This window comes from Equus asinus, chromosome 10, assembly GCF_041296235.1.
Source record: "Equus asinus isolate D_3611 breed Donkey chromosome 10, EquAss-T2T_v2, whole genome shotgun sequence".
NCBI lineage: Eukaryota > Metazoa > Chordata > Mammalia > Perissodactyla > Equidae > Equus > Equus asinus.
The window spans coordinates 31,164,159-31,228,807 of NC_091799.1; the positions used below are offsets into that span (position 1 = coordinate 31,164,159).

General features: G+C 44.1%; 2 protein-coding genes and 1 pseudogene across 2 annotated transcripts; 1 reads left to right on the forward strand and 2 right to left on the reverse strand.

Moving 5' to 3' along the window:
- Positions 1-5,624: 5,624 nt before the first annotated feature.
- LOC123289319 (serine/arginine repetitive matrix protein 3-like) lies at positions 5,625-7,663 on the reverse strand. The gene is made up of 3 exons (XM_044779026.2): positions 7,420-7,663; positions 6,779-6,976; positions 5,625-6,439 (listed from the first exon to the last, which is right to left on the reverse strand). Exons 1-3 carry the CDS (start codon positions 7,613-7,615, stop codon positions 6,015-6,017), a joined length of 819 nt encoding a protein of 272 aa, XP_044634961.1. The 5' UTR covers positions 7,616-7,663; the 3' UTR covers positions 5,625-6,014.
- A 4,421-nt stretch (positions 7,664-12,084) lies between these two features.
- Positions 12,085-14,123, forward strand: LOC139046464 (serine/arginine repetitive matrix protein 3-like). The gene is made up of 3 exons (XM_070519925.1): positions 12,085-12,328; positions 12,772-12,969; positions 13,309-14,123. The coding sequence occupies exons 1-3, from the start codon at positions 12,133-12,135 to the stop codon at positions 13,731-13,733; spliced, it is 819 nt and encodes a 272-aa protein (XP_070376026.1). The 5' UTR covers positions 12,085-12,132; the 3' UTR covers positions 13,734-14,123.
- A 10,775-nt stretch (positions 14,124-24,898) lies between these two features.
- Positions 24,899-26,545, reverse strand: LOC139046498 (calicin-like; annotated as a pseudogene).
- Positions 26,546-64,649: the final 38,104 nt, after the last annotated feature.

A 64,649-nucleotide genomic window follows, 5' to 3' on the forward strand; every position in this document is an offset into this window, starting at 1 on the left:
CTGGCACTCGTCTCAGACAGCTGGAGGACATGAGAAAAACTCATCAAGTCGTCCCATTCTACCTCTGCAGACCCATGAGTATGGATGCTGAGAACCCCCAGGCCATCATGATGGTTCTGAAACAGCCCTTCTTCCATGAGGCTCACAGAAGGGCTGAACTGGCAGGCAGGGAATGGGAAGGGAGGAGGTGGAGTCAACAAACTTGTTGCAGCCAAGGCTTCTGGCTGAGATGGAGGCAAACAGCTCAAAACCCAGCAGAATGACCCAGGCAGAGCGCCCAGCAGGCCTTCCCAAGATAGTGAGCATGAAGCCCCGGTGAGATCAGCACCGTGGACAGCTCCCAGGATAGGTGGTTTTGGGAGGAGATTGAACCAAATGAGTCCCTTCAAGCATAGGATCTGTTCATTCCTTCTATCAGGAAGTGTTTGCTCCTTAATGGCAATGTTAAATACATGGTACTAAGGTAACCTTCACCACCACACTACGAGATTGCTGCCTTAATCCTAATGTTACAGATCTGGAAGCAGGCTCAGATGTTCCCTTGTCCAGGGTGACACAGATAGAAAACTGCAGGCTTTACAGTTGGACTGAGGATACTGGCTTCAAAGTCTGCTCTTTTCTCAATGCCTCCCGCAGGCAGAGCTTAAGCATCACACCTCTATGAAGAACTTCTAAAATTCCATCCCCAGTAGAACCGACCACTCCTCACTCTGCACCCACCCCATGCCACCATACCTTATACACACTTCACACCATCACAGCATCTACAACACTTTATTGCCCTTGTTTCCACATCTTCCCCTGCTGAACTATAAATGTCCTTAAGGCCAGGTCACACGTCTCCAGTTGGTAACATGTTGTCTGACACACATTAGACACTTAATAAATGCCGTTGAATAAATAGATTCAGAGGAGTTACATGAATCAATCATGAGGACAGTCCTCCATGATCAGATCCATTATAGGCAGATCAGCAAGAAAAGAGTTATGTAATTCCTGATTCTGCACCCTTTTCTTATGGTCTTCAAGACTGGAGGTACCCAGACCTCACAGGAAAGAGCCAAGTCACATTAATGAGAAGGTACTGTTGTTGCTGGGACCTGTTCTGAGGCTTCCTTAACCATGACTTGGATTTTGTGAGGTTTCATAATATTTTTACAATATTTATCTTGCACCCCATATTGATAGAGATTGTCACATCTTCCTACACAGGGTGTGTGTTACGAGAGTGAGAATTAATTCTAAGTGCTCACATGTGGAAGGCCCTGATCTCCCATCCTCCCAGGGTGACCATTGTGATAGTTTGGAGCCCTGGGTTTGGAAATAAATCCTCTAAGTGTGATCATGATGATTGGCCCAGGTGAATCAGGCTGCCTGAAGTTCAAGATACAATATGGTTCCACACACAGGTTTACATGGGAGAGTCAGTTTTCTTTATAATTTTGCTTGAAATCCACAAATTTCATGTATCCCCAAAACTTACCTTTAGTGGGCACATAATTTAGATCCCAAGAGGTCACAGATAAAAACATTATTAAGTGGATTATTAAGGGCTAGACTTGCACCCAGTCAATGTGTTGTTCTCTCTACCTGTGATATTGTGGTGTATAATAATAAATATGTATTTGGTTTTCATCCTGGTTCCTAGCACAGAGCTCCTAACACTACTGGAATTCCCTAACTGAGGAGAGTGAGGAAGCTGTGTTTTGTTACGTTAATGAGGCAAGTTTTGGAAAGCCCCCAGGTAACCAAAGAATGGCAGCTGGTTGCCAGGGGAACCAACCACGTGATCAGAGGGTTAGAACTTTCAGCCCTGACCTCTGGGAGGGAAGAGGGGCTGGAGATTGAGTTCAATCACCAACGACTGATGATTTAATCAATCATGACTATGTAATAAAGCGTCCATAAAGACACAAAAGGATGGGGTTCAGAGGGCTTCCAGGTTGGTGAACTTGTGGAGGTTGAACTTGGGGGGAGTGGCGCATGTGGAGAGGGCGTGGAAGTTCTGAGCCCTTTCCCCATTCCTTGCCTTATGCACATTGTCCATCTGGCCGTTCCTGAGTTACATCCTTTTATATTAAACCAGTAATCTAGTAAGTAAAATGTTTATCTGATTTCTGTGAGCCACTCTAGCAAATTAGTGGAACCCAAGGGTGGGTAGTTGGAACCTCTGATCTGTAGCCAGTTGGCCAGAAGAACAGGTCACAACCTGGACTTGGGATTGGCATCTGAAGTGGGTGGGAGGGCAGTTTTGTAAGACTGAGCCCTTAACCTGGGGAATCTGATGCCATCTATGGGTCGTGTCAGAATTAAGTTGAATTGTAGGACACCCAACTGGTGTCAGAGAATTGCTTGGTGTTGTGGGAAAAACACACCTCTATGTTGGAACTGGTACAAAAATCTTCCCACCCTTACTCTGCTCTTACCACTGCCAACTGTACATACATCCCCTGCATTTGTGGGACCCCTCTGGGTTTCAGAACTGCCAAGACGGGGAAGTACTGATGGCTCCAGGAAAACCAGAACAGTAGCAAGTGTAGCTACTATTACCAGACATCTCCATTTACCAATGTTTCTACTTCTCCCAAGAAGAGAATTGGACATTTTGTCATCTTCACTCTGGAATCTCCCTTCCTTTAGAGTTTTGGTTTACTTTGTGTTCACAACATTGAGTCCCAATGCTGTTGCTATGGTGGTGGTGTGGCTTTCACTCAACCACATGGCATGAGCACCAGAACTGTTTACAGAAAAAAGAATGTTTTGAAGCTTTCCCTTAAAAGGTAGTCATATGGGAGCATCTGGAGTTGGTTTTTTTTTTTTTAATGGTCTCTACCTACCACAATTCTAAGTAGAAAAATGACTGTCTAATCTGTGCTAATGTGAAGAGAGAAAAATCTTCCATGGCGTGTGTCTCCAGTCTAGGATGCTCAGTCAGTTCTGAACATCCAGGGATCACAGGGCCATGTGAAATGAGTAAGCTCAAGGAGACCACGCCTTTGCCTTTTAAATTTTACCAACTAGGTGAGTGTTTCACAAAGTGTGATCACAGGACCAACAGCACCAGCACCACTTGGAAACTTCTTAAAAATGCAAATATCAGGCTCTGTCCACATACTGCTGTGTCAGAGCATGTGGAGTGGGGCCATGCAATCCATGTTTCAACAAGACCCCCAGCTGATTCTGACACAGGTTCGAGTTTGAGAAGGTCTGCAGAAGGATATTGAGGTGCGGTGGGGGAGGAACTTCATTTACAGCAGGCCACAAGCATCCTGAGACAAAGCTCCAGAGTGGAGCATTTTATGTTTTTTTAAAAAATTCCAAAATAAGAGAATTTTTCTGTGTTTATACTAATACTGGTTTTAGGGAAAAAAGCAGCTAATTTTCTTCTACGGACACAGTTTACTCTAAAAATATCTTACCCAAGGTAGGAATTAAAAATTAGCTCGTGGAGGGGAACTGAAGCATTCCCCATCACCCATATCACTGAAATATTACTATTGTCAAAATTTCCTTTTTTATTATGAAGACTTTATTATTTTAGAGCAGTTTCAGGTTCACAGCAAAAACGAGAGGAAGGTAGAGAGATTTACCCTATGCCTCCTGACCCACACACCCACGGCCTCCCCCATTACCCACACCCCCCACGGGGGTTACGTTTGTTACACATGACGGTCCTGTCCTGTGTCGCATCATGATCGCCCGAAGTCCAGACTTTACATCGTGATTCACTCTTAGTGTTGTACGTTCTGTGGGTTTGGAACATATTTTGTAATCATAATATTTACTGAATGTAAATGATATATCCCTTTAATAATCTTAAAAATATATATAAATTGAAAATGTTTTATTACAAATTTCCTTAAAAATTTTTATAAGAACTATATATTATAAATATGCATATAGGCGCGGGTCCCATGGCCCAGTGATGGAGTTCCTGCACTCCATATCAGCGGCCCAGGGTTTCACCAGTTCGGATCCTGGGCGCACAAGTGGCACCGTCCATCAGGCCATGCTGAGGCGGCGACCCACATGCCACAACCACAAGGACCCACAACTAAAATATACAACTACGTACTGGGGGGATTTGGGGAGAAAAGAAGAAGATTAGGAAAAGTTGTTAGCTCAGGTGCTGCTCTTGAAAAAAAAAACATGTAATGTATTACAATCGTAGTGTGTATGTACATTATAATATAAATATAAAAAATGCAGGTAGGAGGTATGTGTTCGAATTTTTTTGAAGGAGTTGAACAAAGCTGAGCGATTCTGAAGCTTCTAGCAGCATCTACATATTCAGTACAAGGGCGGGCCACTTGAGGACTTCATTCAAGTGGAACTGCAACCAGCTCCAGGTACCGATCCAGGCGCTCCAGAGGGAGGTGACCCAGACTCAGGTAACCATAACTGGAACCAGTTTCATCCTCTCTTGCATGAAATGGGAAGAAAATAATGCTACCTAAACAGGCCTCCGCCCAGGGGGAGACGGGAGGGGCCACGGCAAGGGCGGAGGACGCGGGCTCGGGCTCTGGGCGCGGTCCCTACGGCCGCGGAGCCGCCGGTAGGGAGGGCTGCGGGCAGGCGCTCCCCGGCTGCGCGGTGGCGAGCAGGGCGTCAAGCGCTGTCCCCGCCCCGTGCCATGTCCAGGGGAGTACTGCGGGTTTCGGACAAACAAGAGGCAAAGAGCACAGACTTTGGAACTGAAGGTGCCTGACCTCAGCCCCCTGTTCCCTTTCCCAGTGACCTTTGGCGAGGAGATCACCCCAGAGCCTTTTTGCTCAATTCTCACATGGGAGGACACCTATTTCAGAGAGGTCCTCAAAGCAAGAAGAAAAGCAGATCTGTACTTTCACCGCCACGGACCACGACAGCGATTCGAAAGGGAAAACACGGCCTTCCTCACTTCTTGTCTTATTCCGGTTAAGGGAGAGTGCTGAGACAGACAAGAGTCGGTGGCGCGCAGTGAAAGCAGAAAGCTTTAAGAGGAGCAGAGCCAAATGGGGACTTGAGAGCAAATGCTCAATACAACTGTGAAAAGGAAAACCTCGGAAAGAAGGAGCATCAGATCAGAGCTTTGGCGGTGAGATGGGGTGTAGACAGCAGAGTGGCGTGATAGAAATAGCCCATGTGTCAATGGGAGCCATAGTAGCCAGCGAGGAGTTCTTAAGTTTGCAAGCCTTCCATCGATGTGTGCCCTTACACCATGCGCGTCGGAGGCATGTCAACGAATGTCTGCAAACATGGTAAAGTGCAAAAGCGTGGGGGTAAAACCAGGAATTGTTCAAAGAGAAAAAGAAGTGGCCAAAGAAGAGACTCGAGGGGCTAACAAATCCCTCACAAGTCTGTCTGCTGGACCACAGCGGCAAACATGTGAAACGTGTAGGACACTGCAGCAAGAGCCAAAGAGGTATTCAATACATCGAGCATCCCTCAGACAACCCAGTGCGCTCATCCGAGGTAAGGGCTTGGTTCCAGGGGGGGTTTTAAGCGTTCACCTCGAAGAAAGGCAGTCTCAGGGGAAAATTCGCCCCAAATACAGCTGTCTTTGCAGTCCGGTCCAGGCTAGGACGAAAACGAAGAAATGAATACACACACACACTAACACACACACACGCACACACAAATGTTTCTCTGTGCAGGCTTTATTTTTCCTATAGAAGGAAAACACGCAATGGTGCAAAGGTCCAAATGGGTGAGAGTGCTGGTCATCCGAGCCCCTGGAGGAAAAGAAGGGATTTGCTCTGAGCGCTCATCTTCACGGGCTGTCCTTTGGAAACGAGAAGCCCTTTCCCTGAGCGGGGATCCGGTAGGAAGGGAGGTCTGGTCGGTGCCTAACACTGTTTCCCGGACAGTTGGATGGTGTGGCGCTGTGGGAGGGAGCTCGTCGCCTGGGTGTGCGAACTGCCGCCAAGGACCCTTGCTCGGGGAGTCGGGAGGGCAGAGTCGGGGCGGGCTCCGGGGCAGACGGCAGCGGCCCGGGGAACGGCGGAGGACGCGGGCTGGGGATCTGGGCGCGATCCCTACGGCCGCGGAGCCGCCGGCAGGGAGGGCTGCAGGCAGGCGGGCCGGGGCTGAGCGGCGGCGAGCAGGGCGTCGAGCGCCGCGCCCGCCCCGTGCAGGGTCGCCCCCGCCTGCGTCAGCTGCCAGGAGAGCCAGGCGCGCTGCGAGGCGGCCGGCTGCGGGCCGCGGGAGGGCAGCGGCAGGAAGGCGCCCCCCGGAGCCCGCAGCTCGCCCAGGGCCACGTCCAGCGCGCCCACGTGGTTGAAGAGCCGGCACAGGGGCCCCGACAGGGGCGCGCGGGCTTCTGGCGACAGGTGGTGGCGGCGCTTTGGGGAGGCGGGCCCGGCCTCCCGCCTGTCCTGGGGGAGTCCGCGGCCGGCGGTCCTCTCTGGAGACCCGGGCAGGGTCCTCCTGTTCTTGAGCTGCAGGGCGGTGTGGGCAGAACCTAAGCGGGAGAGAGAAAGGGAGGTGTTGCGGTGAGTGCGCCCGGCCCCTGGGACTCCTTGCCAAGGTCCCCAGAGCCGCTTCCCGGTCCTGCTCCCGACTCCAGCCCCCTGGCCCCCAGCCCGCCCAAGCCAGCACGCCCGCCCGCCTCTGGGCCCCTCCCAGGATCGGACCCGAACCCGCGCCAGGTCCGGCACGCCTTCCTCTCAGCCCTTTCGAAAGGGCTCCCGGAGCATCTCCCCAGGGCCTGTGTCTGTCCCCTGCCCCTGGGCCCTGGGTTTGCCACCGAGGCCCCCCACCCACGTCCCCACCTGTGCCAAGGCCCGGCCCAGCAACTTACCTCCTCTGCCCTGACGTCCTGCTCTGCTGGGGTCAGCCTTGTCCTTTGGTCTCCCCTTAGCTGGGGATGGTCGTCCCCTCACCTTCTCTTCTCCCCGTCTGTGTCCGTTTTCTTGGTGGCGACTGCCAGGGGGGCCCTCAGGGCTTCTCCCCCGCTTCAGCCTGGAGCCCTCAGCCCGCAGGCTCCGCTTGGTGATCCCTGTGGGTGGAGAGGAGGGGAGTAGCGAGTGGCCCCTGCCTGTTCTCTGGAGTCTGGGGGAGAGTGGGTTGGAGGAGGCTGCAAGTCCCTCCGAGCCACACCCCCAGAGGCCTGCCGGCTCCCTCCAGCTGCCCACAGCCTCCGTGGGCAGCTCCCCAGGGCCCTAGCTTTCCTGTCCCTCTCCAGGTGACCGGGCCGCCTGGCATGCACGCTCCTGGAAACCCGGCCTCCTGTCCAGACCCGGAGCACGGCTCAGCGGGCAGAGCCCTGACCACAAGGAATCCGGCCTCCCCTTTGGGTTTCCCTGGCCGCCTTCAGCCCTGGGAAGGTCAGAGATCCTGGCGCCTGCCGCTATGCCCATCCCAGCCCCATCTCTGGCCTCTCCAAAGCCTCCCAACCCTAGCGGAAAACCCATCTCCCCCAGCGAGAAGGTGGAAGCTTACCTTCTCTGCTGTGAGAGCCCTCTGCGGTCTCCAGGATTCCCTTCGTCGCCCGCCTTTCAGAGGGATGGCGATGTTCTTCCTTCCCTTGGAAGGGCAGGTGTCCCTTGGAGTCCGTCCCTGGGTCTTCCCTATGGGAGGGCCCTTGTCTCCCTGGGTGCTCCTGGCCAGGCCTGCTGCCACGTGTGGCCCCTTCCATTTCATCCACGTCTCTGGCCTGTGCTGCAGGTCTGCAGAGCTGAGGCGAGGACCGGGGCAAAGAGCGGATGGGCAGAGGGCGTGGCTTGTGAGGAGATCCCCCTGGGCCCCCTGCTGGGCGGGACTCAGGTTGAGCCTGGGAGCCACACCCCCAGTGGGGGAGGGGACCCGAGGAGAGGAGGTCCGTTGGGGGAATTCCCCTGTCCTGCTTGGTCTCCGGGACTCTCTTGGCTGCTCACTTCCGAGCATCCGGAGCATTCGGGCTCTCTGCTGCGGGTCACTTCCGATGAGTGCTGTTTTTGGCGTTGGTTTCCCGGGGCTTTCTCTCCCTTTGTCTCCACAGTTCTGGGTGTCTGCGGGTGTCCCAGCCTGGTACGCTCCAGGCCCAGGCTCAACCCAGGCTGAGTGTCAGGGAGGAGAAAACCTCCGAGTTTGGGCGGAGCTCCATTCTCTGTGGCCGTTACTCAGGGCTGCCATCGTGGCGGGCATGCCACCGGCGACTCCACGGATCCAAAGGGTGTGGCGATGCTGCCGATTCCTCTTGTAGACCCAAAGGGCAGCTGCACTTGCAGCCCGAGGGCCATCGCCCAGGAACCTCTGCTCTCCACGACACTGCAAGTTTTGAATTTGTTCAAACCTTCCTCATTCTTTTCTCTTCACTCTCCTGCATCACGCAAGGGTTGCTCTCGCTCGTCCAGTGAAAATCCTGCCAGGCTATGCCGTCCTCATTTCTTTAAACCCAGAAGCTTCTGCCTTCCTCACCGACAAGGCTCATGGAGGGAAGGACACGAAGCTCAAAGGACTCCAGGGAAAATCGTGAGAGAGAGGGCAGAATCAGATTTGGGAGTCCGGGGCTTTTGGCGCTCACCGGTGATGGGACGGAAAAGCCACGTGTTCACAGGTTCCATCCAAAAGGGTCCTTTGTCATCTCACTTCAGAGGAAACATCACAGCAAGAGTCTTGGCTAGAGTGATTCCCTGCCTGGATGATTCACTGACATCCCAGGTTCTTTCCCATTGGCCCTTGAACATTTCAGGCTCAGTGATTTATTGATTCTCTAGGGCTGCTAGCAGTCAGGATCTCAACCTCCTGCCTGCCTGCCTGAGCCTCATCCATCCACCCACCAGCAGGAGGCTTGGTCCATAGAAGGTGAACCTCTTGTCTTTAGGTTGGAAGAAATAAGATGCAGTCTTCAAAAGAGTTGAAGACTTCAAGGAAGGCTGATTATTGCTGGCAGTTGGGGACACAGTCACCAACAACATTTTTCCTCATGCCATTGGCAAGTTAGCACCAGGTGAATTATTTTCCAGACTTTGCATGCTTTGATATGAACTGTAGTGGTTTTTATTATTAGTGAGTTGAAGAACTGTTTCAGAAATGACAGTTTGAGAGTTTGGTGAGATATTTTAGCTAACGAGTCCTGACCGCTGAATGTTATTCCTGAGGCTGTCTAGAGAGACTCCTGGAAACAGAAAGAGATTTGGCCTGTTGTACCCTTGGAGGGCTTGGACCCAGAGTGCAAGGGTCACTCCATGTTCTCCAAACTGTTCTAGCCAGCGGCAAGCTCTCCTGTTCTCTTCTCCCCATTTCCTCTGTATCTTACTCCACTTCTGGTATATTGGAACACAGGACGCATTCTAATTCACCACAACCCAACGAAGTCAGTAGTCCCTGTGTGGAGTCCTTTCAAAAAGGAGTGGTGTGTGCGTGTGTATTTCTGTGTGTATCTGTGTGATTTTCATTGTGTGTGTTAAAAACAGCATCCACTTCGCATTGAGTGCTAGGTGACTCTTGACTTCGGTTTTCTGCCCACCGAAGGAGAATGAACAGTTTTCACCTATCGGCCTTACCCCAAGCAGTTCGTTTGGTTTCTCTTCTTCTGCCTAAATGGCTATTACTGCTGTTCCGGGGACTGCTCAGAACAGTTACCTGGAGTGACGCTGGGCAGGTGGAGGAGGAGAATGATGGGATCGCACTGGGGTTTATCAGTAGTTCCCTCAGGTCAGGATATGGAAAGCTGTTCCTGCATTGTCAGCCTTTGTGGTAAAATACATGTAGAAATAAGGGACAGATTGTGAATTTTGATACATATAATCATTTGACCCTGCTGAAGGAAAAAACAGAGGGAAGAAGTGGTAAGAGGCAAAATACATCCCTGGAAGAGAGAGTAGCAAGCATTGAAGTAGTAGGACATTTTGCAGTGCTGTTGGGATGTCTCCTGAGCTGGAAGCTACCTGTCTGTGTCCGTTCTGTTTCAGCCCCTCTGATATCAGTGTGTGCAGATGGTGCTCACTGATCTTCAGTTGAGACCTGTTTTATTGTCCCAGAGCTAGAAAGTGGCAGTTTTGAAACTAGACTGAGGCAGTAAGCTAGGTTGAAAGCAAAGCAAGTGTTCATGTCATAATCAGTTTTGTAAATAGGAGTTGGGACTCTCATAATGAGCAAAAATTATTTTTCATTTGGCTTTTAGGCTTTTTTGGTTTTTAGAGGTTTTGATAAATTTGTCTTCTTATGTAGACTTTTGTTGCTGCCTCAATACATATTTGAGCATCTACCAGGAGCCAGTAATCCCAGTACTAAACACCACACTCTGCACTGTAGACCCCTCAGCCATCCTTCACAGGACACGGTCCATTCAGGGGGCACTTCTCCTAGTATTAAGGGTGAAATCAAGGTTTTTCTCAAGGGCATGAGAAAAAGTGAAAATTATGTTCTCAGTTTGCTGCTGTTTAGCCAACAGAGGGCAAACAGAACCTCTGAGCACTTATTCTTGAAGCCTCTAGTTCCTTTTTCCTCTCCAACAGCCACTGGAGGGAGGGGGATGTGAAAAGCAATATGATCAGAATGTAATGAAGGAACAGACCTCCCTTGGAGTCAGATACCATTGTTTAAAAAAAAAAAAAAAAAAAGGCCCCATGGGCAGAAGCCTCAAAATCAGAGGTTTCCCCAGTGTTCTTTGAATCCATTTTTTAAAGCTATTAAAGCACCCTTAAAATAAGCCTGCCATCTTGTAAGAGCAGGAAGAGGGTTACCCGTCTTTCCACCACCAGCTGCAGGGCCAGCTCTGCTTTAGGCTCCCTCGAGCCACACTCCCCTGCCTCCAGCCTGTTCTTTACAACATGTCAGCGTGGGGTTGATTATAGTCTTTCTCTCTAACTTAGCAAAATTGAGTTACAATTAAAATTTGAAGTGAAATGAAGAGAGACCACAGACATAGGACTTTGATTCACAATGCATTTTATTCTCATGTTTTCACATTCACTAGTAGTTTCTAACATTGTGCTTGGCCAATTTGTAATTTCCAGGGTGAGTCTGGATCAAGTCAGTGTGTGAGTAGGGTCAGGGCTCAGCCTATAGCCAGGATGAGGGCTCAAACTACTACTGGGATTATGGTTTACACTGTGGTTGGGATCAAGGTTCATCCTGTAGCTGTGATTAGGGCTTGGTCTGTGACTAGGGTAGAGACACATGGATGCCCTCCACCAAGCCCCCTGCTGGTGGGTAGGTGGATGAGGCTCCAGCAGGCACACAGGTGGTTGAGATCTTGAGAGCCTCAGATCATCTTGCCATGCCATTTCCCCTGAGGTGAGATGACAAAGAACTCTTTTGGATGGAACTGTGAACACGTGGCTTTTCCGTCCCATCACCGGTGAGCGCCAAAAGCCCCGGACTCCCAAATCTGATTCTGCCCTCTCTCTCTCACGATTTTCCCTGGAGTCCTTTGAGCTTCGTGTCCTTCCCTCCATGAGCCTTGTCGGTGAGGAAGGCAGAAGCTTCTGGGTTTAAAGAAATGAGGACGGCATAGCCTGGCAGGATTTTCACTGGACGAGCGAGAGCAACCCTTGCGTGATGCAGGAGAGTGAAGAGAAAAGAATGAGGAAGGTTTGAACAAATTCAAAACTTGCAGTGTCGTGGAGAGCAGAGGTTCCTGGGCGATGGCCCTCGGGCTGCAAGTGCAGCTGCCCTTTGGGTCTACAAGAGGAATCGGCAGCATCGCCACACCCTTTGGATCCGTGGAGTCGCCGGTGGCATGCCCGCCACGATGGCAGCCCTGAGTAACGGCCACAGAGAATGGAGCTCCGCCCAAACTCGGAGGTTTTCTCCTCCCTGACACTCAGCCTGGGTTGAGCCTGGGCCTGGAGCGTACCAGGCTGGGACACCCGCAGACACCCAGAACTGTGGAGACAAAGGGAGAGAAAGCCCCGGGAAACCAACGCCAAAAACAGCACTCATCGGAAGTGACCCGCAGCAGAGAGCCCGAATGCTCCGGATGCTCGGAAGTGAGCAGCCAAGAGAGTCCCGGAGACCAAGCAGGACAGGGGAATTCCCCCAACGGACCTCCTCTCCTCGGGTCCCCTCCCCCACTGGGGGTGTGGCTCCCAGGCTCAACCTGAGTCCCGCCCAGCAGGGGGCCCAGGGGGATCTCCTCACAAGCCACGCCCTCTGCCCATCCGCTCTTTGCCCCGGTCCTCGCCTCAGCTCTGCAGACCTGCAGCACAGGCCAGAGACGTGGATGAAATGGAAGGGGCCACACGTGGCAGCAGGCCTGGCCAGGAGCACCCAGGGAGACAAGGGCCCTCCCATAGGGAAGACCCAGGGACGGACTCCAAGGGACACCTGCCCTTCCAAGGGAAGGAAGAACATCGCCATCCCTCTGAAAGGCGGGCGACGAAGGGAATCCTGGAGACCGCAGAGGGCTCTCACAGCAGAGAAGGTAAGCTTCCACCTTCTCGCTGGGGGAGATGGGTTTTCCGCTAGGGTTGGGAGGCTTTGGAGAGGCCAGAGATGGGGCTGGGATGGGCATAGCGGCAGGCGCCAGGATCTCTGACCTTCCCAGGGCTGAAGGCGGCCAGGGAAACCCAAAGGGGAGGCCGGATTCCTTGTGGTCAGGGCTCTGCCCGCTGAGCCGTGCTCCGGGTCTGGACAGGAGGCCGGGTTTCCAGGAGCGTGCATGCCAGGCGGCCCGGTCACCTGGAGAGGGACAGGAAAGCTAGGGCCCTGGGGAGCTGCCCACGGAGGCTGTGGGCAGCTGGAGGGAGCCGGCAGGCCTCTGGGGGTGTGGCTCGGAGGGACTTGCAGCCTCCTCCAACCCACTCTCCCCCAGACTCCAGAGAACAGGCAGGGGCCACTCGCTACTCCCCTCCTCTCCACCCACAGGGATCACCAAGCGGAGCCTGCGGGCTGAGGGCTCCAGGCTGAAGCGGGGGAGAAGCCCTGAGGGCCCCCCTGGCAGTCGCCACCAAGAAAACGGACACAGACGGGGAGAAGAGAAGGTGAGGGGACGACCATCCCCAGCTAAGGGGAGACCAAAGGACAAGGCTGACCCCAGCAGAGCAGGACGTCAGGGCAGAGGAGGTAAGTTGCTGGGCCGGGCCTTGGCACAGGTGGGGACGTGGGTGGGGGGCCTCGGTGGCAAACCCAGGGCCCAGGGGCAGGGGACAGACACAGGCCCTGGGGAGATGCTCCGGGAGCCCTTTCGAAAGGGCTGAGAGGAAGGCGTGCCGGACCTGGCGCGGGTTCGGGTCCGATCCTGGGAGGGGCCCAGAGGCGGGCGGGCGTGCTGGCTTGGGCGGGCTGGGGGCCAGGGGGCTGGAGTCGGGAGCAGGACCGGGAAGCGGCTCTGGGGACCTTGGCAAGGAGTCCCAGGGGCCGGGCGCACTCACCGCAACACCTCCCTTTCTCTCTCCCGCTTAGGTTCTGCCCACACCGCCCTGCAGCTCAAGAACAGGAGGACCCTGCCCGGGTCTCCAGAGAGGACCGCCGGCCGCGGACTCCCCCAGGACAGGCGGGAGGCCGGGCCCGCCTCCCCAAAGCGCCGCCACCACCTGTCGCCAGAAGCCCGCGCGCCCCTGTCGGGGCCCCTGTGCCGGCTCTTCAACCACGTGGGCGCGCTGGACGTGGCCCTGGGCGAGCTGCGGGCTCCGGGGGGCGCCTTCCTGCCGCTGCCCTCCCGCGGCCCGCAGCCGGCCGCCTCGCAGCGCGCCTGGCTCTCCTGGCAGCTGACGCAGGCGGGGGCGACCCTGCACGGGGCGGGCGCGGCGCTCGACGCCCTGCTCGCCGCCGCTCAGCCCCGGCCCGCCTGCCTGCAGCCCTCCCTGCCGGCGGCTCCGCGGCCGTAGGGATCGCGCCCAGATCCCCAGCCCGCGTCCTCCGCCGTTCCCCGGGCCGCTGCCGTCTGCCCCGGAGCCCGCCCCGACTCTGCCCTCCCGACTCCCCGAGCAAGGGTCCTTGGCGGCAGTTCGCACACCCAGGCGACGAGCTCCCTCCCACAGCGCCACACCATCCAACTGTCCGGGAAACAGTGTTAGGCACCGACCAGACCTCCCTTCCTACCGGATCCCCGCTCAGGGAAAGGGCTTCTCGTTTCCAAAGGACAGCCCGTGAAGATGAGCGCTCAGAGCAAATCCCTTCTTTTCCTCCAGGGGCTCGGATGACCAGCACTCTCACCCATTTGGACCTTTGCACCATTGCGTGTTTTCCTTCTATAGGAAAAATAAAGCCTGCACAGAGAAACATTTGTGTGTGCGTGTGTGTGTGTTAGTGTGTGTGTGTATTCATTTCTTCGTTTTCGTCCTAGCCTGGACCGGACTGCAAAGACAGCTGTATTTGGGGCGAATTTTCCCCTGAGACTGCCTTTCTTCGAGGTGAACGCTTAAAACCCCCCCTGGAACCAAGCCCTTACCTCGGATGAGCGCACTGGGTTGTCTGAGGGATGCTCGATGTATTGAATACCTCTTTGGCTCTTGCTGCAGTGTCCTACACGTTTCACATGTTTGCCGCTGTGGTCCAGCAGACAGACTTGTGAGGGATTTGTTAGCCCCTCGAGTCTCTTCTTTGGCCACTTCTTTTTCTCTTTGAACAATTCCTGGTTTTACCCCCACGCTTTTGCACTTTACCATGTTTGCAGACATTCGTTGACATGCCTCCGACGCGCATGGTGTAAGGGCACACATCGATGGAAGGCTTGCAAACTTAAGAACTCCTCGCTGGCTACTATGGCTCCCATTGACACATGGGCTATTTCTATCACGCCACTCTGCTGTCTACACCCCATCTCACCGCCAAAGCTCTGATCTGATGCTCCTTCTTTCCGAGGTTTTCCTTTTCACAGTTGTATTGAGCATTTGCTCTCAAGTCCCCATTTGGCTCTGCTCCTCTTAAAGCTTTCTGCTTTCACTGCGCGCCACCGACTCTTGTCTGTCTCAGCACTCTCCCTTAACCGGAATAAGACAAGAAGTGAGGAAGGCCGTGTTTTCCCTTTCGAATCGCTGTCGTGGTCCGTGGCGGTGAAAGTACAGATCTGCTTTTCTTCTTGCTTTGAGGACCTCTCTGAAATAGGTGTCCTCCCATGTGAGAATTGAGCAAAAAGGCTCTGGGGTGATCTCCTCGCCAAAGGTCACTGGGAAAGGGAACAGGGGGCTGAGGTCAGGCACCTTCAGTTCCAAAGTCTGTGCTCTTTGCCTCTTGTTTGTCCGAAACCCGCAGTACTCCCCTGGACATGGCACGGGGCGGGGACAGCGCTTGACGCCCTGCTCGCCACCGCGCAGCCGGGGAGCGCCTGCCCGCAGCCCTCCCTACCGGCGGCTCCGCGGCCGTAGGGACCGCGCGCAGAGCCCGAGCCCGCGTCCTCCGCCCTTGCCGTGGCCCCTCCCGTCTCCCCCTGGGCGGAGGCCTGTTTAGGTAGCATTATTTTCTTCCCATTTCATGCAAGAGAGGATGAAACTGGTTCCAGTTATGGTTACCTGAGTCTGGGTCACCTCCCTCTGGAGCGCCTGGATCGGTACCTGGAGCTGGTTGCAGTTCCACTTGAATGAAGTCCTCAAGTGGCCCGCCCTTGTACTGAATATGTAGATGCTGCTAGAAGCTTCAGAATCGCTCAGCTTTGTTCAACTCCTTCAAAAAAATTCGAACACATACCTCCTACCTGCATTTTTTATATTTATATTATAATGTACATACACACTACGATTGTAATACATTACATGTTTTTTTTTTCAAGAGCAGCACCTGAGCTAACAACTTTTCCTAATCTTCTTCTTTTCTCCCCAAATCCCCCCAGTACGTAGTTGTATATTTTAGTTGTGGGTCCTTGTGGTTGTGGCATGTGGGTCGCCGCCTCAGCATGGCCTGATGGACGGTGCCATTTGTGCGCCCAGGATCCAAACTGGCGAAACCCTGGGCCACTGATATGGAGCGCAGGAACTCCATCACTGGGCCATGGGACCCGCGCCTATATGCATATTTATAATATATAGTTCTCATAAAAATTTTTAAAGAAATTTGTAATAAAACATTTTCAATTTATATATATTTTTAAGATTATTAAAGGGATATATCATTTACACTCAGTAAATATTATGATTACAAAATATGTTCCAAACCCACAGAACGTACAACACTAAGAGTGAACCACGATGTAAAGTCTGGACTTCGGGCGATCATGATGCGACGCGGGACTGGACGGTCATGTGTAACAAACGTAACCCCCGTGGGGGATGTGGGTAATGGGGGAGGCCGTGGGTGTGTGGGTCAGGAGGCATAGGGTAAATCTCTCTACCTTCCTCTCGTTTTTGCTGTGAACCTGAAGCTGCTCTAAAATAATAAAGTCTTCATAATAAAAAAGGAAATTTTGACAATAGTAATATTTCAGTGATATGGGTGATGGGGAATGCTTCAGTTCCCCTCCATGAGCTAACTTTTAATTCCTGCCTTGGGTAAGATATTGTTAGAATAAACTGTGTCCAAAGAAGAAAATTAGCTGCTTTTCCCCCTAAAACCAGTATTAGTATAAACACACAAAAATTCTTATTTTGAAATTTTTAAAAAAAGCATAAAATGCTCCACTCTGGAGCTTTGTCTCAGGATGCTTGTGGCCTGCTGTAAATGAAGTTCCTCCCCCACCGCACCTCAATACCCTTCTTCACAGCTTCTCAAACTTGAACCTGCATCAGAATCAGCTGGGCGTCTTGTTGATACATGGATTGCACGGCCTCCCTCCACCTGCTCTGACACAGCAGTATGTGGGCGGAGCCTGATATTTGCATTTTTAACAAGTTTCCAAGTGGTGCTGATGCTGTTGGTTATGATGTTTTGACATCTTAATAATCTTACCGGCAGGGGAGTGACTGCCTCTCCCAGGGCTAGCCAATTCTTAGAGACAGCAAAGGACTCAACTTTGATGTACATACCAAAGCAGCCTTGAGTAGCCCCAGCCACCTCCTTATAGAACTCTCACACCCAAGCCACTCTTTCCCTTGCCCTAAACCACCCTAGGGCCAGGTATGAGGCAACTGGAGACCACCCCTCTAGCCCAGAGCCCACCAGCAAGCATTATTCAAACTAGCCAACCTAAGCTGTTTACCCTCCATTTTCTTTCTCTCAGAAATCCCAGTAAAGGCTCTGGCTCAGGCTTTCTTTCATTCCTGTCTTCTGCCACCTGACCATTTCCCCTGTGGCCCCACATGACATGCAGTGACCCCCTGTCTCTGGAACCTGTGAGAATAATAAACTTCTTCCTTCCAAGCCTCCTTCTCATTTCCTCTGGGGGCTGCACTGACATTACCATGTCGTATTCAACCATACATTCTTAGCGCAGAGCCCCTCTTGGAGAATTGCCATTGGGCATCAGCAGCAAGGGAACAGCCAGAGATGCGTTTGGGTCAAGAGAGACATTCAGGGAGGAGCCAAGACTGTGAAGTGTTACTTTCAAGGAATGAGCTTGTCAGTGAACGAGGAAGAATACAGATGCTGTGTTTGGCAAATTCTTTGACTGAAAATAAGGAGGAGCCTTCTCTTCATTAACAAACATAAAAAATTGAAGGAAACTAGGAAGAGAACTGGACACACAGAACAGTGGTGAGATGATTCCTACACAGTCCAGGTGCTCAGGCATTTTCAAAGTTGCTTCATCAACTGAAAATGAAGCCAGGAAACAACAATTTGATGTGAGAAGAAGAGAAAAACGTGAACTATGGTCCATAATCAGTCAGACAGATTTAAATTCACTTTTGTGTGTTTATTTTGCACATGGTATTTCTCAGTGCATATATTTTATAGAACAAAGTGTTCTCATTTACATGTACAATAATTTTACTTCATATCATTCAAATTCAAATGCAGGTCCTCAAAAATATATTTCCCAGTATGCAATATTTTAAAAAAAATTTCCTTCAGTAAACTGCAGGAGAATTCATGTTTTCCCTGGAGACAGTAAATTCCTGGACAGTTTTCCTGACTGCAGTAGGAACAGAGAACATCACTCCTTCCAGCCTGACTCCAGGGTGGAGCATCAGTGAAGCTCCTCTTTTCAGGACGAATGGGGCACATTGAGCTCTAGGGATGAGGCTGAATTTCTGGACACCTGACCTCAATCCTCCATCAAATAATTTCAGCTGTAAAAGAGCTTAAGTGTGTTATTTTCTCCATTTGAGGTTGAAAATTGAACTTACGTAAGGGCAAAAGTAGGCAGTATATTCCGGTAATCCCAAGGAGGCCGAAAGGGAACACCTGCTTCAGGAATACTGGTACTAACACCCACGGAAAGCTGCCCTCACACCCAGAGTTGAGGTGGCACAGACCGAGACTCCTCTCCCCACACTCCCTGGGAATTCAGGGAACACAGCAATGAGCACCAGGAAAACCACCAGACTCATCAGAAGAACCTCAGACACGGCTTTCAAAGGTAGTTGTATATTAATTCATTTTCTGAGCCTCATCATCTCCCGAATCAGATCTTGACGCTCTTATAATGTATTTGCCTTGATTAATCCATGCTTTCATTAGTGTATACCACGCAAGGATTATATGAACATAGGCAAACTGAAAAAAAGAAAGGGACAAAAACTGATTAATGAGCCATAGGAACAGAAATGATTAATACAGGAGTATTCAGTCATTTTTAGCAAAAGACTCTCTAGTTCTGAGTTCTCCTGATTCATTCTTGGCCTTTTCTTGAGTGATCAGGATGATGAAATGATGAGTTGCATAAAAAGAGAAACAGAACACTAAAGAACTTAAGCATGCCAGTGGGATTTTTGTGTTAGAAAGGAAGGAATTTGTTGGGCAAAAAGGGGAGAAGATGGATCTAGGAAAGTAGGGTGTGCTGGTGTGCTCACCTGTGCCCTGGGCAGCAGACCCTGCCCCCGGGGGCAAAGAACCCTCTGCCCAGTTTCCTTGACCTGAAATAGAGACCTCTCTGGATAGACGTGGATTCATATAAAATAGACAAGATTTCTGAGGTCTGGTTTGTGATTATCTTTGGAGGGGGTATGTGTGTATTGGGGAGGAGGGTGAGAGGAGTGGAGGATGACAGGAAAAGCAACTTTACGAATAGTGTGAGGAGGTAAAATTTGCATGGATTGTGAATTTGGGGTTCCTGTTGAATGTATTTTCATTCAAACTCACAATTCACGGCCCTCTGGCCTTCTTCACCTGATGGGAGAGTGCAGTAAAGAACTGTCTAGACCAGGGACTGGTTTTTTGTTTTTTTTTCTAATCACCTCTTTCCACTTATCTGCTTGAAGGTTTCCTTCGAGGAGATTCACAGGACTGGTTGTGAAATCAGTTCTTGAAACGTGGGCTGATGAGGAATAAAAGTGGATGGAGAAGAGGTTCGGAATGGGCATCATTCATCTTAAACAATGTTTTGTGTGCAAGGAACTTAAAGAGTGGGCCCCACCCTGGTACAACCCAAATTGCAAAATAGGAGCTCTAGAAATTTTCAGGGACCTGAGTATAGAAAGGATAATTCTTGAGATTTTCACTTACCAGATCACATATAAACTGAATGACAGTCAAGTGAGTTGAAAGCATAGGAAGGAGTGTGTCCCACTGTCAACCTCTCTGCATGCTGAGTGAATAAGCATATATACCATCCCAATGTGTGAGCATCTGTCATAGTGACTGAGTGATGGCACCAGCGTCAGTCTATATCTAAATCTTACTAAATCTAGTAATAACTTTCTTTCTTATTTTGAGACAACAATAGTCTTGGCTATTTTTCAACTTCAATCTATGACCTTGGAATCAATGTGAGTCTCCCCTTTAAAGAGCCAATGATGCTGTGAACCATATTGATTGACATCCTTGCCTTCTTCACTCAATTCTATTCCCTGAGTTTAATGTGTGGAATCAGATCTTGAGTCAGAGTTGTATTTGATAAAATGCATCCATGCAAGAAAACAGAATGTTAATACTAAAAACGTCAGTGCCCACAGTGTAGAAAGCGGTGCTCTTATTCACCAAACTTGTCTTCCCTTCACTTTAATCAGAAAATTAGATTCTATTTCACAGCCTCTTTACTCTTAGCTCTGGGCATGTGAAGGAGTTCTGGCCACGTATATGTGTCTAGAAGTGACGTTTGCCCCATAGGGGCTGGCCAGTGAAAACACCCCCATGAGGGGCAACAGCTTTTTCACCCTTTGTGATGAGTGGGCTAGGGTTGAACACTGTAGCAGGATTTGATGTCATATGTTGACAATGGCAAATCTGCAAAATGGATGGTACTCAGGTCCTTAAATCATTGTTGGGAGAAAAGCAACAAGCAGGATCATTTGATCTTTGAAAGCCTATGTTTAGCTATTATATGAAGCTAAGTTTGTGTGATGTTCAAAGAAAAAATATTTTTGTATCTATCTGTTACAGCAGTGAACTTCACCGACATTGTCAGAAGTCAGTAACATAATAGCACACCAAAGGAAGTTTTCAATAAAAAATTATAATTCAAATTGCGGAAATGGCAAATACTTCAAGTAAATTGGAAAAAGTAAATGGTAAATGTAAATCCTAAAGTTAATTAAGAAATACAAATGATGTTCTTCTCTCTAAGCTTTTGTTTTGAGGAAATTGAAGATGTACAAGCATGATTTTGGTTTCTGGGATCTTAGAGCTGGTGCAGAAATACAAGGGCAGGTTGCCTTCCCGTGCTTAGCAACAATAGTAAAGTAAAGACGGTTATGAGGTTCACTTTCTTCTTTATTTCTTGATTTTTCTTAGTGGACTGGTTAAATGAGAGAAAAGCACACTTCACTTTTCCCTCTGACATCTCGAAGGCACACTGACTGCGTTATTTCTGCTTCACATAGCTACTGAGTTCTGGGAAGTTCCTCAGGACAATTCCCAAACAGGTATAGGCCTGAAGATTTTCTACCATGATCTTCTGTTCCAGTTGTTTCTTATTGTGTTCAAAGCCGGAGAGTGATTTATCCAGAAGGGTCTAATCCCAGGCAGCTCTGTAGTCCTCTGACGAGCAGGTTAAAAATCAGCCAGATGGTGGAAACAAGTGTCTTGTTGCTTCTGGATTTTGATATCCCCTCTTTTCTCATGAAACTTGAAGTCTGTCCTAACATTAAGGCTTGACTTCGAAGAGATCCTTTCCAGATATCTCAAAGGCATGAGGATTTCCACGCTTTTGAAGCCATGGCCCAAAGACACATCCCAGGAGAGAGAACATGTAGGGCTGGAACAGAGCATCTCCAGGGCCATAAACAGAGACCAGGGCCTCGAGAATGTCTGTGATTCCGTGAGACGACGAGGACGGGGCGGGGGGCGGGGGCGCTTGCAGCCATGGCTAAACCCTGAGCACTAGCTTCGTTCGCCGTTCAACCACGGCCAGCAGAGGGCGACCAAGTTGCTCCGAGACTAACAGGTGCCTGAATCGGCGAGGCGAATGCCCGCATCCTGGGTACAGGTGATGTGGTCGAGCTTCCAGGGTGAGAAACCAAACTTGGTTTGCTGCAGCTCCGGCTGTGCAGGGAGGTGGCCTAGGCTTCGTGACTACCTTGGGGCGGCAGAACTACTGACTAAAAAGCTGCCTTTCCCCGGCCCTGACTGCCAAGGGGGAGCTTGGCCAGAGCTGAGATCTCCTGAGACAATTTTCTGAAATACTGAGCACAGAACTTCCCGTTTTCTGGACTTTCCCCATCGTTTTATTCTTGACTTTCTCATATAAGCTTTTAGTGAGACAATTTTGTAAAAGTATCCATTTATTGAGGCGTGTGGAAGCTCGACAGAATCACACGCTGTACTAAGCTTTCCATATTCAGGATTGTTTCTGGGGAGAAATCCCAACACAAACTCAGAGAAAGGAAAAACGTATCCACGATGAGGACAGAATATACAAATATTGGGGCCTTCCAGTTGAATGAGTTGGAGACCTGGCCAAGTGCCCTGGAGAGCCATTCTTTAAGACTATCAGAAAGGATTCAGAATCAGGAATTAGGCAGTTCTTTTCTTGCTGATCTGCCTATAATGGATGTGATCATGGAGGACTGTCCTCATGATTGATTCATGTAGCTCCTCTGAATCTATAAATTCAACAGCATTTATTGTGTCTAATGTGTGTCAGGCACCATGTTATGAACTAGAGATATGTGACCTGACCTTGAGGACATCTATAGTTCAGCAGGGGAAGATGTGGAAACAAGGACAATAAAGTGTTGTAGATGCTGTGATGGTGTGAAGTGTGTATAAGGTATGGTGGTGAGGGGTGGGGGCAGAGGAGGGAGTGGTCAGTTCTACTGGGAATAGAGTTTCTGGAAGTTCTTCATAGAGGATGTGATGCTTAAACTTTGCCTGTGGGAGGCATTGAGAAAAGAGCAGACTTTGAAGCCAGTATCCTCAGTCCAACTGTAAAGCCTGGTTTTCTATCTGTGTCTCCCTGGGCAAGGGAACCTCTGAGCCTGCTTCCAGATCTGTGACAGGATTATAGTAGTAATCTCATAGTGTCGTGGTGAAGATCATCTTAGTAATATATATATTTAACATTGTCATTAAGGAACAGTGAATTCCTGGTGGATGAGGATGAGCAGATCCTCTGGTTGAAGGGACTCATTCGCTTCAATCTTGTGCCTGAAAACCACGTGTTCTCGGAGCTGTCCACGGTGCTGATCTCACCGGGGCTCCACACTCATTATCTTGGGAAGGCCTGCAGGGCACTCTGCCTGGGTCATTCTACTGGGTTCTGGGCCGTTTGCCCCCATCTCAGCCAGAAACCTTGGCTGCAACAAGTTTGTTGACTCCGCCTCCTCCCTTCCCGTTCCCTGCCTGCCAGTCGCCCTTCTGTGAGCCTTGTGGAAGAAGGGCTGCTTCACAACCACCATGATGGCATGGGGGTTCTCAGCATCCATTCTCATGGGCCTGCAGAGGTAGAATGGGCAACTTGATGGGTTTTTTCATGTCCTCAGCTGTCTGATAGGACTTCCAGGGTATAATTCTAAACTTCCGCAGGGATAACTCACCACTCCCCCAAAGCCTAGGAAGTGTTTAGCTCCTTCTACAGCAGTGGTCTTGAGTGGTGGCGATTTTGTCCCCCAGGTGATTTGCCAAAGTCTAGAGATGTTTTTGGTGGCCACAACTCCTCATTTGTCCCCGTACAAGATGCCCTGTTATAAGAAGAACCAGAAGGAGGTTCCTTCCAGAAATGATTTTCTCAAGTCGTTGCAATTTGGAGATGAAAACTTCTACCACATGGGTTTCAGAGTGGTGTGACAAGGACAGGCCAATCTAGTTGTGCTAAGAGGGAGCAAGAACATATCACAGGAATATTTTAAATTACCTTTCTTACAACCATCTTTTCATGACCCTCTATCATATCACTCCTGAGTGTGAGGAAACGGACCTCTTCACTCCGCCTGTAGGGAAGGGAGTGAGAAACAGCTAACACCCCCCAGGAAAAGGTGCTCCTATAGGAGTGAACATAGGAAGCATCCCTCTTTCTCCTACAGTCTCACTTGCTTGACGCCAGCAAGAAGCTTATAGCACTCTTCAGAGGACTCTTCAATAGAGAATTAAAAGAGAATCTGGTATAAGCAGTAACTGGAGCAAAGGCAATGAGAAGAGAGCTAGAAACCAGACCAAACACAAAGGAAAGAGGAAAGTGGGGCGTGAATGGTGACCCACAGCAGGACCAAAGGGTGGTACTCATCCCCACTCTGGACATGAGATGTTTAAGGCACATATAGTGGTGGATCAATACTGCATACTGCAAACTAGAGAAGTGGTCTACCTGGGAGAAAATGATTTCCTACTTACTCACTACAGGTGTAGACCTCAGGACGGATGCCACAGAGGAGATTCAGGCTCTGGAGGGAGATGAAGGAGACAACTTCCAGCCCAGAACATCTGTCGTTCTCTGACTTGGCCCCAGTGCACAGGGCTGTGAGCCCTTAGGCATCTCTCACGGTGTTTCTCTGTCTCCTGCCAGGTAAAGCTGGCTATCTTCTTGGTAAGCTGCCAGCTATCCATTTTGGGAAACCAGGGAAGGATCCAGAACTGGGCTCTGAGATACTGGACTTAAGAGCAGACTTCCTAGTTACAATCTAGTAAGGAGCACATAGTCCCCTGGACACTGGCCTGCCTAAAATTATCAAAATGTTCTGTTTATAACATTTAGTCTGTGAGACTGCAGTTGTAGGCAAGTGTGCATACTTTTGTCCACGTGTTCATATACACACATGCATTTGCTACACATATTTCCTTACATTCATAGAGACATCTTAACAAATATCTACATGTGCAAATGGAAGTTGACCTTTTGCACATAGACTGAAGTCATGGTGCTCCTCTGCTTCTCAGAGTAAGCCCACTGGTACGTAGGGAGACTCTGTTCGTATATTTTGCCGTAAGCCAACTGGCTGTTGGTCAGTGGACCCTTGGGGCTGTCTTGCAGACAAGTCTCCAAGATAGCCATTCTCAGATTGAAGTGGAGGAGGGCACTGCTGCCTGGCACTCCATGGACAGGGCAGAGGCCATAACTGCCTCTTTCGGTCCTGGGACAGGCATCAGTGACCACCAGGCTCCTACACAGGGCAGTCAAAATAAAAACTTACCAAGGACCTAGGTCTATTCCAGCACTGTTACCAACCACATGGTAGTGTTTCCCTTTTGTAAAACCTCCATGCCTTTGCTCCAGGAGTTTTCCTTCCTTGAATGCCTGTCTACAGTCAGTGTTTAGACCTAGCTTCAGAAACAGGGTGCTGCTGCATCCAGGGAGCTTTCCATTGCCCCCACCTTCCCTTCTCCCAAGTTTGAATTTGTCACTACTTTCCCATACCTTCTCTATTCCATTGTTTCTATCTTGGTGCATTGTAATATATTCGTGTGCATGCCTGCCTCTCCAGACTCAGACGATAGCATGGGAAACATGGTACATATCCATCTTTGCATTTGCACCATCTAGTGTGGTGCCATTATAAGTCCCAGTGTCTGAAATGGTCCCTCATCCTTTGGCAGTTAATGCCCCTGTGATTGGAACATGGGGAGAATACATATCCTTCCTCTGATTAAGTCAGGTGAACATGTAATCAGTGCCAAGCACCGTGCTAGGCTCTGGGGCTATAAAGGTACGTACAGCACATTTCCTATCTGCTAAGATGTCATAGTCTAGGGAGAAATACAGAACTTTATATATATAGTTCCAATGAGGTGGGGTACAGAGTAAGGGTGCAGAAGTTGCACGAATCTGGGCCTGAGAGTGACAATGCGGGTGCTGTTGCTCACAGTGCAGTCCTGTTCCTGGTGCCTGGCACACTGAGTGACTTGGGCAGCACCAGCCAGGTCGGGGCAGAGAAGCTGTGCCAACCAGAAAGGCGATGTGACTTCCCAGTGAGCTGCCAAAACCCCCTAGGGTTCGTGACTTCACTGCTTTGCCAGAATGAAATGCCTCAGTGGGGACATAACTGTTCCCATGGGAGTCAGGAAGGCCGTTCTTGTCCCAGCCCAGCACCCAGCCAAGTAACTGAGAGACCTTGGCCCACAAGTTGTCATTCATGGCACACTGCCAAGCTGTCTTCAGCCCTGAAATCTGGTCAGTGGTGACACCAGAGAGGTAGCAACCAGCAGAGGTGGCACTAAATGCTGCTGCCTCATAGGGCATCTCTGAGAGCTTCAACCACAGGTTTTCCTGGATAACATACACAAACACTCCATCATTAACTTGCCATGGGCCTTCCTACTACCTAGGATGATCACTGAATCAAGCAGGGCCTCTTTCCACTGGTAGCTCAGCAGGCTGGATGGTCTCTCCTGCTTTCCTTTCACAAGGACATTCTCCATCAAGGTTGCATGGGCTGAGTTGTCAGAGCTGGCAAACATCAGCAACTTGTTGGAGATGGCATTGAAACTGATGTAATGGAAGAACTTCATGAAATACTTCTCCTGCTCATCCTTCTGAAAGTACACTCAAATGATGAGTGTACTGAGATCCTGGTCCTTGTTGAGCACATGCAAGTCTTCATCTTGAAACAGGCAGCTGAACATGACAGGTGGACAAGAAATGAAGCCCTCAGGCTGCATAGACCCCTCAGGACTGGCCCAGTAGTGGAAGTTGTCACAAATGCCAGAGTAGGCCAAGTCTGATACCTCTGAGCTCAAACATCTCAGCCCAGATGGGGTAGTGCAAACAGTTGACAGGGCTAGTGGACTTAATCAGGAAGCCATTGCAGTGGATTTGAAGGCCTGTTGTGTTGAAACACTGGGCCCCATGAAGGAGGTTCTCCACATTCTGCTCCGAGATCATCACCTTGCCGCTATACAAGTAGCCCAGTAGCTAGTCCACCATAGCCAGACTCAGGTAGTTGGAGTCAAAGGTAGTAAAGAGCTCATTGGTGGTCTTCACATCATCACTGGAGATGAGGCCCTTCACTACTGGAGAGGCAGCAGCCAGCACATTGCGATGTGCAAAAAGACATGGTGGTCCACAGTTAGGGCCATGTCCCAGTACCTTTTGGACTTCTTCTCTTTGGGGTTTCAATTTCTGCAGCAAAAAGCTGTCACAGTTTTTCTCAGTGAATTCCCATTTCCTGTTGCTTCCTGCTGGCTGAGATAGATCAGCAGCCAGTTGTAGAGAAAAGACTTTCTTACACCATTGGGATTCAGACTGATGGTTGTTTGCAGATGATGGAGGAGTAGAGGCTGAGAGAGAGGGTGATGTCATAGAGTCAATGAGGTCATCACAATGCAGGTCCCCCTGAGAGCTTTCTCATAGGCTCAGGGCCTCTCTTGCCTCTGATGGCTCCAATCTGCCCAGGCCAGGTACCCGATCAGGACCTGGTGCACAGGGTTCAGAGCTCAGGAGGACACTCAGAGATGGGTTGAGACTCCCACCTGGGGCTTTCAAACCTCAGTTCAAGGCTGTTTCTGGAATGTCAGAGCCAGTTTGGGCAGGGGGTGGTGAAGGCAGGGATAAGGGCAGGCTGAGGGAAGGAAGGAGATTATCAGATCATCTAGAAGTATCCTCCCATCGTACAGGAGGGAAAATGAGGCCCAGTGAAGAGAACGGACTTACCCAACATCACACTGCCAGTTGCAGTAGAACAGGGCTGGAACCCAAGCTTTCTGTAACTTAGTACTCTCTCCACCCTTCCAGGAAGCTCCTCACTCCTCAGCTTTCCCTAGTCTCTGATTCTCAGGCCTGGAAGTACCTTTCTCTGCTCCTGACCATCAGAGAAGAAAGGCTCTGTCCTTTGGCTTCTGAGCTTTGTCACCACAGATAACCACTCTTCTTTAAAGCAGAGGGAGAAGCGCAGGCCACTCACTGGAGCAGGGATGCTGGAGTTAGCCACTCCCTGGGGGATGGGAGGGCCTCTAAAGCCTTGATTATTTTTCCAAGTCTCTAGTTGTAAAACATTGGGGGCGTTGGTGGGTCAGCTCTCTCCATCAAGTATGGACTTGGCCAAATTGCTCAGACTCTCTAAACCTCAGTTTCCTCACGTGTGAGATGTGAATAATAGTACCTGCTTCAAAGATTGTTAAGAGTTTAAATGAGAAAATGATCAAAGATTGTTAGCACAGTGTTTGGCTCATAGCAAACAATCAATAAGCACTAGCTGCCATTTTGTTGTTAGTGCCATCGAATGGATTCTGACTCCTAGGAACCCTGCATACAACAGAGCAGAACCCTGTGTGGTCTTTTTGTGCCATCCTCTCACCCTCCAGCACTGCATCAGACAAAGCTCCACTGCTATTCACAGGGATTTCATGGCCAATTCTTTTCAGAAGTGAGTGGCCAGGTCCTTCTTCCTAGTCCATCTTAGTCTAGATCTCTGCTGAAACCTGCTGGTATTTGAAATCTGGTGGCATAGCTTTCAGCATCACAGCAACACACAGCCTGCACGGTATGACAAGCAGATGAGTGGTGTGTTCCCTGAGCAGGAAAGAACCCCGGGTGAGAGGTGGGGAGAGCTGCCAATTCTTAACCACAGAGCCACCAGGGCTGGCAGAGTTGTTTTGTGAGGTGTTGTTTGCTTAACATGAACACTGTATATTACTTTCTGCAACCTTTTTTCCACCACTTTCAGTTCATTTCTGAAAGAATGCTCAAGAATCCAGGATAGATGCTTTGATTCTTCTCAGAGTTATTTATATTTTACCTCTGTGGTTCTCAAAATATGCCCCTACCCCCTGCTGTATTAGCATCTCCTAGGAATTTGCTTAAAATGCAGAATACAGGCCCCACCCTAGTGAGGTGAATCAAAAGCTCAGAAGGTGGGGCCCAGCAAAGCCCCTTTTAACCAGCCCTTCACACGACTGTCATGCAGGCTGAAGTCTGAGAGCCACTACTCCACCTCTGGCTACTCAAAACTACTTCACCATCACTTGTACTCTTGCTAGAAATCTGCATTTTAACAAGAACCAGGGGACACATTAGTAAATTAAAGTTTGAGAAGCGCTGGTCTACCTCAGAGTCATAGACATAACCCCAATTCCTATTTCCCACACCCACTCACACACAGGGTATCTATGAGTGGTTTCTGGGGAGGGGGAGAGGGGAGGCCAACAGAAAGAGCAGCGGCTTTTAATCTCTTTGAATTTGAGTCTATCACTCCCATGGATAAAACATCAGCACTGCATGCCCTAGTTAGGCAGAGCATATTAGCAGTGCCATCTTTTGTTCATGACACAGCACATAACTACCAGTAAACCACCCTGGAAATTTACTGCTCTTAGGTGTCAGTGTTATTTCACAAGTTTTCATTTTTCTTTTAAAATACGTGAATTTCAATTTTAACCCCAGGCACAATAAACTTACATAAGACTACCTAACCTTTGTTTGTATCACTAATATTGTAGTGGGAATCTATCATTTTAAAGCAAACCAAGGGGATACACCTTTTCTGTTCTAACACGGTTACCTTTGCCTGACAAGAGATTTCACACATTCAGGTATACGGGGTGACTATTCAGGATCAAGACTGGTTTGGCTTGAACAAGGGAGACCTGATTTATGGCCAGTCAGGCATGCATTGTACGTCTGCTCTGACTATTAAAGTAAAGAATGCACTCTCTTAAGATGAAAATACACAGTTCCCTCCTATGCCCTAGTGGTAATGCCCTATTGGTAAGGACCATGCTAGTCCCTTTCCTGACATCACGGTCATGTTTACCTGCTAATTTGCAACTGAATACCTCATTGAAACTTTCAAAATGTATCCTGGGTGTCTGATGTATATTGTTTGTTCTAAAAAGACATAAGAGTGTACTGGAAAGCACACTTCTCTGGAACACTTTCTAAGACCTTCCTGGGTTACAAAGCTCACTCTGACTCAAGTAAAACTCACCTTATTTCTCTTATGTACAAAATGCTTATTGGTTATTTTGCCTCAACACACTTAACAAGTGCATGTCCCCTCAGCCTCCATACCGTAGCTTCCACCTCCATGCAGCATGTGGAGAGGGGAAATGTCCCCAGAATTCCAACATTAACTTCCTGGGGCCTCCCTCAAAGGCTCAGAAACTTTCTCTCAAAGGCTGCACACTAAGGCCCCTGCCTCAACCCCTTCCTTTGCTCTTCTCTCATTTTCCTCTGTTGAGTCCCAAGTCCGTCCTGAGTCAAACATGAACACGTTGACTTTCTCAGGAAATGTGCCAGGTGAACTACATACACCTTTGTGCCCGAGAATCCTCCGGTCTCCCTGCCCCGTCTGACCTGACTCAGCCTAATACTACCAGCTGCTTTTTAAGGCAGTTCCAGTTTCACTTCTGGTTCCTCCCAGGCTGTGGTCCCACCCCAATGCAACACAGCCCCCTCTCTCCAGGCTTTGCTAGCCCAGGAAGTAGCATGGCCAATTCTGTGGGGCTCATACCCAGTTTGACTTGCCTCTCTCTCATCTTAAAGCAATCTTGGAATCAAAATTTCTAAAGCCCTTTTTCAACTTGAGAACTTTCCTTCCATAGAACCAAAGGCTTTTTTCTTCCCACCCGGAAGCAAAGACTTTTAATCAAGCCTTAAAATAAATTTGGGCCTTGGGTTTTTAATTAATTAGTATCAGGAAAAATGAAATAACTGACCTATCAAATAATTTTATTTTGAAAGGAAACGTGTCGACATCTCAAATGTGCTATAGAAAGTATGGTAAAACTGTTACAAGCTTTTAATTAATACTGGCCCCGATATCAGTTCCCCTACATTAAGCCCAGCATATATGGGGTTAAAAGCAAAAGCCTCATCTCCTCTCCCTGTTTCCTTAGTTACATTCATATGTAAATATCTATTTAACCTTTGACTCCCCAAGCTTTACAACCAAATAGAAGTCACAAATTGTTAAAGCCCAGGTGGTCTCATGCGGGGCTCACTCTAAAGTTTGGGCTAATCATGGGTCCTCAAAGTTTATTACAGGGAAACTGATGCCAGAGCAGTGCACAGACAGAAAACACCCAACAGACGAAGTGAGTGAGTCATCGATCATGACAGGCTCAGAATACACAGTGCTTGACCCCTCCCAGTGGTGGCAGGTGGAAGCTGTGACCAGATACAATCACTATGCTAAGGCACAAATCCATGCTGTCAAGCAGTATGAAAAAATATATTAAATATCAAGGTCAAAAGGAAAATGACAAGGACCCAGAAATCAATCCTGAAGGCACAGAAATTTATCATCTAAATGACAGAGAATTCAAAATAGCTGTTATAAAAAACATCAACAGTGATAAGAAAATACAGATAGATCAATGAAATCAGGAACTTCTTCACAAAAGAGATTGAAAATATAAAGAAGAACCAATCAGAAATGTTGGAGATGAAAAGCATAATGGGTGAGATAAAGAAAAATCTGGACTCCCTGAACAATAGCACTGATATTATAGAGGAATGAATCAGCATCCTCGAGGATAGAAATATAAAAATCCTTCAGATGGAAGGAGAGAGAACTAGGACTAAAAAGAAATGAAGAGATTTTCTGAGAAATATCCTACTCAAATAGGAAATATAAGGATTATAGTTATTCCAGAGGGAGAAGGAGAACAGAGCAGAAAGCTTGTTCAAAGCAATAACAGCTGAGAACTTCCCAAACCTGGGAAAGGAGCTGGAAATACAAGTGAAAGAAGCCATTAGATTTCCTAATGATATAGATGTAATAAGACCTTATCCAAGGTATACAGTAGTAGAACTGGCAAAACTCAAAGACAAAACAAAGTTACTAAGGGCAGCAAGACAGAAGAAAATTACTTACAAAGGAACCCCTATCAGGCTTTCAGTGGATTTCTCAGCAGAAAACTTACAGGCTAGGAGAGAGTGGAATGTAAATTCAAAATACTGAGAGACAAAAAATTTCAGCCAAGAATATTCTATCCAGTGAAAATATCCTGCAGATGTGATGGAGAAATGAAAACTTTCCCAGATAAACAGAAGCTAAGGGAATTCATTGCTACAAGAACCACCCCCCCCCCCCCCCCCCCCCGCCCCGCAAAGAAATCATCAAGAAGGCCCTCATAACTGAAAAACAAAAGAAAGGAGTTACAAAGCCCTGAGCAAGGAGATAAATAGGTGGGCAAAATCAGAAAATTGCAGCTCTGTATCAGAACATGTTAGTAAACAATAATAACATTAAAGATAAAGGGAAGGAAAACATCAAAAATAAAGATAATCTCATCATTTGAACCACAAAGTCACAACACAAGGTGGAATAAGATGTGACAATAATGACTGAGATGGGGAAGAAGAAAGGGATGGAATTGGCTCAGTCTAAGAAAATAAGAGGCTATAAGAAAATAGACTATCTCATTTACAAGATTTTTTATACAAACCTCATGGTAACCACTAAATGACTAAATAGAATAGAAACAAAAATGATAAATAAGGAGAAAACTAAGAAAACCATGATAGAAAACTACCTATCTGAACTGGTAGTCCAAAATACATGGGGCAAGAAATAAAGGAAATGCAGTAGAACCAGAAAATGAGTGATGAAATGGTAACATTAAGCCCTCATATATCAATAGTCCCTCTAATTGTAAATGGATTTAATTCTCCAATCAAAAAACACACAGTGGTCTCTGTGTCTCTGGTGGGATGTACTACAAAACAAGACCCAACTATATGCTGCCTCCAGGAAATACACCCTCAGTTCAAAAGACAAACACAGGCTCAGGGTGAAGGGATAGAAGGTGATGCTCGAAGCTAACAGCAAACGAAACAAAGCAGGTGTTGCCATACTTGTAGCAGACAAAGTAGCCTTCAGATAAAACAGATAAAGAGAGACAAAGAGGGGCAGAATATCACGATGAAAGGGGCACTCCAACGGGAAGACATAACACTTATAAATACTCATGCACCCAACACAGGAGTACCAAAGCACACAAATCAACTACTAACAAACCTAAAAGGAGATGCCAGCAAGACAATAACAGGAGGGGACATCCACACCCCACTTACATCAATGAATACATTATCCAGGCAGAGAATCAATAGTGGAATTAAATGAAAATCTAGAGAAGATGGACTTTATAGATATATATAGGACACTCCATTCAAAAACAGAAAAATACACATTCTTCTCAGGTGCACTTGGAACATTCTCAAGAATAGACCATATGTTGGGAAAGAAGGCAAGCCTCAATAAATTTAAGAAGATTGAAATAATATCAAGCATCTTTTTGGACCATAATGCTATGAAACTAGAAACCAACTATAAGAAAAAAGCTGGGAAAGGGACAAAGATGTGGAGACTAAACATCATGCTACTGATCAACCAATGGATCACTGAAGAAATTAAAGGAGAAATCCAAAAATACCTCGAGACAAATGAGAATGAAAACACACCATACTAACTCATATGGAATGTAGCAAAAGTGGTCCCTAGAGGGAATTCATAGCAATACAGGCCTACCTTAACAAACAAGAAAAATCTCAAATAAGTAATCTTAAACTACACCGAACAGAATTAGAAAAAGAAGAATAAACAAAGCATAAAGTCAGTAGGAAGGAAATCATAAGTAGAGCAGAAATAAATGAAATTGAAACAAAAAGACAGTAGAAAGGATCAATGAAACTAAGAGCTGATTCTTTGAGAAGATAAATAAAATTGATAAACCCTTAGCCAGACTCACTAGGAAAAAAAAGAGAAGGCTCAAATAAATAAAATTAGAAATGAAACAGGACTAATTCAACAGATACCACAGAAATACAAAAGATTACAAGAGAATATTATGAAAAACTATATGCCAACAAATTGGACAACCTAGAAGAAATGGATAAATTCTTACACTCTTACAACCTCCCAAAGCTGAATCAAGAAGAAATAGATAATCTGAATAGACCAATCACAAGGAGAGATTGAAACAGTCATCAAAAACATCCCACTAAACAAAAGTCCAGGACCAGATGGCTTCCCTGGTGTATTCTACCAAACATTCAAAGAGGACTTAATACCTATTCCAAAAAATTAGGGAGGACATAACACTTTCGAACATATTCTACAAAGCCAATATCATCCTGATACCAAAGCCTGACAAGGCCAATACAAGAAAGGAAAACTATAGGCCAATATCACTGATGAATGTAGATGCAAAAATTCTTAACAAAATATTGAAAACCTGAATACAGCAAAACATCAAAAAGATCATACACCTTGATCAACTGGGATTCATACTAGGGACACAGTTCAACATCTGCAAATCAATCAGTGTGATGCCCCACATTAACAAAATGAGGAATAAAAACCACACGACCATCTCAATAGATGCAGATTTGAGAGGATCCAAGAGCCACTTATGATAAAAACGCTTAACAAAATGGGGATAGAAGGAAAGTACCTCAACATAATAAAGGCCATATATGGCAAACCCACAGCCAACATCATACTCAATGGGGAAAAACTGACAGCCATCCCTCTGAGAACAGGAACAAGACAAGGGGGCCCACTCTCTCCACTCTTATTCACCCTAGCACTGGAGGTTTTGGCAAGAGCAATTAGGCAATAAAAAGGAGAAAAAGGAATCCAAATAGGAAATGAAAAAGTGAAACTCTCACTGTTTTAACATGACATGATCTTATATAGAGAAAACCCTAGACAATCTATCAGAAAACTTTTGGAAAAAATCAACAACTACAGTAAAGTTGTGGGGTACAAAATCAACTTACAAATATCAGTTGCATTTCCATACCCTAATAAGGAACTAACAGAAAGAGAATTCAAGAATACAATCCCATTCACAGTCACAACAAAAAGAAAAAAATATCTAGGAATAAATTTAACAAAGGAGGTAAAAAACCTATACAATGAAAATTATAAGACATTATTGAAAGAATGTGATGATGACATAAAGAAATGGAAAGATATTCCATGGACGTGGATCAGAAGAATAAACATAGTTAAAACGTCCATACTACACAAAGCAATCTACAGATTCAATGCAATCCCAATCAGCATCCTAATGACTTTCTTCACGGAAATAGAACAAAGAATCCTAAAATTCATGTGGGGCAACAAAAGTCCCCGAATAGCTAAAGCGATACCGAGAAAAAAGATCGACGCTGGAGGCATCACAATCCCTGACTTTAAAATGTACTGCAAAGCTATAGTAGTCAAAACAGCATAGCACTGGTGCAAAGACAGACACACACATCAATGGAACAGAATTGAAATCCAAGAAATAAAACCATGCGTCTACAGACAGCCAATCTTCAACAAAGGGGCTAAGAACATACAATGGAGAAAAGATGGTCTCTTCAATAAATGGTCTTGGGATGCCAAATATATATCCGTCCAAATACATATATGTAATCCCTCTAAATATGGACATACATGCATATATATGTATGTATCTATATGTATGTATATTTATATATATGTCTTGGCAGCTACATGCAAAAGAATGAAAGTAGACCACTATCTTATGCCATACACAAAAACTAACTCAAAATGGATCAAAGACTTGAAGGTAAGACCTGAAGCCATAAAACTTCTGGAGGAAAATATAGGTAGTACACTTTGACATTGACCTTAAAAGGATCCTATTGAGTACCATGTCTTCTTGGACAAGGGAAATGAAAGAAAAAACAAACAAGTGGGACTTCGTCAGACTACGGAACTTCTGCAAGGCAAAGGAAACCAGGATCAAAATAAAAAAGACAACCCACCAACTGGGAGAAAATAATTGCAAATCATGTATCTGACAAGGGGTTAATCTCCATTATGTATCAAGAACTCACACAACCAAACAACAAAAAAACAAAAAACCTAATCAAAACATGGGCAGAGGATATGAACAGACATTTCTCCAAAAAAGATATACAGATGGCCAATAGGCACATGAAAAGTTGCTCAACATCACTAATAATGAGAGAAATGCAAGTCAAAACTACTCTAAGATACCACCTTACACCTGTTAAAATGGCTATAATCACTAAGAGAAAAAAATAAATGTTGGAGAGATTGTGGAGAAGAGGGAACCCTCATACACAGGATGTATTAGTTTTTTTGTAGATCTCTTAGGATTTTGTATTGTGCAAATAAAAACTAGTTTTATTTCCTCCTTTCCAACTTGTATGCACTTAAAAAAATTTTATTCCTTGGTTATAATCACCAAGACAAAAAATAACAAATGTTGGAGAGGATGTGGAGAAAAGAGAACTCTCATACACTGCTGTTAGGAATGCAAACGTGTGCAGCCACTATTGAAAACAGTATGAAGATTTTTCAAAAAATTAAAACTAGAAATACCATATGACCCAGTTATCCCACTTCTGGGTATCTAGCCAAAGAATTTGAAATCAACAATTCAAAGAGACTTATGCACCCCTATGTTCTTTGCAGCATTGTTTTCTATAGTCAAAAAGTGGAAGCGACCCAAGTGCCCATCAACTTAAGAGTGGATAAAGCAGATGTGGTATATATATAGAATGGAATACAACTCAGCCATAAAAAAAGACAAAATTGTCCCATTCACAGTAACGTGGATGGACCTGGAGGGTATTATGTTAAGTGAAATAAGCCAGACAAAGACAAACACCAGATGATTTCACTCATTTGTGGCAGATAAAGTAACACATGGACCAAGAGAACAGCTTAGTGGTTACCAGAGTGTAAGGGGTTTGGGGGATGGGCAAAAGGGGTAAGGGGCACATTTATATGGTGACTGACAAATAAGAATATATGACTGAAATTTCACCATGTTATAAATTATGATGATCTCAATTTTAAAAAAAACTTCCCTTCCTCTTCTTCAGGGGACTTAAGTTCAGACTGAGTTCTGGCCTCTCTCGCTTATTGCATAGCCTTGAATAAAATTTTCCTTGCCTGTTGAAAAAAATATTTATGCTTGTCCTATCACACTGGCTAGTACCTCTAACACAACATTAAGTAGAAGTGAGAAGAGTGGACTTCATTACTTCTTTTTCATTCTTAGGGAAAAAGCATGCAGTTTTTGCCATAAAAGACCACGTTAGCTGTAAATTTTTTGTAGATGCCCCTATTTAATTTGAAAAAGTCCCATCATTCCTAGTTTCTGAGCTTGTTTTTGTTGTTATTGTTGTTGTTGATCATGAATGGGTACTGGATTCTGTCAAATGCTTTTTCTGTGTCTATAGAGATGAGCATATGGTCTTTCCTTTTTCTTCTGTTAATATGGTCAGTTTTATTTTCTGACTTTTTAACATTAATCCAATTTTACATTCCCAAGGTAAACTCTACTTGTTCATGATATGTTCTCATTTTTATATACTGCTGTGCAGCTCACTCCTCTCAAGCACTCTGGCTCGAATATTCTAAACTCCTTGACCTCCCTGCTGTCTGATCTCTTTCTCTTCAACTCAACTTAGTGAACCCCTGGGGTCTCCAAGATATTCTTCCCTGAGGAGTTATCCTGGAGACTTCCTCCAGGCTGCAAACTGGGGCAAGCACAGAGCTCACCTGATTTGTTTTTCTCATTTCTTAAATATGACAGTTCTGGCCTGTTATATAATGTCTGAAAACCATTGTTTCATATGTTTTGTCCAGTTTTCTAGGTGTATAAGGTAAGAGAGTAAATCTGGTCTCTTTTATTCCATCATGGATGGGAGTTGAATTCTCAACTCTATCCCCCCACATAGATTTTTTAAAAAAATGGAGTTGGCACATTTATTCTCAACTTCATCTGAAATGTAAAATGCAAAAATTAGCCCAAAACTTCCTTGCCAAGAACATTTACAGAGGAATTTCTCTACCTGATGAACTTATTTAGAAAGCTATAATAATTAAAGCATTATGGTATTGGAACAGGAATAGCTCAGTAGTACAAAATGGGGAGTCCAAAAATTATATATATACACATATATAAAGATACATACATATAGATACATACATATATATGTATGTATGTCCATATTTAGAGGGATTACATATATGTATTTGGAGGGATATATATTTGGCATTTCAAATCCTGAGTCATAATAGTGGGATTGATGTATTTGAACAAATAAACAAAAATACTGTATTCCACGTTAGAAAAAGAAGAGAGACTTGGCAGAAAACATTTACAATGCATAGAACAGAAAAGGTATTAATATTCAGACTATAGCAAAAGATCCTGTAAATAAAACCGACAAAGATAACCTATCCAAAGCAAAAAATTGAAAATGACAAAATAAGGAATTGACCAAATAAACATATGAATGATACCTAACTTTACTAGTAATCAAGAAAACACAAATAAAATGCAAAAAGTATCAAATAGGTAAAAATAATTTTTAAAATTGATGTATAAGTCAGGTTCCAGTCAGGAAAACAGAATCTATGCTGGCTAGTTCAACAGAGAGTCTTTAATATAGGGAAGTTGTTGCAAAGGCGTAAGAAAATCTAAAAAATGCCAAAAGGGGAAATTGAGACTCACCAAAGATTAGCAACAATAGGATCTCCTTTCACGCTGTCAGAGACTGAACGTTTGTGTCTTCCCAAAATTCCTATGTTGAAACCTAATCCTCAATATAGAGGTATTTGGAGGTGGGGCCTTTGGGAGGTGATTAGGTCATGAGGCTGGAGCCCTTATAAATGGGATGAACATCCTTATCAAAGAGACCTCAGAGAGCTCCCTTGCCCCTTCCACCCAGTGAGGACTCAGGATAAGACGGCTGTCTATGAACCAAGAAGTGGGCCCTCACTACACAAACGAATCTGCTGGCGCCTTGGTCTTGGACTTCTCAGCCTCCAGAACTGTGAGAAATTTCTGTTGTTTATGAGCCAGCCAGTCTGTAGTATGCGTCCTGTGTTAGCAGCCCAAATGAACGAAGACACATGCACTGCTGGTAAGAGTATGAATCATTACAGCCTTTTAGAAAGGTAGTTTGACAATATCTGGAATGTATTTAATCCTCTGTGATTTTGTCCTAACCAAATAAAGGTGTGAATAAAGATCTAGCTGTAAGCATATTTATTTCATATGTGTTTATAATACCAAAAATTGGAAAAAATATACTACTATTCAAATATTTTTGGAATCACTTTGATGCTACCATTAAGATAATAATGTAGAATAATATTTAAAGACATGAAGGAATATTTACAAAAAATAAAATTTAAAGAGCACTTTCAAGGTATTACGTTGCTCTTTTTAACTTTAAAAGTATATGTAGTACATATTTAAGCAGACGTAATTATATTTAACTTGCACATATATCCCTAGAAATAGCCTATATCTTTAAATATATAATAGTGGGCATCTTAGAGTGGGGTTTTAACTGATTTTAATTTTCTTCCTTTTCCTTATCTCTATTCTTTACAATCCATATATATTCTTTGTATAGAAAAAAGTTGTGTGTACATTCATTTTCAATTAAATTCATTTATTAAACTTTATTCTCAAGACTAGATGTGAAGGAGGGCACTAATTGATCTTCAAAGATTCATCCAAGCACTATTTTTGGTAGCATTAAAATGAACATAACCTAAATTCCTAACAGAAAGACATAGAAAACGCTAGAAGAAATTTTTACCCAAAAAAAGTATGACGTCATTCTTGGTTGAAATCAGTCTCTCTCTCTCTCTCCAACACACACGTATTTATAATGAAGAATGGGCTTATCTCTCAGAGTGATTTATTTTTATCATGCTATATATACACCATGGCGTTAACAGTGATAATCTCTGTCATGGAATTTCATCTAGTTTAGGTGTGTTATTTTCTTTGTCCTTTTTTATCTGTTGAATAAAAGTGACAAATAGAAATGGCAAGCAATAGGATATATTGGAGTATATGAGGAAGCCATTTGGTGTAAACCTAATTCAGCCTGACTTTGTTTTTCCAAAAGGGCCTGACGTGGCTGTTGAACATGCATTGTATATCTGCTTTAAACATTTGCAATGTCCCAAAGATAAGAACAAATGCCCTTAAGATAAAGGTGCAACTTCCCCCCACATTGGTATTTCCTTAAGGAGAGCATAATTCCTTAAGCTAGGAATTGATTGCTGTGCTCACCTGTGACCACCCAGCTCACCTGTGACCACCCAGCTCAAGACAACAGAACTGCCACCCTGCAGCGTCCACCAAGACAGCGACCTACTACCTGCTGTGTCCATCAATCACTGTGCTGACAGAGCAGTCTCGTGACTATTGTAAAAGGGACATTTAAATCATGTGAAACATCCTCTTTGGGGGTATATAACCACTCTGTACACCCCACTTCTTTGGTGCCCTTTCTTCTTTTGGGAAGAGAAGCCCCAGGTCATGGTTCTCACATTTTGGCTCAGAATAAACTCACCCAAATTTTCATTTATAGATTGGTTGTGGATTATTTTCCACGACAAAAGGTTATTTATAGATCATCTACTGATATAATGAATAGGCATTACTTTTGTGTAAGGGGGAGAAAGGCTGTTAACAAAAAATTTGCATCCTTTGGATTCATATTTATCCAGAGCAAAGGAAAAAGCTTTTTTTCCTCCTCTTTCTTTTCATTTAAACAACAAAACGGTAATTTAGCTTGCAACTCTGAAGGAGATGGGAAGGCAACTCTGGAGCCCAAGAAGAGACGTTGTGCGCAGGGCAAGCCTTTGCAGAGCATGCTGGGAAATGTAGTTCCAGTTGGCCGCGTGGACCTGTCTGATGGGCTCTCATTGCCGGCTGTGTTCTTTATTTTTTGGTGGAGCGGCCGAACTCGTTATTTCTCCTGCCCTTGCGTCTGAGTGGAAGTTGGAGAGGGTGCTCCGCTCAGGAGAACCCTCCACCCCAGGGATGAGGCGGGGCGGGAGGAGCCTGAGAGAGCATTGGCCGGCTTAGTGGTGGGGGTGGGGAGGGGGCAGAAGAAAGGCGGAGATTAGGAGGTTGGCATTTGGTGTTTGGTTCGCGTTCGAGTCACGTGTGGAGTAGTAATCTGCACCCCGCATCCCGGTTATGCAGGCCCAGGTCTGTCTCTGGGTTATGAGGAGGCAGAGCCCTAGCTGTGCATCCAGCCTTAAGAGAGAGGAGTTTGGGCTCCTTCTTCCGGGTTGAGGGCTAGGAAGACAGAGCTTGGGGCTTTTGGGGCTTGGGCTGTGATGGGATCAATCAAGCAGATAAATACAAAAGGCGATGCGGGGCCACTCCAGACCTTGGCAGAGAATTGCAGGAAAACTGATCTAGAAACTTGGTGGCCCTAGAATTTAGGTCTCTTCACGTCCAGTTCTGTGCTCTTTCCTCTGAAATGCACCTCCTCTAGAGGCAGTTCTGTGTTTTATTTTGTTGGTAAATTTTTGAAGCCTCTTGTGTAAAGAGCTGTGGAATTGATTCCCTACTTTCTGTGGGTTTTGAAGAGCAGTTGACTGTTGTTCTTTGAGTTGGCATTTGTGAATGCACTTTCAACAACTTAAATGCTTTACAAGTGTTATTTTTATTAATAAGCAGGGAGGCGGCTGGTGCACTAGATGTCACCCATCGTGGGAGAGCCAGAGTTTTGGGGTTAACTCTGTGTCTGGATTGCCAGATTGGAGCTGTGTCCCTGGAGACTGCAGTGACCGTAGAGACGCGATGTCAGTGGCCTTTGCCTTTGTACTTAGCAGAGAAGAAATCCGTTCCTAGACTCGTTCTGACCTTATTTTTAGGGAGGGTGTGAGTTATATCCAGGGACTCAGACAGGGTCCCCATAAAGACAATCCTGATTTCTCAGGACCCCTTTTCTTCTTTAGCTCTGTCTTCTGAAGTCTCTACTTGATTAGATGAGATGGTAAGAAGAAGGACCTGACCGTTGGCCCCTTACTACCTTGTTTTTGGTGAGCAAAACTTTTCAAGGCTTTTGTACCTTAAGCTGGGTTTAATTTCTAAAGTTAACACCTGAAGTTTGGAAAGTCACGTGGAGTTAAATGTGTCTTGAAATTCTCTGAAACTGTCCATAATTTATATGTACACCTACCTATATACAACTATGCAATGATACATGTATCAATCTTCCTGAATATGTTCTTTCAACATTAAAATAACTCTTGGCATGGCAAGATGCGCACTTCTAAGAGGCATGTAACAGATGAAGAAACAGCGGAATCTCCCATCTCACACTTCACTCCAGATAGCATACTTTCTTGAACCTGTTTGGCAGATTTGTACACATAAAGCTTACAAGTTTGTAATGCAGCTCAGCTTTATTTTTTCTTTCCTGAAGTACCATCCCTGTGTCCAGAGGGAGGAAAGATTTTCTGTCTTTCATTGAATAAATCTTAATTGAGAGCCAGCTTTTTGCCAGGTAAGGGTTGAGGCTCTGAGGTTACAGCACTGAACAAAACAATGAACAACACAGCAAGGAGAAAGTCCCTGCTTCCATGGAACCGACAATCTAGGATGGGCACACAGATGACAAACAAGCAAATATACAGTGTGTCAGATGGTGAGTAGGGGAGGAAAGCGCACTAGAGTAATGGGGTTATGGAGGGCCTTGGGACAGCTGTTGTTTCCTATTGGGGTTCAGGGAAGGCTTCCATGGTGGTGTGACATTGAGTAGAGATTTGAAGAAAATGAAGAGGTGAGCTTTCCAGGTATCTGGTGGTGGGGGGAATTACCAGGCAGTGGGAGCAGCATGTGCAAAGGCCCTGATCTGCACATGTGCTCAGCCTGTGTAGGGAACATCAAGAAGGCCATTGTGGACATAGGGGTGAGTACATAGCGTAATAGGAGTTGAGATGTGAGGGTAAAAGGGGTCCAGATCTCACAGGGCTGTGTAGACCACTGCGAGGAGTTTGGCTTTTCCTCTGAGAAGGGAAGCCATAGGAAGATGATTGTAGTTGTTTTTGTTTAATCAGCTCTGTTGAGGTATAATTTACATAGAGTTTTACAATTTTTGGGGGAAGATTTTGAGAAGAGAAGTGACCTGATTCGACTGATATTTTAAAGGAACCATTTTGGATGCTCTGTTGAGAATCAACTGTAGGGGAGCAAGAGCAGATACAGGGACACAGTTTAGGAAGCTAAGGCAGTAAGCCAGGTGAGAGCAAGATGATGTCCCCATTTCCTTCCCCTTCGCCTCTGAGGCGTCACTCACATCAGACCTCCACTCCTCCCCCATCTTCACTCTCAGTTCATGATCCTGCTTCCTATTTCACTGAGAGAAGAGAACAACCAGACAAGAACTTCCCAAGGCTGTCACCATGACCTCCACCAGCCTTCCTGGAGGACTTCCCATAGGGTCTGTCTTCCTCCTGTTACTACAGAGAAAAGGTCTGTGCTCTGATTTATGGCCAGCCCCTCTGCTGTGCATTAGATCCCACCTCCTCTCCCCTACCCAGGACAGTGCCTGAGATAATTGGGCAAAATTCCTGATAGTTCTAGTTCTACCATTGGTATATTTTTTGCTTATTTGGATATGTAGGCAATAATAATTTTTTCAGAAAAATAGAAAAAGTCAAATAAAATGCTGATTAAAAAACTTATATATGATCTAATATCCATCGACACTAATTTGCTCTGAAAGAAATCTCTACTAATATATTAAGCTTCTGTCCTTCTTGAGTTACAAGGGACTTGTGTTAAAAGAGTTCACCTATAGCCCCATTGGACAGAACCAAACACATAGCATTTCCTTCCCTTCCAAGCCCATCTCATTTTCAGTTTAGTTGACTTTAAACATAGAAAAGACATCTTTGTCAGTTCTCAAAGCTCTGTTATCTGTATTTTCAACCTGGGTTTAGATGATTCAAAGGTATCCTGATTGCACTTCACTTGTGTACATATTCCAGTGTTGTTGGTGAATGGAGATTTACAGCCAAAAAGTTGCTTGTGTCAACCATGAGGCATTCCATTTAAAATATTTACAGCTATGTACTTGTTTGATTAAAAACTAATACATTATTATGATAATCATTGTTTAAACATTTACTTCATAATATATTCATGTCTTTAGAAAGACTCAGAGAAACTTAAATACCCCATTGCTCTTTCAAGAAAATCTCTACAGAATTATGAACCAATGATTTTTAAAAAATGTTTTTCCTCTATGAATTTGACTAGTAATTCAAAAATTTTCTGCTGGTCATTAATTTCAGAAATAGTGTTTGGGCCATTTTAAAATGGAAAGAATACTGAACTTGAGAATCGGGTAGAAGCTATAGTGCTAACCCTGCTGGTGTCTAACTGTGTGACCTCAGCAAGTCACTTAATCACTGTTGGCTTGAATTGCGTCTTGGGCAAACCAGGGAATTAGCCTTAATGCTTCCTGAGCCTCCTTCCAGATCAAATGTCTTATGGAGCGAAGGCTCACTTCCTGATGCACAGAGAAGGCAATACTACAACACCTCTTTTTGAGAGAAAAAGAGCTTTATTGCATGGCCAACCAGCAAGGAGACAGGAGGCAGGGCTCAAATCCGTCTCCCCAGGCTGAATGAGGACCGACTTTTAAGGAATTGGGCCTGGGAGTGTTTATACAAAAGTGCTAACTTGGTGGAATGTGATTGGAGGATGGGAGTGTAACAGTCTTATAAGTATGATGTCCTACAAGTCAAGGGATCCCTCACTTCTTATCAGCTTCCCAACTCCACTTTCTCTTTACATTGAGTTCTGTAGTTGGGGAACTTTTGGTTCCTAAGCAGTCTGAGGTCATCTGAGGACAAGGTTTCCATCTTCTGAGCATGCTCCAGCTACATGACTTGCAGTTTTTGCTCTTTACCCCTGCAAAACAACTTTTGATACAACGTTGTTAACGATGCAGTAGGATACAAAAGTCCGCCTGGGATTTGGCCTATGATGGTTACAAATGCACTGATGTGATTTGTGGGGTTTAGAAAGCAAGAGCCTCTAGCAGTCCTTGTCTTTACTGCTCTAATATCCAAGTCAGCCTTGCAAAAAGAAAGAATTTACAGTTGGATGGTCTTAGGGATGTGGCAAAGAATAGGATAGTCACACATCTTTGCCTGGCTGATTGTGGAGATGGTTATGAGATGAGAGCATAGTACCCACAGGAGGTTTTTAATAACAGATGTCAAGTCACTGGTATACAAGGAAGCAAGAAAGGCAGGGCCTACAATTACATTTTTTGGGGGATAGTCATCAGTTCTATCTGGCTACTCTAATCCAGAAACTTCATAGACTTGGCAGTAACAACAGAGGTACAGTTTAGAACTCTGATATGGAGGCTTCCAGAAACGAAACAGATAAAGGAGTAAACACAATTTTGTAGTTTGTTATTTTTTGTAGTTTGTAGAATATTAATCACTAGTACTCATTAAAGCGTCTACTATCCAAGGGGCACCCTACTAAGTACATGGAGATTTTTAAAAAATCAGTGATCATAGCCCTTGCTCAGTGCAATGGGTTCCTGGACCCAATTCCAACGTGTCTGTGTGGAGGCTTCCCCGCACCAACAAACAGTTCTCAGATGCCAGCAGAGTGCAGAGAGGCCGAGAATTCAGCTTAATTCTGACCCTATCTGCCTGGAGATAGAACCAAACTCCACAGGTAAAGGGCTTGGTCCCACGAGACTGCCCTCCACTTCAAACACTGGTCATAATCCCAGGTTTGTTACCTGTGCTTCTGACCAACCGGCTCCAACCTGGAGGTTCCAATAACCCCCTCCAACTCAGGATGCCTGTTGCAAATCCAGGTTGTTACCTGTGCTTCCGACTTACTGACACCCTCTTCTGGTTTGATTAATTTGCTATAACAGCTCAGAGAATTCAGGGTAACACTTATGTTTACCAGTTTATTAAAGGACAGGACAAGGGATACAGATGAACATCCATATGGAAGAGATGTCCAGGGCAGGGTACCAAGGAAGAGGTGCCAAGCTCCCACCCCCTCTCCAGGCATACCATTCTCTCAGCAGCTGCATGTGTTCACCATCCCAGAAGCTCTCCAAGAAAGGGCCAAGGGGCTGTCATTTTCAGTTTTCATGGAGGCTTCATTATGTAGTCATGGCTCACTAAGTCATTGGCTATTGGTAACTGATTGAACCTCAAGCCCCCCTTCCCCAGAAATCAGGGTTTGGAACTGGAAGTTCCAGTCCTTTATCACATGGATAGTTCTGCTGACAACCAGCCCTCACCTTGGCGTGGGAACCAAAAGTCACCTTTATTAACATAAATGAAATTCTGAGGGTTTTGGGAGTTGTGAGCCAGGAACTGTGGATGAAACCCACACATATATGAGAAACATATTTTGGTCATCTGAATGACCAAATGTATATTGCTTATAAGTCACAACATAGCACTTAGAAATATAAAAGTTGACCACAAGAAACTTGAACTCTCACCTTGCTTTGCAATTCAAAGTCACTCAATAAGTGTTGAATTGGAAAATGCAATTAATATGGTTTAGCTGTAGGTAGGTCTGCATAGACAAAAGGGGATGGAGTAGATGATATTTTAGGATCCTAAATCCTACTCAATTCTGAAATTTTTATGGCAATGTCATAAGACAATCTGGACACTTTCATGGACTGTTGAAACATAGGAAAACATAGTGTCTTGAATCAGGCTTCTTTAAGATAGCAGGCTTAACTAGCAGCATGCTGTAGTATAAAGACCACTGAATTGGGAAGCAAGAGAAATCTTTATTTGTTCACTCTTTCAAGGAATATTCATTAGATGTGTAATATGTGCCAGGTTCTATGTGTCGTACTGAAGATGGAAGAGAAAATGAGTTAGACAGTGTCACTGTCCTCAAGAAGCTGCTTGTCTAGGAAGGAAGACAAGACATTGGAAGTTCAACATTAAAGTATAATTATTGTAGTAATAGGGGAAGTATAAGGTTCTATGAATTCATTTTTTCAGGTAACATAAGTGTTGTTAAAATATATGGTACGACTGTAATGTGACTTTAATATGTATTAATAACTGTTCTTTCCAAAAAAGATTCCCTCCCCCTAAAAAGACTGTTTCAGTTTAAACACCCACTAAAAGTATATGAAGGCACCCATTGCCCCACATACTTAAACAAGTACTAGATATCATCAGTTTTTAATATTTTTGCCAATCTGATGTTTGAAACAAGATATTTCATTTAAATTTTCATTTCCATGATTAAAAGCAGGTGAAAATCTTTTCATATATTTATTGGCCATATGTATTTTTTTTTGTAAATTTCCTGTTCATATCCTTTGCTCATATTTGTTGCATTTTATTTTTTCCTAATTGACTTTTAGGAACTCTATATAATATAGTTAATGATCCTTTCATGTTATTAGTCGCAAATGTTTATTTCCAATATGACTTCTCTTTTCGAATTTTGTTGATTAAATTAAATGTTTAATTATATGTTAGCGTAGTCAAATCCGAGAATATTTTCCTATATAACCTCCAAGTTTTACTTTTTTTTACAGGACTTTCCCACTGCAAGATTATACAAATATTTTTCTGGTTATTTTATAGTTTTTAGTGTTTAACTTTCATTCACTTATAATTTATTTTTGTAAGGTGGTGGTAAGTTTATTGTTTCCTAAATGGATAAGCCAGTTGTCCTAAGATTGTTTATTGAATTTCTATCCTTCCTCAAATATTTGAAATGCCACCTTTGTCATATATTAAATTCCTATAAAGAAAGGACCTATTTCTAGATTCTTTATTCTGTGTTATTATTCTTTGACTCTATTCTTGCATCAGTACTGTTACCACCCAAGGGGGGGTCGTCTGCTCGCCACAAGACATACCAATAGTCAGGAAGGAAGGTGATAGGAGAGGAAGGACTTTATCACAGCTTGCTAGCAAGAGGGAAGATGACCAACTCATGTCCAAAAGAACCACCTCCCAGAACAAAGACTACAGGTCAGTTATATGTAGGACTGGTCTCCAGGGAGGGGAGGTGGCTGGTCTCTGGGTTGGGGACAGACATCGGGTCCCAGTTCCTGACAGTCCTTTGTTTTACTGGATCAGAGAATGGAGCAACACCCTATACCCTGATCTTTCAGTTGTCATTGCTGATGCCTATCAGCATAGGCTCTGCCCACGGGTCATCACATTCCTAAGGAAGTCAGAAAAACAAAGTTATCATCTCAAAGCAGCTGGAAGGGGCCACAAAATCTTCAGAGCAGGTCTGGGCTAGTTAGTCAGAGGTCATTTAATGTTAAAATGTGGTTTCTTTTCTACAATATGGCTTCCTTTATGTCAACCTTGTGTTGAGCCGGTACCAATTCCCTTCTGTCAGTTATACCCCCAGCATAATCATATGCTGGTGTAGGAAATAGGGCCATTGTGTTCAGTCTGGCTACTTCCTGCTCAATCAGGGCCACTTGAGGGGACCATAGCATGGAAGAGTTACCCTCTTCTTGATATGGGCCAGGGGGTTTCTAAGAGGAAGTTGTCATGCTGTCCACTTGGAAGCCTTGGTGGATAAGGTAGATATACATTTTATTCCAAATTTAATGACTGAGCATAACAGTCGATCTGTTAATACTAAGGCAAGGCCCCCTTTTCTTATACTGACAAGGAAGGACTGCATCCCAGCTGGTATCCAAGAGAAAAGATTAGTACATCAGTCACCTAAATCTGGTAAGGAAGAGTTTTGGTGGTTTATAGTTGTCTGTATCCAGGTGGCTTGTTCCCTTATTTTACTAATTCTGGTTTCTACCTGGAAGAAGGATTGATGTGCGTGCAGCAGGGGGGCTCCCAAAGTTAGGCCCAATTGTGTGAGCAAGTGACCAGGTATTTAATAAGACGTATTTCTAGAGAGACAAAAAGAAAAACAAGGTTAATGGTGGGAACAAGTTATAAACCAATTTCTGAGCCCAAGTGGCAGCCAGTCAAAAAGATCTAGATGTCAGAGTCAAAGCATCTTTTGTCTTTTGTCTCGTGTCTCGGATGATGTCATCGAGTGTTCGGATCCCTTTCTGAGTGGCTTACACAGCAGCAGACGTGAATCTCTCTTAAGTTTCTATCAAGTCCTCCAGCTTCAGTTTGCAAGGCTTCAGGAAAGGGGGCAGCTTCTGTTCTCATGATTCCAAATGAAAATGACGGAAAAAATTGAAGACATTAGTTTTGAGATTTGCATCCAGATCTTTCAGGAGACTAGAAGAATTCTTGATCCAGTCCAGTTTACAGATATAACAAAAACCTCAAAGACAATTAACAGAACAAGAATCTAATATCCATGAATGTGTGCTATCGCTTCTACTGAAAAATAATTTTTCTCTCTAAAATCACCCTCATTTTTAATAAAAGATAGCCAAAGTAAGATTACCTGGTTTGCAAAATAAGTCTAATTTCAATAAAACTTGGTCCAATTATTTATGTAAGTGTCGCAAGAACAGCAATTAATTATACAGGCTCTTTTAAACCTGCTTTGCTGGAACGTTTTATAAGGAATCTCAAATTGAAGTTTACGGGCCTCTCCAGGCCCAAAAAGCCAAGCCAAGGACTTGCCATCAGATTTTGCCTGCAATACCTACAGATTTGGGTGGATTCCTCTCTTCTTGAGGTCCCCCCAAATATTTTGAGGTTCCAGACACCTGCCAGATAAGTGACCTTCCTTCCTTACCCATAAGGTGCCTAGGAAACAAGGTACCAGGCCAATATTTCCAAGTGGCTTTATTCCAGAAAGTTAAGCTTTATTCCTCAAAAGCTGTCTTGTCATGTCTAAGACTGTATGGTTCTCTCAAATATGACATTCTAATCAAAGCCTTGGTAATGTAACCAGTGTTTCCAATTGTGTCCTGTTTTAAGGACAAGAGATTCTTTCTGAACTTATGCAGATAAGTTTATTGCCATGAAAATAACCATACTCACTCACAAAGAGTTTCCACATTCTGGAGGGATCAGGTAGGGAGAAAAAGATAGATATTTCAGTTCTCCCCACAAAGGTATAATTTCACCAAATTGCTATATTTCATAGTTAGCATGAGAGAAAAGAGAAAAACATTTCCTTAAATATGAGAAAACAAAACAAAACATCAGAAAAGTCAACAATATCTCAAGGAAAAGCCACAAATTTCAGTGATCATCATCAGTTCACTCAGCCCTGTGTAATCGATTCTTGACCTTAATCTTGTTAGCAGTTTCATGAAGTCATCAGTTTCTCTGTTAGAGTTCTGTAATTTCTTACCCATTTCAATTTTATGATCTGAAAGTTTACCAGAAACCTGTACTCTAGAGTAAGTGCCACAGATTTCTCTGAAGATTAAATGTATTTTTCAAATCATCAGAGTAAAACAATAACTGTGTCTAAACAAGAAAAGACTCAAAATGGAAATTGAAAAAGAAATTTGGCTAATTTTTTTGACATATGACACTTTAAAATAACCAGAATTATAGCTGACAACCAGGACAGATCAGAATTTTAGGAATGTTATGTAATTTTAAAAGATTTACATCAACAGCCTTTACCCACATGATACCACCTAGGATGTTTATCATAACTTATTTGACAATGCTTCCCATGTAATTTAACATGCCAAATAAGCCTAATTAGTTTAGTATTTTCCTCCTGATAGGAAGAGAGAGCAGATTTCTTTGAGAAGTTTTAGGGGCCCTCTGAAAATCCTCAGAGAAATTCTCTTCCTTCTTCCAGGTCAAAAGAAAGCTTTTATTCGGGACTTGAGTATTTTGGGGGCAGGGAAGAGAGCTTGTCAAAAAATATCAAATGGCTTTAAAGCACTTGTTCATATAGGAAACAATGCTCAAGTATCTATTCAAAGTGACAACAGAAACAGTCAAGAGGAGTTAAAACAGTCAAAAAGTCTTGAGACCTCAGTCCTTCTGAATGTAGGAAATTATTTTAGCAAAAGATAGATTTTCTGTCTTTCAGGCAGACTTAAAGCAGGCCAAAAGCTCAGGAAAATTATCCTCCTGAGAGAAAACCAAATTTTAATTTTTGCACCAGCTTATTTTTGACGTTAAAACTCATTTACTCCATTGGATTTACTTTAATCTAAGCCAACATGACCAAGCATAAAAGTCCCTTCAGGATTTCTCCTTCACAAACCTTCTACAACTTTCTTTTTACATTCAGAATTTGTCTCATGCTTTCTTTCTTCCCATCTAGTATTTTAGGAGAAATTTTATCTTTCTTAATGCAGAAAACTAAAACACTTCCATTCTTTATACCTTCTTTACCAAAAATATACATTTTACTTTCCTTGAATAGAAAGATGTTTGCCTTATTAATTTACAGTATCTTTAATTACATATATTAATTAGAATTTTTAATCCTTACAGACCCTAGTAAAAACTAAAAAGCTAAGCAATTATGAACTGTCTTTTATACAAGCATTCTAAACACTTTTCATAATTTCTAGAAACACGCCACTGCATGGTAATAAAACACAAGACATGTTTACTAATAGACCCAAATACTTTTGGCCTCTTTGCAGTAAGAAGCCAAAAGTAGATAACTTAGACATGTTCAACAATAATGTTTGTGTTCCATCCTGTCCAAAAATGACCCACATACTCAACAGATTTTTATCATTTAACTTAACCTAGCAAAACTCTAAAGTTTTGAGTTACTAAAAGAATCTGGAAACTGTATTTTCAAGTATACGGACCACAAAACATAATTATTGTACCCAATACTCTTACTCATTTTCATCTATCTAAATGATTTGTTTCCAACAATTATGTTCAGATTACCCATGAAAACTGCATGAGACTTTAGATGAAATTAACTATCATTTAAAGCTATTATTTTGCTGACAAATTTGTAACAACAACGTGAACTTATTTGACTAGTAAACACAGGCTGCATGTCTGCATCATATCCAAATACTAACAACTCTGATGACATGGCTATGTAAAGCAGACCAACAATCTTAAACAAGCTTTCACTTACTAAATATTAATTTATATCACGTTAACTTGGAAGACATTGGGTTAATTTCTATAAGTTAGAATTTATGTAAGTGCTTTTTTAAAGCCAATCAAACAGAGCTCTTAATTTTGGCCACACCATCCAGAGGTAAAATATTACACATATATAACATGCATATAGACACACATACACAGAGTCTCCAGACTTATTGTTTTAAAACTACTGCCATGAATCATTTACAGTAATATGAAGCTCCCTAGTTATGAATCCAACTATTTTTTAAGCCCTTTTAGAAATATTTGTGAAGAAGACACTCAATACATTAGATTTTTGGAAAGGGTACTCTTATGGGCATTTTTTCCTTTCCCCCTTTCTTTCCCCCTTCAGACCTAGGAATTTACTACATCACAAAGGCACAGAGAAACCACTCATGTTTTCTCCAAGATGAAGTTTCTGGGGCATAGACCATCCAGTTGAAAGTGTTTCCAGTTACTTAAAAGGCACCCAAGGGGTGAATCTCCAGGGGTGCTTGAGTCATTTCCCATGGTGGTAAAACCAGTGTCTGATTGACAGCAACCAAGAGAAGGGTGCAGAGCCTGACTGCAAGCATCAATATAGTTATACGATTTGGTCAAATCCTGCTCAGCCTGGGCACTTAGTCCCTGAGCCACCACACGTCAACCAGGGAAGCAGGAGGCAAAGGCCTGGAGCTGGCTGGGGGCTGGGGCTCCCAGTGCCAGAGTTGAGAGTTAAGTACAGAAGGTCCAGGTTCTGCTCAGGTCCAGCCTGAACATAACCTCAACTTGGTGACAACACAGGACCTGACGAACAAGACAAAGAAAGGAAAAGAGAGGATCAGGCCTCACCCTCACGGCCTCTTCCCATCAATTATCAAAATAAGGGTCACACAAACAACAGTTCCCACGCTGGGGCACACAGCCCCAGCAGGACAGTTCACAGAATAAATTACAGGTCTCCTATCCTCATAACTGACTCAGTAGGTGCCTAAATACTCAACAAGTCAACTTCCAAGAGAGGGCACCCCACTTGGGGTTGCCGGGGTGATTAGGTCCAGAAGCCAGAGGTGGAGCTCCCAGGGGTGGAGCCTTTGACTGTTTAAAGGTTTCTTTCTTGGTTTGAAAGCTCAAAAAGAGCCCAAAATGGCTGCTGTAACTTTAAATTATCCCAGGTTATCTTGCTAGCTGTTTACAGTTATCTCCAGTTTTAAGGGGCCTTTCCCAAGTGGCCACAACAAGCAAGGTAATTTCTAAAGATGGTTTGTTACGACCACTGAGAAAGTCAGTGCCCAAACACCCAACTTTAATCTATTTACTGACACAGATACACAGAAAAAACAGATACTAGCAAACTAGTTCCCTGATTTAGGGTATAAAGTCTTACAACTATTCCCACTCAAGTGCATGCCCAGATGGTCCTAACCTTTAAATAATTCAATTTTTACCTATCTTTCAATTTTACTTTCCTTTTATTACCAAACTTTTCATACTTGTAGCTAATACCTTCAATTCCTATTCTGTTACAGTGTTTGAGGTTAAATTCTTATCTTCTCTTTTTCTACTAAAATTATTGTGAACAGACTCCGAATCCTGAATTCTTTCTTGAGAGTGACCCAGTCTTTATTCTTTTCTGTATTCAAACTTTCTGCTGCATTTGATATTTTGTCTTTGCTTATGTGACATCACTAGATTCTTTTCCATTCTAATCTCTTTCCAGATGCTTTTTCATTAGCTTCACTTCCTCCCTAACAAAAATACATACACTTTTAAGGCTTATTTTATATTACTTTTTATCTCAAAGTATCCATGCATTCTGATATCCTCAAATAGTCTTTCTGTGTCACTAATTCCCTAATACATTTTTTATACAATAAATATCAGCCCAAATATCTCATTTGCATTCTGTCCTCATAGTTTCCCAGCTTAGAGTCTATCTCAACATCACAGAATTCATACTAGAAAGAAACCATATGTGTGTATTGAATGTGGGAAGACCTTCAGCTGGAGCACACATCTTATTGAACATCAGGGAATCCATTCTTGGGGGAAATCTTATCAGTGTAAGGAATTTTGGAATGTTTTTAGCCACAGCACATCATTAATTCAGCATCAAAGTCATACAGGAGAAAAACCCTATGAATGTAATGCATGTGGGAAAGCCTTCAGTCCTACCCCAGCCTTCATCAACATCAGAGGATTCATACTGGAGAGAAACTCTATGAGTGTCACGCATGTGGAAAGGCCTTCAATCGGAGGGCATAGCTTACTGAACAGCAGAGAATTCATACAGGAGAGAAACCCTACCAATGTAATGAATGTGCGAGATCCTTCAGTTTAAGCTCATCCCTCACTGGACATAACCAAATACATGCACGGGAGAAACCTTATCGATGTAATAAATGTGGTGATTTTTTTGTCAGACATCGGAGAACTCATTTCAGAAATTAGACCCTATCAGAGTAATAAATGTGAGGAAGCCTGCAGCCGTGGTTCATCACTTACACCTGAACACTCACAACGGCAAGAAACCCTAGGATTGTCACACAAGAAAAACTTTAGGCAAATATTCATTCACTCATTATAATGTTTGTACTCAGAAGAAACACTGTTCTTGTAATTAATCTGAAACATTTGTTAGCATTGAGAGAAAAACCTGTAGTGGAACTATTCGTCTTGAAGACTGAAGTTTGCTTTTTAAAGTCATATTTAGAAAATTGTTTTCAGGCCTAATTTATTACAAATGTATATATTTGCTTATAATAAAAGTCTTTTCAGGTACACAGAAATTTTAGTGGGGTAATGAAAATTGTTCACTGTTTACATAATCTCCTTTCCTTTTACTAACTCCCATGTTATTTTTCAATGTTTAAGAAATATCTTTATAGAGGGTTTAAATTTTAAAAATTGACAAATTCAATAGCCATAGACACAGAGATATAATATGCATTATTTTTCAGTATTCATGAAATTTTTTTAAATGGACCATTTATATGGCTATAAAGAAAATCTCAACAAATTCTCCCTGAGGGAAATATTCGAGTCCTCCCTTTTTGATTTTTAACCACAATGAGATAACAATAGAAATGAACAACTAAAAGCATCACAAAACTATTTAGAAATTGAATAATTTTCTAAGTAGTTTTTAGGGTTAAACAATAAACCCAAACAGAAAAAAGTACAATTACTAGAGAATAATACAGCTAGAAATCAATTATTCAATTCAAAACATAGGGATTAGAATAATGATATAAACCCAAAGAAGATAAAAGGAATGCATTAACGCAGATAAAAGCACGCATTAATGAAAGAGGTACAAAAAGTACATTCTAAAAGCCAATAGACAGACTTCTAGCCAGTAGGATAATGGGAAAAAAGGAGAAAACACAACATCTACAAGTAAGAAAAGGAATATAAACACGGATAAAAGGGAAGTTAAATTTTCTAATTCAATCTTTAACAAGTCAAATCTACTATTTTAGTAAAGGCAATACGGAGAATTGTCATAGGACTTCCAGACTAGTCCAAAAGTAGAAATGTGCATTAATAAAGAAAAAATATGTCTTAATAGATGCTGTAAAAGTATTTGGCAAAATTCTACAGGCATTGATGTTTTTTAAGTTAGGAATAGAAGGAAATTTCCTTAAATTGATAAAGGATGTTTACTGGAAAACTACAGTAATCACAGCAAATACACAGAAGCATCCTTACCAGAGACGAGAATGAGACAAATGATATTTGATGTCACCACTGTTAGTCAACATTGTTTGAAGGTCTCAGATAATTCAATACGTGGGAAAAAATGAGATAGTCATATTTGAAAGGAAGGAAAAAAAACTAACATCATTTGAGATGATATGTTTGGTAACTAGAGAATTCACTAGGAAAACTACTAAAGTGGAGCGGCCAGCCCAGTGGCACAGAGGTTAAGTTTGCACGTTCTGCTTCAGCGGCCTGGGGTTCGCTGGTTCGGATCCCGGGTGCGGACATGGCACCACTTGACAAGCCATGCTGTGGTAGGCGTCCCACATATAAAGTAGAGGAAGATGGGCACAGATGTTAGCTCAGGGCCAGTCTTCCTCAGCAAAAAGAGAAGGATTGGCAGTAGTTAGCTCAGGACTAATCTTCCTCAAAAAAAAAAAAGTCTTAAAAAAAACTACTCAAGTGGAGATTATATACATATATATGTCCACAATGCACAAGTCAATAGAAAATACAACGGAAAAAAGTGACAGTCACAATATTGACTAGAAACAATCTAAAAATATCAGGAATAAAAAAAATCCAAGAGATGATTATAGGATAAACCTTTTCTAAAGAACATAGAATATTATAATAAATGAAGAGACATAATTGGAAAAATAATATAAAGATTCAATTAGTTTCAAATTTATCTTTGATTTGCAAATTAAAACAAAACCTCAATGAAGTTTTTTTTTCCTTTTTCTCCCAAAGCCCCGAGGTACATAGTTGTGTACTTTTAGTTATAGGTCCTTCTAGTTGTGGCATGTGGGACGCCACCTCAGCACGGCTCAATGAGCAGTGCCATGTCCGTGCCCACGATTCGAACTGATGAAACCCTGGCCTGCCAAAGCAGAGCGTGTGAACTTAACGGGGCCGACTTGGCCACGGGGCTGGCTCCTAAAACCTCAATGGAGTTTTAAGAAATAGTAGCTTTATTGAGGTATAATTCAGATACCATACCATTCACTCTTTTAAAGTTGTATAATTCAGTGGTTTTTAGTATATTCACAGAGTTGTGCAACCCTCACCACTGTGTAATTTGAGAACATTTTCATCACTCCAGAAAGAAACCTCCTACCCATTGCAGTGACTCCCATTGCCCTTCTCCCTCCAGCCCCTGGCAACCACTTGTCTACTTTCTCTTTCTGTGGATTTGCCTGTTCTGGCCTTTTCATATCAACAAAATCACAGGATACGTGGCCTTTTGTGGCTGGCTTCTTTCACTTAGCATAATATTCACAGGTTCATCCATGTTCTAGCATATATGAGTACTTCATTTCTCTTTAGAGCTAAATAAAATTCCGTTGTATGGATCTATCACATTTTGTTATCCATTCATTGATTGATGGACATGTGAGTTGTTTCCACATGTTGGTTATTGTGAATAATACAGCTGTAAACATTCATGTGCAAATTTTTGTTTGGACATGTTTTCAGTTCTCTTGGGTATACACCTGGGAGTGAAATTGTTGAGTCATCTGTTTAACTTTTTAAGGAAATGCCAGAGTGTTTCATAAAGCAGCTGCACCATTTTACAAGCCCACCAGCAACATATGAGGGTCCTTATTTTTCCATATCTTTGTCAGTACTTGTTTTTCTTTTTTCTGTGAGATGTATATGTATATAAATACATGCGTATAAATATATATGTATAAGTTTGTTGGAGAAACGTATATTCAGATCCTTTGCCAATTTTAAATTAGGTTACTTGTTCTGTCATTGTTGAGTTGTAAGAGTTCTTTACATATTCTGGGTACTACATCCTTATCATATAGCACAAGCGGTTTTAATTTTGATTAGTCTAGCTTATCTATTTTTTCTTTTATTGTTTGTCCTTTTGATGCAATCCAAGGTCATTAAGATTTACATATTTTCTTCTAAGAGTTTTACAGTTTTAGCTCTTTTAGGTCTATGATCCATTTTGAGCTAAGTTTTTAGTATATGGTGTGAGGTAGGGGTCCAGCATTATTCTATTGCATGTGGATATTCAGCTGTCCCAGCACCTTTGTTGAAAAGACTGTTCTTCCCCACATTTAATTGTCTTAGCATCCTGGCCACTCAATTGAGTTTTAACATGAAATTTAGTACACTAAAAATAAGTATATTCGAATAACTAAAAGAATGTTAAAAGTTAGAAACAACAAATGGGGCTTGCCCTCCAAGCAATCCAAATGGTAGTCTGTAGGAAACAAAATAGGTGGCACACCAAGATGAAACAATTGGATCTGAGAATAGAAAACAAAGAGAAATATGCAATGTGAGAGTTTAGTATATGATAACAACATCTCAAGACAGTAGATAAAGACTGGACTAGTCAATAAGTGATGTTGGGATAATTGGCTATTTATTTGGAAAGATAATTACTTCATAACATACACAAAATTAAATTCCAGAAGGGAATAAGTGAAGGTCATTTTATGGTAGTTTTTCAGGAGACAGGAGCTGGGCACACTAATCAGGTTTTCTTCAGATCCTTCCATAGCCACTATTGGATAAACACAAATTTAAGAAGAGTCTGGAAAAAGCTTTATTGTAATCACTGATAGAATTATAATGGCATGTCTCTCTTCAAATCATTACAAAAAATGGAGAAAGCAAACAACAGTGCTTTTGGGGGGAAAAAATTGAAAAGGAATAACCCTAAAACAAAGTAAGAAGATTTAATGTAACAATTTCAATACTGAAGGTCCCTTTTAAAAAGTTCCAACCTTTAGATTACATTTACAGGAAGGAGAACTACCATTTATTGGTTGCTAAATTAAATTGTATAAGAAATTAAGTGCTAAGGTCATGTAACTCATCCATGGTCTCCCAGCTCTTAAGGGTAGAACCAAGACTACAGAACAAAATACATCTAAAATGAAATTATGCAAAAATGTCATAATACAAAGTAGACAAAGATAAATTTGTAGGGTTCTGAACAAAGCTCGAATGAATTTTGTAATGACACCATACACAGGGGCCTATGCCATAGGTAGATTCCACTACTGGGTCGAATATGGACATAGGAAGCTGAAGGTACGTATATTCACTTCCAAGGGCTGCTGTGACAAATCAACACAAACCAGGTGACTTAAAACCCAAGAATTTATTGTCTCACAGTTCTGGAGGCCAGAAGTCTGAAACCAAGGGGTCGGCAGGGCCACATTCCTTTTGGAGGCTCTAGAGGAGAATCCTTCCTTGCCTCTTCCGACTTCTGGCAGCTGTCAGCGTTCCTTTTGGCTGTGTCACTCCGGTCTCTGCCGCTATCTTCATATGGCCTTCTCCTCTGTGTCTATCTTCTCCTCTTCTGTCTCTTATAATGGTGCTTGTCATTGGATTTAGGACCCACCTGGATAGTCTCAAGACACTTACTTATATCTGCAAAGATTTTTTTTCCACAAAGAGTAACATTCACACTTACCAGGGGTTTGGACATGGACATATCTTTTGGGGGGCCACAATTCAACCCACTACAGTACATGAAACTGGAGGACAATAATGAATCACAATTGCAGCAGAATGCAAACAGATGAAGCCTTTCTGTGTGTTAGGATAAGAGGTCAGGCAAATGTTGAGGTCAGAAATCCTGGCTGGGATTGGCTATAGATTAGAAGATGGAATGTAAAGTTAGGCTAAGCCAGTGATCTTCAAACAGGAATTCCTGGAGGTACATGGAAACAGAAGTAGGTATGGTTTCAAGATAATTAGTTTCCATATCCTCTTTCCTAAAACTTATTCCTTGAAAATGAACCCGTGTCCACAATCACTCTTCTCCAGGTTTACATAAGACAGGTATGTTCCTCACCCGTGTCAACTTCTGCATCACCACACAGATGAAAGACTTCCCTGTGATCAAGGAAGACACCACGAAGCCCTATGGCTTCCTTCCATCAAGGGTGAAGGATAGGATTAGAAATAGTGTGTTTTGGTCAATGTCAGGACTTGTAAAATGAGATTATGGTGGAAGGAGTGGTAGAAGTAACGAAACTTTTTAAGAACTTCTCTTATCTCCCCAACTGTTGTCAAAGAACGTCTTGCTCTTCAGGGAGGCTCCCTTGAGAGAAAACAAAAGGAAATATTAATGCTAAAAATAGCCTTCTTCATATAATTAAACACAAACAAGTATTCTCACTTGTTCTTAATCTTCATCCCTAGGTGAGTTTTTAGCTGGAAAGAGAAAGCTTTTTTTTCTTGGAAGATGGGGCCTGAGGTAACATCTGTTGCCAATCTTCCTTCTTCTTCTTCTTCCCCTTCCCCTCCCCCTCCCGTCCTCCTCCTTTTTCCCAAAGCCCCCCAGTACATAGTTGTATATTCTAGTTGTGAGTGCCTCTGGTTGTGCTCTGTGGGATGCCGCCTCAGCATGGCTTGATGAGCAGTGCTAGGTTTGTGCCCAGCACCCGAACCAGCGAAAACCTAGGCCGCTGAAGCAGAGCATGTGAACCTAACCACTTGGCCACATGACCCACCCCACTATTGAAATTTTCCATCCTTCTATTTTGTCTGTTCTTCTATTTTGTTGTCCCTTGATTATAAGCCAGTGGTACTGAGAACTTTGCATGTCAACTAAGTTTTGATTATGTGCTTGTCATCATGATGAATGCACCACAGAGATTCAAGTTGATGGCATCTTTCGCCAGGAAGAGTTCTCTTTCTTTCTTTTTAAAGCAGATAGCATCACCTCAGCCAAGCTGAGTTAGTGCTGGGTTGTTTGATAAGATTTATTTTACCTCCTGATTGTTTCTTTTCCAGGATGTGGCCCTCCTGGGCACTCAGTAGAAAATGTGGCAGGTCTTTGTTTCCTCAGCCCTGAAAAACTGTGCGAGATTTTCTTTTCCATTCAGAGGTTTTCATATTAGGTCTTCAGACTCCCACCCCTTTCAGCTTAAAAATTCACTCATACTTTCTGGGAAAAGTCTGGCCATGTGTTTGAGAAAGTATTTTTGAACAATAGCAGTGAAGGCCTGTATCAGTGCACCGGGTCATCCACTTCTGAGGAAGTGAGAGGTGGTCTGAGGTAAGGCTCTACAAGGACCCCTGAGCAGTGGCAAATGGCTTGGCTGGTTGGCCGGAGACCTTAAAGGAAGAAAATGTGTGTATTGTAGGGAAGGAATTCTAGGTAAGAGGCAGGTGCGTGTGATTGTGCACAGACTGCAAATCTTTGTGTCTCAGAAAGACTCCTCTGCAAAAGATGCATCCAACAACCAGATGTACAAGACAATTCGACTAGTAAACACCAGGCAGGCTCTGCATTTCCCACTACAGTGCTTGTGCAGTGGGCTCATGAATTGAGAGACCATGATTACAGGGGGAGGTGTTACATGGTGTTACATGAACAGCCTGACAGTATGGTCTCCCTCTCACATGGCTGACCTAGCTCATGTTGCTGTTGAATGCCTGAATCTTTATCAGCAAGACTGACTGTAAGCCTCTATGTGGTAACATCCTCCAAGAGATCAGCCAGCCACTTGTGGCACGTTGATCATAATGGGCACTTGCCACCCTGGAAGAGGCAGTGATTGTCCTTACCAGAATTGACAACGAACCTAGATGTGGGTTTGCAGCGACTCTGGCCTCACCACTAATGGAGAGCCTGCTGAGTGCCTAATTTAGGATCATTGCCTCAGACCAGTGCGCCCATTTTATGGTGAAGGATGTGTGACAATGGGCATATGATCATGAAATCCACTGGTCTTACCATATGCCATATCACCTGGAGGCTGCCATCCTGATAGAATTTTGGAACGGCCTCTTTAAGACTCAGCTAAGGCACCAGCTTAGGGATGACATCCTATAGGGTTAGGGAGCTGCTGTCCAAGTTGTGGTACATACATTAAAGCAATGCCTCCCACATTGTTCTCTATCCCTGACTTAGAAACCTTGGTTCTTTCCCTCTTGAGTAGGGAAAATCCTACTTCTCCACATCCTGCACAGCTCCTCTACCCTCACCCTACTGCCACACTCACACACAAAGAACACTTCAGAGGCTGGCCTGAAGTGTTATCATTTCCTTTCCTGATTTTAGACCTTTGTTCTTTCATAAAAAGAAAGTATTTAAAACTACAGATTTTCTTCTAAACACTGCATTAGCTGCTTCCCACAAATTTTGATATAGTGTATTTTCATTGTCATTTAACTGACCTGAATGTTTTATAATTTTCTTGTGATTTCCTCTTTGATCTAGACGCTACCTACCCCGTCCTGGCTCCAGTGGGCGCCTGTGCCAAGCCCTGGACGCCTTCATCTCCTTAGGCGTCCAAGACAATGTCAGCTTCCCGCAAGCCCGCCGCTAAGTGCTCGGTCTTAGAGCCACTCACTCTCCTTGCAAGAGACGGAGGAACGCGTGTGCACGAACACACACAGACACACAAGGACACACACATCCCCCCTTCTGCCACCACTCTCCGACAGCTCAGCGCACGCCCGGGCCCCCTCAGGGCTCCAGCTCTCCTGCTCTTGGTGGTCAGTTTGCCCTTCCCCTCCCTTGGGTTGGGCACCGTCGCCCCTTCACCTTCTGTTCAGGGTCTCCATTTTCCTCGCGGAGCCTGCAGAGGTTTCCTGACGGCCCCTTTGGTCTGCTGCCAGGGCTAGACGAGGGCCCAGTGGGGAGAGAGGGACGGAGAAGAGCGAGTGGACGGCTGATCTCGACCTGGAAGGCGCGAGAAGTAATCAGACCGGGGATCCACTTGCGCTAGAAGCCGGCAGTGGGCTCACTCGCGAGTGCTTTGTCTCCGCCTAGCGGCCACCAGACTCAACTGCACCTTCCCAGGGCCTGGCCTTTTCTGCAGCTGTTTTCCGCAGCTGGCCGTGCATGAGGCAGTCAGAAGTTAGACTCTAGGGTGTGTCAGTTGCAATGGGAGAAAGTAAAGAAATAAAATAAATTCCCAACTCAAAAACCCCGTAAAAACATCACGGTAAAACAAAAGAAAGAAGAAAGGAAATGATAACAAGAAAAGCAGATATTAGTGATGCATAAGACGGAAAGGCCAGCAATTATTAAAGTAGAACTAATATATAAACCAAAATCCTCATTTTTTGGAAAAAATTAAAAAACAATTATACAACCATTGGTTAATGTAATCAAGACAAAAGAGGGAGGGGGAAGGAAGCAAAAATACACAAATGAGAAATGAGCAAGGGACTGGACCTCGGAAGCAGGCCTGGCTATAGAATTCATGGGGCCCACTGCAAAATGAAAATGCAGGAATCCTTGTTCAAAAAGCAGGAAAAAAGTGCCCCCAAAGGTACAAAAATATAAATTTTTTTCCCTTCTGGGGTCTTCTTGGTGTCTTTTCTTTTCTATTTAATGTCATTCTAATTAAAGGAAATTTACATTATTAGCACGAATTTTACCTTTCGTCTTTATATTGGGCAATGCCAGCTTTCAATGCAATACAACAGCAGGTGCCCCATCTGTACAACGACCAGAATTAAAGTTGTGTTTGGTCATTCACACGTGCGTGTGCATTTCGTTTGCCAGAACAGTAGAGACGCTGCACAAAACTCTCACTTTTCATCTCGCTTCTTGCAGTGGCACGTTCTAGCACACTCTCCCTCCAGCCTCCTGATGGGTAGATAAGGCCTCAGAGGAAAGGGAGCTACGTGTTGCTCTGTCTTTTCCTTTCCTTCTTTGTCCTAATTTTCAGCATAAGTAATTCCAGGGGAGTCACTTTAGGGAACAAGGATGTGACCTGGCTCCTTGATCGTCTGTGTTTCTCACAACACCATTGCCTTCTTTCTGAGTTGGCAGTGAGTTTCTGGTTCACACAGAAAGCACGGCCTCTTGGTGCTGTGAGCACCCCCATTTATTCAGTTGTAGGTGTAACACACTTGCCCTTTTTGAGACTCACTGCATTCCTGCACATTGTGGGTTCACTGCAATTCTGTGTTCATGGGACATTGTGAATGTTCTGTGCAAATGGGACGGCAAGGAATGGCAGACACACATATGGCGTGGACATCCTGTGCTCGTGCACACGCTCCGTTGTCCCTTCAGACTTCACTAACACAACATAAGTTTACAAATAAAATTATTAAGAATTTCAAGATGACGACAGCAAAGCATTAAATCAAGCATGGGTCCTTTTGAGCCCTGGGCTTTGTGTGACTGCACAGGTGGCACTCCCAGGAAACTGGCCCTGCTCAGAAGCACATGCACACGCCCAGCCCTATGCAACTAATTTGTCAGTTTACTGATTGACCCCTGCAGGCTAGGAATCAGGATCCACGGTGCCCCGATTCTGCAGCCTGAGCTGAGCGTGGAGCATGTTGATGGCCTAGTGCAGGGCCGCCCCGGGGGAGAGTCAGCCACCAGAGAGCCAGGTGTGCTGTGGGACTGTGGGCTTTGTGCCACCAGTGGACACTCACAAGAGGGCGTCCCCAGAGACTGCAGCTTGTCCAGGGCCACCTCCAGTGCACCCACGTGCGTGAAGAACATGAGCATCGGCTGGGCATGCAGACGTCCCACGACCCGTGCCTGCACTGAAGGCTTTCCGTCATTCGGTCCCTTTTGATGTGATTTACACTGGAGCTTCATAGTGTAATGTCATCCATATCTTTTCTTCTAAAAACTTCCATTTTCCTTAAAGTCCCTTGTTGCTTTATAGTTTTATTTTCCTTATGTACCTCTCCCTTATTCATTAAGTAGCTGGTAGAGGCGTAAATTGCCTTTTAGTTATTTCTTTTCTTCCTCCTCTTTCTCTTTTTTTTCCTTCTCCCACTTCACCTTCTTCTTTTAAACCTGGAGCCACATTCCTGGGGCTCTTCCCCGTCTCCTCTTGTGCCAACTTTCCTGCTTTCTCTTGGAACTTTCCTTCCCATCATCCTTGGCGTTCCCTTTGCTTCTCTCTTATGTATCATCCCATTTCCACATCTTTCTTTTGCTTTGTTTCCTTCCTCATTTTATGAATCTCTTCCTCCAGAAACTTCCTGATAAAGGATAAAGGAAGCAAAATTGTTCAAGTCTTCATATGGGACACTGTCTTTATTCTGCTCCCACACTTGATTGCTAGCTTGGCTGGAGGTAGAACTCTAGATTGAAAATCATTTTCTCTCAGAATTTTGAAGATATTTCTCCACATTTTCTAGCTTCCAGGGTTCCTGTGAAGAAATCCATTCTGATGTTGTACGTGTCCTATTTTTTTCTTTGTAAGTCTTAGGCTCTTTTCTTTTTCTCCAGTGTTCTCGAATTGAAGTGTGACTGTCCTTGCTGTCGGATTTTTCATTCACCAGAATATAAATCCATTGTATCAGTGTACATTCCACCAACAATGTATGAGAATTCTGGTTGTTCCACATTCTTCCAATATTTGCTGTTGTCAGGCTTTTTGTTTGTTTATTTTTTGCCATTCTGGTTAGTATATAGAGACATTTCATTGCAGTTTTAATTTTAAAATGTAAATAAGTGACAAAATATCAAAATATCATTTGTTTGCCCCCTACCCCGACAAAACAGTGGTAACATCCTTTTTGGTTGAGGAATTTGGAAAGCAGATTTTCATATGTTGTTGCTGAAAGTATAAACTTGTTCAGGCATTTTGGAGAGCAATTATCTATCCAATAAATCTTCACTCACTGTCTGTCTACGATGCCAGGCACTGTCCTAGGCAGTGAGTATAATGGGGAATAAGACAGGGTCTTGCCTTCATGGGAAAGACAGATAATAAAAAAGCAAATAAACACAAGATCTTATACATCATTTCTGTGCTAGGAAGAAAATAAATAGGTGCCATGAAGTAACAACAGGGGTTGGCATAGCTAGATGGCAAGGTCATAGAAGGCTCTTCAAAGAGGTGATACCGAAGCGAGTTGCCTAAAGGTCAAACGTGCTTACCTCCTGACTGAGAGATCCCCTTCCAGGTATCTGGGTTACAGAAACCCACGCTCACACACAAACATCTATGTGCAGGGTGTTCTCTACTG

What these genes read in the sequence shown, in the direction of transcription:
- LOC123289319 (XM_044779026.2), bottom strand. Translation starts at nt 7,615, where the DNA reads ATGGAAGGGGCCACACGTGGCAGCAGGCCTGGCCAGGAGCACCCAGGG. An exon ending in GGGCTCTCACAGCAGAGAAG is followed by an intron (nt 6,977 to 7,419) that starts GTAAGCTTCCAC and finishes CTCCACCCACAG; the next exon opens with GGATCACCAAGCGGAGCCTG. An exon ending in AGGACGTCAGGGCAGAGGAG is followed by an intron (nt 6,440 to 6,778) that starts GTAAGTTGCTGG and finishes TCTCCCGCTTAG; the next exon opens with GTTCTGCCCACACCGCCCTG.
- LOC139046464 (XM_070519925.1), top strand. Translation starts at nt 12,133, where the DNA reads ATGGAAGGGGCCACACGTGGCAGCAGGCCTGGCCAGGAGCACCCAGGG. An exon ending in GGGCTCTCACAGCAGAGAAG is followed by an intron (nt 12,329 to 12,771) that starts GTAAGCTTCCAC and finishes CTCCACCCACAG; the next exon opens with GGATCACCAAGCGGAGCCTG. An exon ending in AGGACGTCAGGGCAGAGGAG is followed by an intron (nt 12,970 to 13,308) that starts GTAAGTTGCTGG and finishes TCTCCCGCTTAG; the next exon opens with GTTCTGCCCACACCGCCCTG.